The sequence below is a fragment of the Anopheles darlingi genome, chromosome 3, assembly GCF_943734745.1.
Source record: "Anopheles darlingi chromosome 3, idAnoDarlMG_H_01, whole genome shotgun sequence".
In the NCBI taxonomy this organism is placed as follows: Eukaryota; Metazoa; Arthropoda; class Insecta; order Diptera; family Culicidae; genus Anopheles; species Anopheles darlingi.
The window spans coordinates 8,263,977-8,336,065 of NC_064875.1; the positions used below are offsets into that span (position 1 = coordinate 8,263,977).

A 72,089-nucleotide genomic window follows, 5' to 3' on the forward strand; every position below is an offset into this window, starting at 1 on the left:
GTTGCCGAGCGGCGTATCGCTTTCAAATTGCTTTCCTTCGCTTTCCCGAAGGTGCATTTTCGGGCTGTTACCGTCGAGCGTTACGCGAGCTTCATCCTTGCGATTGTGTGGGAAAGATTTGCTCCAATTTCTTTTTGCTAAAAAAATCTCCCATTAAACGAGTCGTTCTGGGGATCTGGGGGAAAAGAACGAAATACAAATTAACGGACTTTGTGCGTTGTGCAGTGAAGGTGATCAAATGGATCGGGTTTTCGAAAGGAAATGATTTTTTTTCGGAACATAGAGAAACGGAGAGAGAGAGACAGAAGAGAATAGGGACATCTAATCGGACTGCTGCGAGGAGTGGCACTTCAAATAATTTATTCGATCCCCTTTAGTGGAGCTCCGGTGGAGTGTGAAATTGGTTTTTCGCGAACGCGATCACTAACCTGCTGGATCCTTTCGCTCTGTGTGTATGTATGCCCATTTAGAGGAAGGAAGATTGAGCTTCTACTTCCGCATGTCATAATGGCGCTTTCCATTCCTCCTATTATCTATTCCTCGAAATTGAACACTTCAAAACCTCGGAACCATCGCGTTGTCAAAAGCTAAAGCTGCCTTAATTAGAAACATTTAATTATACCTTGATGCTGCTACTGCTGCCGTTGCCTCATTTATAATTAACAACCACTCGGTGGCGCTGTACCGGCAACAGAACTGGCAGCCACAGCAACCACAACAACCGTCCCGAAAAACCGGGACCGAAAACTGTCAACCATTTCATCACTCATTTCCGGTTGGCGTGACGCTCGCCAGTGCTGACTCAGCGTAGACCATCCGATTCATAAATTAAAACGCTGCGCATCGCGTTCACGTTCACGTTCGCCGCGAAATGCGTTCCCGGAAAACCGAAAAAACCACTTGACGTACGAGCAGTGGGCTCGGTGTGTGTGTGTGTGTCAAATTTATCACACGCATGACACAGCGAGCGTATGTCCTAGTGCGGTTCGCTGGCGCTATCCCCCAACCAAAAACGCCGTTGACAGTCAGAAAACAATCAACCAATCGCGCTGTTCTCAGCTCAAACCCGGGGCAGCGTCCCAAAGTACCTTAGCAATGGCTGCCGACTGGTCTGTGACGCCGACATCAACGAGATAGAGAAAGAGACTGGGAGAGAACCGCAAGTGTCAGCCTCTTCCGCGTCGGGATATGCCTTTAACAGGACATCTTCTAGCGGTGGTTGACGTTGACGTTAACCACCGCGTCAGGATGCGCCCGCGGAAGAGGAGCGGTCACGGTGGACGCAAAAGAATTCCCGTGACACTATAAATCATTGTCGAAACGACACACAATAACCATTTTTTTTTTTCGGTGGGACGAAGAGGAGAACTGGAAAGCGCACCACAACGGTGCTGGACAGCAGAATACCGACTGTGCCGCAGTCATAGCCGAGTGAAGACAACGTTGCATCGTTGCAGTAGAAACCTCCGGTGACCCTTTTGCATTTTCCCGGTGACTTTTGGCCCCCCGCGGGGCAGCATCAGCAGCATCAGCACCATCAGCGATCGAAACGTGCTGCGGTCGAGTTGGATAAGCTGCTCGGCAGGTCATCGTTTGGGGGGCCCCCTCTCCCCTTTCCCGTTGAGGTGCTACATATGTTGCAGGATAATTCTGGATGCCCGAAAACTCTCGTTCCTGGTTTGGTCCACTTCTGGTGTTTCCCGCTGGCGGAACTTTCACGACTTTTGCATTCCTCCGTGCGGTCTCTGTAGTGGAGAGTGGAAAATGCGCAGGCAAGTTTTGGGCCATGTTTAATATTAGCCAAATTTAGTCGCAAACATGGTCGGTATACCTTCCTCCTGGGGTGAGCAGGCCGTGTGTGCGCTTTCGGTCACTCCCAACCTGTGTTGCTTCTCGCAAAATCGCTCTTCTCTAGGGGCACAGTACGGGCCAAGGTACAGCCGATGCTACCCGATGGTATTGATTTGGGAAGCCAAAACTCGTTCACCGTAAGCTTGTGCTTGTGCTTGTGTGGCCAGAGTGCTAGAACATCTGGCTTCGGGTGATGCAGACCAAGGCAGAAGTCGATCGAACTCGGACTCGAACTTTTCACTCCCCCCCCCAAAAAGGTAAAACATCTCGACAACACTTAAGAGCATCGTTTGTGGTGCAGCTCAAGTGTCCGCCGCCCGTAATTGCAAGTGATTCTCACATCCCTCGACCTCGAAGTCACCTTAAGCCCTGAGTTGGGGAGGGAAAGGATCTTTTTAAAGCAATTAAAATTTAACTAACAACCTTCCTTTGGCACTGACTCGACGCTTTATTGACATCAATCGGAGCGAAACGATGCACCTTTAATTACACTTTAACACTGAGTAGCGGGAGGGGGATCATTTGCTTCCGTCATCTGCACTCTGCGGATGTTGTCCAGCCAGCCGAGTGGCAAAGTGGTCCAATGCCAGCTGCTTGGCGGCCTTCTTCTGCTCCGGCTCTAGGTTCGACTGATCGATGTACTTTTCGTACGCCAGCACCGATAGCTGCAGCACCTTAAGTCGCTTTCCATCTAGATCCTTGATGTTGGTGCGAGCGAGCTGGGAAAAGCGGCCAACAAGTGCAGCGTCAGCATCGGGATGAAACGGTTGCCGCCGTTCGACTTCCGATGCATCGCCACACGCCAAATAGAGGCTCAAGACGAGCAGGAGAAGGGTGAATGTGGCCATGAGCGTTTTCATGTTGAAACAGGTTTCGAGGTCAGTCGATCTGCAGCGTTGAGCACACTAACGTCACTGTCGAGCCGGTATCGAGGGCAAACTGCTTTTTCGACGTAAAGCCTTCCGGTCGGTCGGTCGGTCGGTCCGCTCTATCGATTGGGCAGACGTCCGCTGAAATTGGCCCAATATCTTATCGGCTTCCCGGATGGCCGAGGTGGGCCATAAACCCCCGGGGTATCGATAGAGGTCCGTGAGTGATAAGTTCTCTTGGCTCGTAGAGTTGCTTCAGCTGTCGGTCACTAAACGGGGGTGGTAGCTTAACGGTGGCCAGTGGCCAGTGGAGGGTTCCTAATGGTAGATTTATTGTGTCCAACTGACGAATGAGCCACATTACATATCGCCTGCCGCTGGTATGAAGCTGGTTTAGCCGTGTGTTTTGGTAGATCGAATGACGAATAGATGATGCTCGAATTGCGTCGCCGGCAGTGCTTGAATGTGCGGTGCTTGATTGATTTGATTGTGCCTTGAAGGCCATGTTTCATGTGGCCCTTGGGTGGTACCTTTGTCGATGAAGTAGGAGGACATTTTGCGTTTCATTCAATTGGTGAGCTGTGTCATCAATAAATATGGCAGGGCAGGGATCTTCAATGGTGTTTGATGTTTCAGTGACAGATGACATAAGCAATCGGTTCTTGGATGACCTGTTTGGTTCACCAGAAGTTTTATAGTGTAGTTCTCATCTTTTATTTTTAATTTTCTATATAATTCGTAAAGATATTGTAGTAGACTTATATGAGATGCTTTTATTGCGTTTGAAATGTATTTCTTTGTCATGATTAGTTAGATTCGTTGAAGAGCAAGAAATGGTTTGATTTGGCATATTGAACTTACTAATTGTTTCGAGAGATTTACAGTAAAATTGAAAAAAAAAATATAGAAATGAAATGAAACGTGCACTAAAACAATTAGTAATACCAAAAGATGAATTATTTAGCTGACACTAATTGGAAAATAATCAACAAGGCTGCGTGCGTGTGTGTGTGAGGAAAATTAACCTCTTTGACGAGAGTAAAACTTTGCTAATTCCCTGTTTCGTTATGAAACTACGGATTAGCCTCTGGTCTGGAAAACAAAAACATTGAACTTCCGCATCCCGGCCTGTAATGTAAGCAACTAACCAAATTCACAATGGAACAAAGACCACTCGATCGATCCAAGGTCTGAAGCTGGAAAACTTTCCCTGAAGCAAAGGCTTCTCCAGCGACCGTACCGGAAGTCACGCAGCAAGTTGACCTTTCTGTCACCTTGCTGAGCTGACTAGGTCGAGATCTGGGAATGGGGGGTCTCGGTCTTCGATCGTCCTCCTTTCGGGTGTTCCTCCTTTGTTCTAGTGAGACGAAGCCGAAGAAATTGGCTCGAAATCGATCGAACTGTAGTGGATTGGAAAAATCCCTCCAATCTCCGGGCCGGACATAAAAACTTTGCTGCTCCAGAGCCCGGTTCTAGCAGTACAATAATTTTGGGGTAAAGCTCCAGCTTTTTCCCCCGACCGGTCCCCTGAGCCGTGAGTGGCACAGCATCAGCCGCAGCGTATGCAAGGAATGCCGAGGGCTTAAACCTAAGAACAAAGTGTATAGACACAGCAACATCGACCCCAAAAAGCGATTACGAGGCTGTTACTTTGCCAAACAAAAAGGAAGAAAGAAACTGCTCTGCGGGAGGCTGGCTGGAGTGCGGTTGTTTGAAACAGTTAGCATAAAATGTGCTCAACCCTGGTGCGCTCTGTGGTGGTGGTGGTGGTGGTGGCGGTATCGTGAGGTATCGTGAATGGGGTAGGAAAAGTTGCCCCGGATAGGCTTTCGGTTAGGTGTCACCGATTGTGCCAGATTTGTGGAAAAGTTTAGAAACCATTCTTCGGGTCCCTCGTGCCTCCGAACCATCGGAAGGGCTCGTCAAGCGATCCGGGTTGGATCGAGAGGACAACACAGAGGAGACAAAGTTTTGTCGAGATTCTGACCTAAAACTGAAGCAAAAAAAATGAAAGGATAGCAAAAAGCGCCCGTTCCAAAAGCTTCTCGTCGTGATGCTCACCGTGGTGGTGGTGGTGAGCTACAGGACAAGGACAGGTTTCGCCAGAACGCTACCGAGTTCGCCAGTGTAGCGCCATCGTCTACCGACCGGGAACGGGGAAGGAGAGAAAGCATAAAAATCCGTCGTAAAAGCGTTGGCACTTGGGGCTGTTTGTCACTTCCGGGGTGTTGTTTCTTTCGTTGCACTTCCTGTGACAGTCCTCCTGCCGTACAGCACTATGGGACGGTGAGCCGTGCCCATCCGTTCCGTGCCGTCCATCGGTTGCCACACCGATCCGAGTTATCGATACGAATGTCTAGGAGAAGAAGAAGAGGTAGATGATGGAAAAGTTTAAACCCTGGTGCCCGGTATCGTCGTACCGTCGACGACACTCGACGTTCTCCGTTCGAATATGAGCTTCGGTATGAGGAATCTGTTGCACATGTATGTGTATGTGTGTGTGTGTGGTGGTTTGGTGGCAAAAGTTGGTCTACCATTTGCGTCATTTGCTTCGATGCCTAACCCACGACTCCAGCACAGATGGTGTGTCGCTTGGTGTGTTTTGGATCACACATACACATATACGCACACACATACACATCCATGTGTGGTTTCACATGCGGAGGGACAATCGAGAATGTCGGTCGTTTATTGCGATCCCACACACACACACACACACACACATACACGCCAATCTGCTTCTCTGCGGGGAAAGGAAAGCAAAACGAGAGAAAAAAGAGGTTAAAAAATATGCAAAAATGAATGCTACACCATGCTAGACGTGGAGCAGAGAGGGAAGCATTGGTGGAGGATGATGGTGCACTACAGACAACACATCTTGCCGGGGCGGCCTTTGGGGGAAGAAAGTTTGATGCTAAAGTGGCACTTGGTAGCTGATCGATCCTCACGTCGCTTCCGCCCATCCTGACAGGTTAACCAGGGCAGTTCGTTCGATTGGCTTCGATGTGGTTACAGTACTCGGTGGTCGGTTGCAAAATGCACTTTGCACAACCGTTCACTCTCGAACGTGGGCTTCGCCGTGTTGTTTCTCGTTGCATTGTTGTTGCAAGGGCTTTTGTGTTTAGTTCGTTCAGCCTCAGTGCATTTGAGCGATCGTGAAGTTAAATCGTTTTGCTCTTGTATGTATTTCTATTGTTGACATAGAAATAGCTCGATGGAAATTTAAGAATTTTTTTTATAAAAAAATAGTATGTGTATGTAGATCGATTGAAGTTTTCGAGGATACATTGCTTAGCATGATGTTAAATACAAGGTCATGAATCTTTTATTATTTTTCCACGAACAAAGGAAAACATCACAAATCATCTCAAGCAAGATTTCGCCCCCTCTATAGAAACGATTATTGATCGAATCAAAACAAAAAAAAAACATATTAAGTACAAGACGATAAAACTCCACAACCACCAAAATGTTTATTACTTCCGCTGTTTTCCAGTTTATTGCCTTTCTAATTACCCGCGCTTTGGCACCGCAGGCACCCCGCTAGCTGGCTGGCTGGCTGGCTCACGGGGACAAAAACATTTCAACAAGATAGCTGCCCACAATTGCATACAGCAAAAGTACTGTTCAACTCCACTAAAAACCCGCAACACCAGCGCTGCAATAAAAGCTGATCAAACGACATCGACAATGGCGGCATCGTCCCCACCACCACCAGTGGAGTGTCCTTCATCCTGTCGCGTTGTTGCGTTCTTGTTCGCCAGTTTTGCGTCGTCTGCAATTCGGCAATCTTTCTGCAATGATTTGGCCACCATTTACGTGTATGTGTGGGAACCAGTGTCGTGGCGGCAAGGAGGGTGATAAAATTTACTGCTTTACGGTCCCGTTTTAACTTTGATTTTTGAGGTTATTCGGCCCTCAACTTGTTTTGGCTTCTCCGGTGTGTGCCTTGGGGGGGTTGTGATTTTATTTTCTCTCCTAAAAGGCAAGCACCACATGAAGGAATGTTTGTTTCGATGTGTGTGCGAGTGTATGTGTGAGGTGGATGTCTTTATGGAAACTATCCTTTAGCTCGTAAAGTGTACGCTCTCGGTATGGTAATTTCATTTTCAGATCGATTACCATCGCTACCTTACGATAGGGGTGCCATCAGCTGGAATGCAATAAAGGGCGTACCAAAGGGTTTCCAGAGCGTGGAAAGTAATTTGCCTTTCCATTCTCTTTCTCTCTCTCCGTTTTATGATGGATTCCATGAATGTCAAGCGAAAATCAGCTTCCAGCGTTCACTCCCATACGAGGGCCATGAAACTAACGACAGGTAAAGGCACATCAGCAAGCAGCAGTCCCATCGGTGTCCCATCGCCCATCACATGGCATCCCTTCGCGAAAAGGTATGCATTATTGATGTTCTTAAGAGCATCCCCTTTACCTCATCACCGATGTATTTAAACGCTCGGTGGATCAACCTTTAGCCTCGACGATGATCTTTTCGTTGGCGTTTCAAACGACGAAGACGAGCCAAAGGATATCATCCAGATCTTCGGCTTCACGGTCGTCGTCGTCGTCGTTGAAGTAGCAGAACCCACTTTGATATCCAGCAAAGCGGGTTTTCGCTTTGATCCGGTGCCCAAAATCGAAATGCGAAACGAGCAGCGGTGGTTTCGGTCGGTTGGTTGACAGAAAACGTTGGTCGCTGAGGGTGGGGGTTAGTTAGCAAAGCGAAGCGAACTCGCGTCGCAGGGAGTCGATTCCATCGGTATGCTTTCCATCCAACCATCCTGTGGCCGATTGAATTTGGGTTTCCACAGATGCCAGGCATCATTGTTGACATTCGTTCGATCGCTTACACTGGCTGCAGTGCAGTGTGCATGGATCCTTGTGCAGCGCACGGAAAGGCAACCGGAATGCCACTCCGCAAGACGACCGGTTCGGTGCGATCAAGGATCATGCGACACGCGAGGGAGGAGAGGATTATTTCCTTTCGTTGACGGCACGTTGACGGCAAAACGGCACCAGAATCGAACACTCAAAAGAAGTGCCCCCGGGCAGTGGCCATGAAAGAAATTAGTGTGCGCGCACTACGGGGGTGCATCTTGGTGCGGGGATCAAGATTCAAATACCAAGGATGCGGCTCCGAGAACCCGGGAAGGGAAATCAAAAAACGAGAGAGACGAAAACTCCTTAAGACCGAGTGCACGGCGTAAATACTTCCGCTTTCAGTCCTGGCGTCGAAGCGAAACCGGGAATGCTTTCGTTTTGTGTTGTGCGGCAGCAAAGCCGAAGCCGAAAGGCAGCCCCTCGTTGAGTACGGGAATGAATGGCCGGAGAATCGGGATATAAAGGGTTCTTACTTTTGCTTTTGCCGTGTAAGGATGAATAGAAGCTCCCATCGTGCATATGGAAGCAGGGAAGAGATTTAGTATTCGCGGACGGGCGAGCGAGCGAGCGAGCGACGACGACGCTGATGATGATGACGGTGGTGTTCGACTTCTTGGCTTCGGGGGTGGTTCAGTTCGGTTTCACTTTTCGAATCGATTTAATTCAATATTGAACTCCGCAGAAGCAGAACTGATTATAATACGTACGACGAAGGAAGGGGGGGGCGGGGGCCATAGAAATCGATACGACCGAACGGAACGGAACGGAACTGACGGTCGTTCCGGTTTGCCTCGATGAGGGTAAGAGTCGAGAGGGTCGAGAGTGAGGGGGCGTCGCTTTCTGCTAGTTTCTGGTGGAAGACTGGCTTTTCTTTAGTGTGCACGTTATGAATATTTGAAGCTCACTTCCCCCGGTGGGGGGAGATTATCAGCTGCATATGTATGTAAGCTGTGCTGCGGTCGATTACTTCCATCCTTGGTGTTCGTGGAAGAGAATTCCACATTCATGGCAGCATAGGAGTAAGCACTTTTAAGAATTTTTAAATTTATTTTTCGGAACTTCACACTCCAACGAAGATATCGCAATGATTCGGTTAATTGTTTTCTAACACACACCAGAACGAGGAGCTCGTATTCATGTATTCGTCGGAAATGTAAAGGCATGTCCATCATTAGAGTGAAATTGTGCAAAGCAATCACGTTCTCGTGATCCATTTGTCATGACCCTGATTCGCTCATAAACGAGCAGTTGAGCACACTGGCAACCGGCAGCCGGAGCTGAGAGTTGCTGCCTTTGCTATGGTTCAATGTTGCCAGTATGTAAATACCCCTCGAGTGTACACATGCTCGCCTTAAGCCTCACATCAGCATCGTTATTAAACTCGTTGTGAAAGCAGCAGCAGCAGCACCATCGCGAATGTGGGTCGCAAGGCGTTCCACCGTTTCAACCGTGAGCTTGCTCGGTACCGGCGCGTGTCTTGAGATTGAGCTGTGGTGCTTATGTGGTGCTGTAGTTGTCAGGATTTGTTCAGTGCTTGACGTATGGTTGTGCGTCACGCTTCGCCGAAAGGTTAATTGGATTTAGACATTTTGGGAGCTACGCGCGTCTACTAATAAGACGCGTTTCTGCCGCTGATTTCACATGCCAGGGGTTCGGTTCGGGTTTTGATGATTTGATTTTATTATCTCAACCGGTTTGATCCATTATCCCTGTAGGTATTGGGTACTTCTTCGCCCTTGCTATATGCTTCTTGAATTGTTTGCTCCGATTGATTGCAAAACTAGACAGAAGAAACGAAGGGCAACGTTGCTCATTTATTTCTGGCGAGTAAGATCCGTTCATCTGGTCCGTTGCGGCAGATGCGACCCGAGCGTCGAAGCAAATGGAGTAATTTTTCGTTATGGCTACGAAACCCATTAAATTAAGTGCGTCAATAAAGGGAGCGTTTAATGGGAAAACATTTAGCCTCTCGCCTAGTGTCGGCACCCTCTCCGCTTGGTTTACAATGTCTGACGATACGTGTGCGTGTGTGTGTGTTTCTGCATCCTGCTCCAGCGCTCTATGTACGGGGGAGTCAAAATGTTCACCAACATCTGGCTGCATTTTATTGATTTTACTTCTTGCAACATCATCTGCTTCATAAGCTTTTATGTTTTTGTGAGCTGGGGGTGGGTTGAGAAGTCAAACCAGATCAGCCTCCCAACGGCCGGGTCTAGCATGTACGAGGCTAATCGATGTCGATAAAATGGTTTTTACAAATGGCATTACTCCATTACCGCCGGCCACGCGAGTGCTCTCGGAACTACTGTTGGCTCGAGAGCGGCTGAGTGGAGTTGCAGATGGAAGGATCGAGTTGACTCGCCGGAGCTAACGAGCACAAACACATTGCCGTTGGCAGCCAAAGGATGTTTAATAATCCAAATGGATGAATATGTTCAAATGATCGCTTGGTCGCATTTTTTGATGTAGGTGCGGGGGAATTTAAAATTTGCATTTAAGCATTTCATGTCTTTTTTGCAACCTTTCTTGGGATTGTTTGCCGTTGTAAGGTTATTGTTGAAATGACCGGCTTTATAAGCCATGGAGATGTGGAATTGCTGAAGTTATATTATTTCATAAAACATTTTTCAATGGAGGCGCCGGGTAGGTTTCGTGTTTGCAATCAAGTCTTTCGTTGGAGTAATCAAATTATCATTTAATGATTAGTATTATGAGAAAAAAAGTGTACATTAATTTCATACTTGAGTGCTAAAGGATGTAGCCACAATTGTACGCAAACTCCTTCGATTATAATTCTCTGAATCCCTATTCAACATCTCGCATTGTTGTTAATCCGTACCAGCAGCGTTGAAACTTTTTTCTCTAGATATTGCTAAATTGCTATTTGCATGGCCACAAAACGAGAAACCCGTTAAGTGGCAGGATGTTGCCATTGTATGACAAATTGCGGTTGAAGATTTATCGTTCAAAATTCAGCAAAAGTCTTGCCGCTGCGTGAAGGAAAAGTTTGACAGAACCCACAGCAATAAATATTTAATTTATCCGTTTCCCCTCTTCTCTCCAACTCTTCCAGAATTGTTTCATGGCTTATCCAATCCATCACGCCCCTGCGTCTGCATACGCGTACTGGTTGGCGCTGCTTTCGGCCACGTCAGCATCTCATAAAGTAGAAAAATGGCGCCAGATAAAATTCGGTCCATGTGACTCGTCCCCAAGGAACCGAGCAGCTCATGCTAAGGATTCCTCGTGCTTCGTCTTGTGCTGGAGCAAGTCTGCTATAGCAGCTTGTCTGTTGGCTTGTCCCCTTTTCCCCCGAGTCCTCGGCTTGGCGCGAGCGCGTGCTGTACATGGTGCCAACATGGCGGCGAATGAAGAGATGATTATGAACACTCCTCCCACCTTTTTGTGGGGAGAAGAACAAGGAAAGGAACTGGTCCTCCCCCGGGGGGACCACCATTTGCCACAGGGAAATGAGAAACAAATAACAGAGCAACATGCACTGACACTTGCTGTTTGCTTTCCCAAAAATTGAAATTAAACACACTCCATCAGCCGCTGTAAAGTGACGGATTGCGTTTGGGAGTCTGGGCGTCCAGCTGTCTCTCAAGTGTGTTTGCGTGAGGCACCGGGGGAGTTCTCGGTTCGCAAGGCGTCTATTCGTTTTCTTACGGAAATAATAACGTCTTATTGGTGGTGATGGTAATAGAATTGCAGTTTGCTGCCAATACTTTCCGGCGAATGTCGAATGTAACCGCGTTCTATCTGTTACACCATTCCAAGGCATTTGCAGAAAATCTTCTCAGCAGTGGCGCAGGAGCACCCCAGAGCAGCCGGCTCTACTTTATATTCTGCCACCCTCGGGTATTATTCAAAGAAATTTCCATTTTCTCGCAACCACCCAGCGGCCGAGGATGCTTCTAATAACGATGGTCGTCGTAGCGGTGCAGGGCGGGCGGGACTACAGCACTAGCCAATTAAAATAAATTGCACTGCAATGCGCGGCCCGGTATTGAAAAGTGCTTTCGACGAAAGCGAAATCCAGGAAGCCCCAAGAGGTACTTAGAGCTGTGGCTGTTGAAAGGCCTTCAAATGCGGCTGTCCCTGCTGCTGCTGCTGCTGCAATATGGTTTGCTATAATCGCCTTAAAGGGTAGCTCAGATGCAGTTTAATTTCGATGAAAATCCGACAAACTTCTGGTGAAAGGAAAATGCAAGAAGGAACTAGTGAGTTCCAGATAAAAGGGGAGCAACGTAGTGGCCAACTTTTGACCAAATCCGAAGATGAATTGCTGTTAGTCGCTAGCTACTAGCTCCAGTGTTTTGTTTTCTTTTTCTGCTGTGTGTGTGTTTCTCCCTCGTCCTTGTCGAGAACACAAAGCACACACACGCGCGCTCACTCTAGGAGAAGTTCAAGAGGCCACACGAAAGAATAAGAATTCCAGAACGCTCCAGCTGGAAGGCAATCGGTAACCAACCAACGGACTAACCTTGTTACGCTCCAATTTTGGCTGCCTTTTGTTATGCTTTCCTGCTGCAGAAAGCTCCAGCGGCGGCCCACGAACCCCATTGCCATTTGCTCCTGCCGACAGCCTTTCCGCCGGTGTTTCGTTTATTTGCTTACGAAACACAAACAAGATTATTTTTTTGTGAGCGAAAATTGTTGCCATCTCCGTGCTCGCCCGTGTGGGCTGGGCTTCCTCTCCCCCCCCCCCCATTCCCTGCCTGATATTTGCTCAACCGCCCCACTGCACACACACACACACACGCGTACTCCAGGATACGTGCTTAAAGTGGATAGGATTAAAGGTCGACCGGTGACCTAGAGGTTGGCAAGTTGGTTTAGAGTTTCGAGACACGAATTCGATTCGCTGCTGCTTCTCGAGGTGTTTGAGCTGGAGTCGATGCTGCTGACGCTGGCGCTGGTAACCAATAACGAAGCGACATTCCATTCCGCGTGACACTTGCTGATGGGGCACATTCCACGGGAATCGCATTTCGCCGTTCGCGACCGCTCGCGTGCGCCTTTCGTCCATAAATTATGCAACATGAGTCTACAGATTACCATCGAGACGGGGGAGAACATCCGAAAAAAAAAAAACGGGGACGGGAACACGGTCGACATTAGCAGCTGGTTCCCGGTCTCTCTCTTACTCTGGAACGTCCGCCCGGAAAATGGCGATGAAACAAAGCGAGATGAAGGATGGAATAGACCGGCATACAACCGGTGGGGCCCACCTTTTTGGGCAAGGACATAATGTGCGCTTCCAGCACCGGCAGCGGCCGCCATCGATGCTAACATTAAGGGGATATCATCATTTATCTTCCGCTGAATGTGATATCATTGGCGTGGAATGTCTAGCTGTGGATGTGTGTGTGTGTGTGTGTATGTGTGCGGATCGGATGCACACATAAATTATCATCATCTGATAGCTATTATTTCTTCCAACGTGGCCATTTCGTGGAAAGGAAGGCAGGCGAAGCGAACAACGGCACAAAAACCTATTCACACCTGGCTGAAGGCGCGTCGCCATCGCTAGGACCATCTTGAATGTCACCGAAACTCACGGAGCAGCACCTTCGTGCAAGGGAAGGGATCGTTATCGAAACGAGAGCAGCAGTAGCAGCAGCAAAGTGAGAGAGAGAGAAAGGGAGTGCGAGGTGATAATAAATTCTCTGGGGGATTTCTTTTCTACACTTCCGATGCCGCACGCTGGAGGTGGACGAAAAACGCAGAGAGTGAGAAAGAGAGAGGTAAGCGTCGTCCCGTTGCTATGGCGACGAAACGCAAACGATGATGACGACCAGTACCGCCGGGTGCCTTGGATACGCCTTGGATGACGCTTCCCACTTGGCGCAATAGTTGGCGAATCGAGCGCATTCTACGAGGTGACCTGCTGGACGAAGAAGTTCCAAGAAGTTCGCCCACAGTCGACAGCTTCCGGACTCTGGGTACACTGCGAGGGGGAGAGGGGGACGCGGGAGCACGAGAAGAATCCGCATTACCACCGGATGTCATCCGGGCGAAGTTGCAGCGGTTGATTTGTGATCCTTTGTTCATCTTCACCGTTTCGTCGCCGGTTTCGCCGGTCTCCGGTGCTCCTGGATGCGACGATGCTGATGCCCTGACGACACCGTTTCTCGGCTCAAAACCCTCCTTACCATGCTCGCACCGCTTCGAGCGTGAGCTGCAGCTTCGTGGTAGTTCCGGCATCGTCTCATCTCCTACTACGAAGCGGAACACAATATTGAGTACCTGGTGTGAATAATGGCGAAGAATAACGATCCCCCATTTCAGCATTTCGCCTCCCCCCCGAGTGTGGGAGTTCCTGGAACCTCGGGGTACCCCGGACGTGCGCGGTTGGTGTTGGGCAAGGAGGGATGGACAATTGCCGAAAATGTCAAACTGCAAGGCCCGGGGCAGGATGGTCAAGTGTCATCTCGAAGATAAATGTGCGTTCGCTAGTGAGCTAGCTAGCACTAGCTGGCTAGGTTGAGAGCGGAACGAGGGGAGAAATCTCACGAGAAACGCCGGTTGTAGCTGTGAGCGGTGAAGTATATTTGCGAGGATGAAGTACCGGTTGGATGCAATTTATGATATGCAGGAGATGTTGAAGAAGCTCCTGTGGCAGGACGTTGCTTCTTCGTTCGTTACGCAAATCAACAGGGACGATGGTGGTGGTGCTGGAAGTCAATCATTTCTTGATGATTTGTAAGGACTGTCAGTATTGTTTGCGTTAGGTTTCCTTGTTAAGAAGTCATTGTGACTTGGCGTTCTATTAATGATTTCCATTTCTATTGCAGCAAGTTATTTTTTTAAATTTGTGGTTAAAGTCCTTCTAATCTCCACTTATGGCAATAGCATCTAGGATTAAAGACTTTTGTTTCTAAATATGTGTTTCAGAAATGTAAACTATATTAGAACATCAGATAGGATCAAAAAGATAATATGGAATTGAATTGAATTAAATATTTGCGCAGGTCCAGAAACTGTGTATAACTCTGGAGGAGTAGATTGTAGAACAATGGATACAGTTGCAGAAATTCTAATACTAGACGTGTTTAGAACACTTCTAATGCACAATTCAACTATACTAGAGACCAGCAACATATTCGGGCAGTTGTAACTGGTATCCTGTTAGAACCTATATTGACGAGAACCTATTTCAGCGCCTCAATTGTCTGCCATTATTTAAAGGAACCAATCTGACAGAAGATGAAGTCCTTACACCCTCATTCTGGTGACGGATGTTGTGCCTATTCGAGGGGAAAATCACTCAAAGTGGAAGTGGAAAGGCCCCGGCCTCATCGATTGATTGCTCTAAAGTCGGCGTCAGTTAAGTGACCATTTTGCAAAACTTTCCTCTCGATAGGCTTTCAGCCGTTGAGGTCTCAACCTTCACCGACTGAGCAGTGTGGTCGTAAGGTGGTCTCCTATTCCTCATCCAGGACAGCCCATATCCGGCGGAAGCTCTGGGGGGGGGGGGGGGGGGGGGTCACAGGTGGTGGAATCTAGCCCCAGAGCCGCGGGCCCCTGGGTGTGCGCAGAGTGAGTGTGTCGCTGAGTGCCCCTAAGTGCTCATTTGCATTCAGATTGCATTTTTGCAAGTTCTTCGCTCGCTACGGCCACGGTTCCGGATCGGTTCGGTCTCAGCCTCGCCGTGGAAAGTGGATCAAGCCAAGTTGGACCCACGTGAGATGATTTCTTATAAGCCCCGGGACTACCACAAATTGGTCTGGGCGGGCCAAAGGTAGTACACTTTTGAACCGATTTAAGACACTGCCCCTGAGTGTGGCTCGGTAGCGTTGGTTGAGGCAATTTATTGGCTGTAAAATTTAAATGGGATTTATGTGAGTTAGAAAGGATTCATAGCACATACACACACCGAGCACTACCGATCGCAATCGACGCTCCACGATGTTGGTGCTTGGTGGTTGCAACCGAAAAAACTAATTCCCAAACTCGTTGGTTACGGTCGGGCTCAAGGCTCGATTGCCAAACGCTCCGGTTACCGGTGCTCATTTGGGTGAAATTGAAAAACTTTCCTCCAAAAGAGTTGAAGCTAGGGAGAGAAAAAGAGAGAAGAGAAGAGAGAGAGAGAGAGAGAGAGAGAGAGAGAGAGAGAGAGAGAGAGAGAGAGAGAGAGTAAAAGTTTTTAAGCGGCCACTTCAGACGTCAGACTGCGACGATGCGATGATGCTGATGTGCCATCGTGCCGGATCCGCAAAACAATATCATCTCTCGGTCCAGCAATGGTGGTGCTGCTGCAAGTTGTTCAGATGGGTCCTCTATGACCCCCCGGGCTACGTAAATGATAATGTAGCACCGAAGCATGCTAGAGCGACTTGCGGGGTCTTGTCCGGGACCCGGGGCGCTACTACCATCCGGATAATGAGGGATCAGAACTTTTCAATTTTCGCACACTAACATGGGTTGAGGTGCTTTTATGTTGGTGTGTGTGTGCGTGTGTGTGTATGTTGCCGAGTGCATCGTGTTGAGCGCCTGTTCGAGGTAACAGGGGTTGGAGGATGCGTGTAATAATCTTCGCGGGGTATTTCATGTAACCTGCCGGAAACTTTCTAGTGAGGTAGTAACCATTGTTCAGAGTGAGTGAAGCCTGCAATATAGCAGCTGAGTAAATGCGAGCGACATGGTACGGTACATGTAACAGAAAGCTTCAACTATTCCCGGTTGGCGGAATGGTTTTTGAAAAACAGAAAAATGGCGCCTCTCTACTTAGTAAAAACCATTCGAAACATGATTACCTCTCAAAACTAGGCTCATGTTTTGACTCTAGCGGCAACTACCATAACACTGAACATGGCGGTGCTTTCCAGGAATCGCGTTCGCGTGCTACTCACACAACATCATAACAACAGCACAATGCACACAATAAACAATTCCATGAGCTCGCGTTGTTTTTCATGCAAAGCAAAACCAAAAACGAAAATAAATCCCAAATCCTCCCCGTGATTGGATCGTGGAAAAGCTGAAGAAAATCGAAACAAAAGGGTGGTGACAACGACGTGACCGGATCAGGTGTTTCACTGGCGTGACCAATTTTGGACGAGGCTTTTTGGCGTAACCGATGCAAATGCAGAACCCATTTAACGGAAGGATTACAACCAGCACCAGGGTAGCACCACCGCCAACAAGCCAAATAGATTATACTTCCAATCAAAATGTAAATGTGCGCCAACACGCCTCACGCACGCCCCTAACTCCCAAATGGAATGGAATGGGCCTTGCGAAACCTTGCGCCATAATATTGTTTTTCGTGGTAACTTTTTCCCTCCCCTGAACCACAAAACCCAACAGACGCAGCATTTTCTGGGCGTTCGTTTTCTTGGAATAAATCTGGCCATCGTACCGCACGTTCCAAGGGCATTGTCAGTGTCGTGGTGGTGTGTTTTTGCTGTCGCAGGGCCTTCGGCATGACCGCTAGCTGAGCAGCTGATTAGTTGTCGCTCGGTCCCTGGCCTGCCTGGCCGCAGGCTCAATCACGATTTTGTCATAAATTTGTCTTCAATTCTGCTGCGTGGCTGCGTGATTCCAGTGGTTTCTGGGCTGTTGTCACACTCCGAATGAACCGTTTTGTCCTCGAGCAACGCAAAGGTTTCCCAAAATTCGCATCGCGGGAGTATCCCTCGAGAGGTTCGCTAATCACGTACCGAAGGGGGAGGGTTTTTTGTGTTGGAAAATTGTATAATTACACCGAAGTGATGGTTGAGGTTTGCTTGAGGGTTTTCTCGAGCCAAGAAGCTATGCGATCGCTGGTAAAAAACTCGAGGAAAATCGGGAAATGGATAAGAAAATAGCGCGCAAGCAACGTGATTCCGATTTCGCGGATTTGGGGGTTCGTTTCGTGCTTCGAATAGAGTTACGGCGCTGGCGTTATTAGTAGTCAATTTCGGGGTGTAGACTCCAATTAGGTCGTTGGAAAAAGGTTGAGCGTTAGATAAATAAAAGCATCCGACGTCGAGGCCTCAGAGCTCGAAAGTGAAAGTGTCGGATTCAATATTATTATATAATTTCTGTCAGCTTTCCGTCGTGCGATTGAATCTTTACTTTTAAGTTAAATTAATTCATATCCCGAAAGGAAACGCCTCTATTGAACGTTTTCCGAGAAGTGAAAGGCGCCGGTTAGCCATTAGTTCTTGATTTGCAGATTGAGATCGTCCCGCCTGTCCCGTCCTGTGCCCGGCCCGGCCCGACCAAACCAGCCAAATTTACGGAATAATTTAATTTCGCATCTCATTAGCTGCTGTTCTGGTGGAATTGTTTCCTTCACGCGCCTGGCACCATGGAAGCGTGAGAGAGAGAGAGAGAGAGAGAGAGAGAGAGAGAGAGAGAGAGAGAGAGAGAGAAGGAGAGGTCGAGAGATAGAAGCAAAAAGTCACAAGAAGTGAAGCCTCCGTTGGGTGGGTTGGGTATTTTCCAACACCGTTTCCCTCCCAACGGTCGCTTGTAACACTCCTTTCCGCCAACTCCCTTGCTAAGAAGAGGCCAATTACCAAAAAACCGTCAGCTTTCCGTTGGATCTGGAGGTTTTCTGGTTGGTTTTTGGGAGGAAAATTATGATTAAACTCCAGCACTGGCACCTCCCCAACGTAGCTAGGGGCCAGATCTGGTCGCCAAATTAATTCACCAGATTTTGGAATTCGTTCGACCGGATTCGGGGTTGCAGTTGTGGGTTGTGTCGGGTTGGCTTGTAATCCGCGGTGTGCGGGCCGACCCGATGGTGGTTTCACTTCGATGGTTTAATGCCGGCGTTGGGTTCACGATTGGTGATTTGTACCTTCTGGTTCAGATGATGGCCTGTTTGCTTTAAATCGGAAATTGAAATGATGTTTCGTTGTTTTGATTGAATGGTAGTATTGAAGGTTTTTGGGATTGGTGCAGTGTGCCGTTTGTTGTTTTTTGTCTGTTTATTGATAGAGTTTGATTAGTTATTGATAGTTTGTTCGGTATGTCAACGGATGTTTAGCGTGTTTTTTTTAAACGATAACGGATTTGTTTGATATTTTTAGCGAATTTCGCCGTTCTTTTCGTTCGGTTCGGTATTCAATAAATTTTCTACAACTTTAGATAATTTTATATTGATTTATACATCAGTTTTGAATGCGAAAGTCAATCTCAATTATCTCAATTATTTGAATGTTTTTAACGTATTTGTACAATTATTGCAAAACAGTAGTTTGCAGCTTATGATATGTACTAGTATGCTAAGTCTTGTGCTAGTATGCTAAAACGAAAGAATGCAAACCTTGTAAATGGAAACAGTATCATCAATTTAAGAAACGAAGTGTCCCTCGTGAATGAAGAGCGAATCCATTAAAGTCATTACTCAGTGACAGCGAGAAGTCTCGGCCATTAATACTCCGCTACCTGTTGCCCACCTTTATGTGCTTCTTCCTTTGTTCTGGATTTACTGGAATAACAGGAATCTAATGTAGAATAAATCCCTCTTCCTCACATGGATCGCTCGAGTCTGCCGCAAGGCATTAGAGCCTTCAAAGCCAAACGACACGTTCAGCAGGAGTAAAGGATGGAGAGCAGCCGCTGTCCTTCTTCGCCGAAGCATGTGGCCATCATTAAACGAGACTTTGGGTTTCGGGAAACATTATGGTTTTAATTCAATCAGGCACGTCGTTGAGCACTTCGATAAAAATCCATCGATTCCACCACCGGAACGTCGCTGCCATGCTGTCGACGCCGCTGGCGCCACATCGAACCGGTGCCGGTTCAGTCATTCCAGTCAGTAGGACATCGAACAAGGGGGAAGGAAAAATCACTACGGAAACCGTCGTCAGCCTAAGTCGGCAAAAGGTCGGCACTGCAGGTGTGCCGGGACACTTCACAAATCCACCTCTCTGTCCGTCCGTCCGTCCGTCTGTGTCTGTTTCGATGTCTCGATCCACCGCAGTGCGGCAACCATCGACAGCAGGGAGAAGGAGAAGAAGCCAAGGCAAGTCAGATTCGGCAGTAAAACCCGGGCCCGCCCAGTCTCCCCCGGGCATTCCCGGCACGGTCAGCACTTAGCGCAATCGAATCCTTAGGGCATAGCAGAAAACGGAATTTCTGGGAACACTTTGCTGCAAGCGGAACCGGCGGCGCGCTGGCGACCGGAAGCGACAATCTGCAAGACCTGATAAAGGAGATGCACCGGAGGAAGGTGGTGCGGACGGTGTGCGAAAAACGGATGCTTCGGACTTGAAAGGATATTGAAAACATTTCATTTCCTTTTGCACCGCAACACTGCAGGAATCCAATTTTAGTGCTTTGGTTATTGGATTTATGCTGGACTCTCTCTCTCGCTCTCTATCTCTCTGTGGCTATGGCTGGGTGTTTGTGTGTCCCTTTCCCTGAGTGTGGCCACTCTCGTCTCGTTTTGCATCACCGGGAATGCACATCTCCTGGGACGGCGACGGTGAGGTGTAATTTGTTCGTTTGAGGTTTCCGGTTTCTCCGATGCACCGGGCGTGCGCTGGTACCTTCTTGGCACCAGCCCGGGTGGTGTTTTTTTTGGTCCGCATCGCCACAGTGGACTTCCTTCCGCTTTGTGGTTGCATTCGGGCATACCGGGAGTACTCAAAGCTCATTGCATCGGTGTGGGATGTTTATTTTTGTGTGCGCTGTAAATTTGCCAATTGCAAATGTGATCATCGGCATCAGCTTCAGCATTAGTGAGAATGTATTTAGCGTTTCCTTCCTCATCCCTCACTTCTTTATCCTTTGTTTCTGCGCGACGAATGATCTGCATTGTAAGAAATCCGATCAAAAGCAATCTGGGAACCATGTCCTGAAGTAATTCAATTTCGAATCTCGCTCCGGGATTCCAGAAGTGTGTGTGTGCGGTTGGTTCGTTGCGTGCTGATCATGCTGTTGTTTGATGTAAATTTGATGCACAATCCAGTCTTTCGTCCGTTCGTTCTGGCCACTTCAAAAGGGGTACGTCCGGATGGGAATAAACTTCTAATGCCTCCCCGGAGGCATCTCGTATGATCATCGGAAGCATTCCAGCGTTTGCTCTGGGTCTTGCGTCGTCGGCTCTATGTTGTATATTGGGACTCACGACCACAGGTCACATGCCCTAGACGTCAGATGCGTAAATCAATGACTAACTGAATACCTCGGTTGCTGGGAAACGAGCTCCTACTGTGTCTATGGTGTCGATATGCTGAACGAAACTATGCCGTGATGGTGCTAACAGTGTTTATGCTTTTTGTGATGCTCAACCATTACCAGAGCTCAGATGATGTGAGTTGTTATTTTCGAAGGATGTTCTAAAATGAAACTTTGTTTGAAATTTGTTGTTCTCAAAGGTAAGGCATAGTTTTCATGCTTATGAAAAGCTAACTTGGATGGTTCAAACACAAGTTTAAACATGATTACCATTTGCTGGCGAAAAGTTTCCATTCGGCAGTGATTTTAACGACAAATTGCCTGCAAGTAACCGTACGGCACTTTATCCACGTTAACCATTGTATTTGTGCAGAATGACTGCAGCGATGGCGGACTTTTCTTCGACTTTCCAACTCGTTTGGCATAATCTTCAATCCGGGAAGTCGCATCGAACAAACACTCACACACGCACACGCTGGCAGCGGAAGTAAGAGCACTCGCAGCATATCTACATCGTCTTCTCGCACGCTCCTCTCGTCGGTAGCTCGATGTGCGAAAACTATCTTTCCAACTGGCTTAACCACTAATCAGCATCAGCTCGAACTCTTCATCAACTTCATCTCCGGCCTCATCATCATCAGCAGCAGCAGCATCAACTTCATCTTCATGAAGTTCACTTTGCGTCACCGGTTCGGTTGCGGTTTCCTTCTTTTCCTTCGCGAGCACAACTTACTGCAACGGCCCTGCCCTGCTCCTTAAGGAACTGGTGGATGGCCAGCCATGGATTGGAATGTTCCGGGAATTTCGACTCTCATAATTTTGCACTTTCGCTCGATCGCAAGGCGCAGCTTAAAAATAGTTGAAAAAAAAATGACCGCCCTCGCGCAAGTTGCTCTTCGCTGACAAAAACGGTAACAGGCGAGGCAGAAAACCTCGAAACTGGTTGGAAAATCTGCGAACAACCGGTGACGGGAGGAAGATGATGTTCTTTGCTTCGAGAATAACCCCCCCCCTCCCTTCTCGCCCCTCCATTCGTCAGTACAACACACACTAGGAAACAAGTGAGCGCGAAGCTTGCGTTTTGTTCTCGAAAAGAAGCTTTACCACATTTACATAAGACGGACGTAAGCAGTGGAGAGTGCTTCCTGTTTCCACCTTCCATGCTTCGGCTTCGGCTCACACTTGTAAACCCTCAGGTCTTCCATCATTTGCCGAATTGCTTGCCAGGCTTTCTTTTCCTTATCATTTCGCGCGCGTGTCACGCCCGCGTCCATATTCGTTGCGTCATAAACTTTTTCGATTAAACATTTTGGGAAGTTGGGGGAGAGGGAGGCGGGGGGTGAGGTGCTGCAAGAAAGTTTCGCCACTCCCGGCGTGACGGTGGTGCTGGTGTTGGAAAACCAGATTCTTTTGCCCAATTTTTGGGCGGAATTGTCAACTCCTTATCGTGGCAGCGCCTCACCTCCAGGGCTGTTTTCGATGGTTGTTACGCTGCTGGCGTGTGTGTGTGTGTGTGTGTGTGTGTGTGTGTGTGTGTGTGTATGGGGGCTGTTGGTTTGACAGATCCGTTCGACGTCTGGAGGAGGCCGGGGACTTTTGCGGTGAAAATGACGAACCAGCTGGTGCGCCCTTGCGTGGTAATGAATGGTCGTGGCCCCGTGATTTCGAGTGAATTCAATGAGTGCTAATTTATGGAATGAGCGACATCGTTCATGTAACCCCCCCGCTTCGGGGGTAGGGTCACCGCACCGCAGTGACATTACTCCGCTCTCCGGGGCAGGGAATTAATGCCGAAAACATTATGCGAGTTTCTTATGTGCGAAGTTGTGCGAACCGGCAATCCTTGAAATGCTGATTTCCCCAACCACAAACACACGGCACTCAGACGAGCACTGACTGGCATCGGCCTCGTCACGTCTCACCGGTTCCGCTTTCCCGAGGGGGTGTGAAGGGAGAAGACCTTCGACTTTCGACTTGCGACTTACGACTTGCGAAGCGTGCCAGTGGCGACTAACGCACCAAAGAATGCTACCGCAAAAGTTTAATACCATTTGGTCGTTCATTTAAATAAAATGGTGAAGAGAGAGAGCAATAGAGAGAAAGAGAGAGAGAAAAAAAAAGAGAGAGAGAGAGAGAGCACGGGGACAAACTTTGGGCACCACACTATTTGTTCCCCTTTCGTTTGTTGACACGAGTTTTGACCAACGCGTGCCCCAAAAAGGGACGTAAGTTGTGGCCACGTTTCTGCTGGAAACAGCTGGAACAGGCCCTCACCCAGCTGGAAGATGAATTGCAGTGTGCGCGGTGTCGGTGAGCCAGAAACGGGGAATAAGTTTGATGGCAATCGATTGAAGTCCCTTTCTGACCATCCGTAGGTTCGGAACGCCGCGAACGTTTCGCGTTCGATTTAAGCTTCTGGCTGGCCCCGGGCTGGTCAGCCAGTTGGTGGAAGGAAGTTTTTTTTCCCTTCGAAATGAAAAGTGTTAGCCCAGGTTTGCTTTGGCTGCTGGACCAGATTTCGCTGAAGTCAAAGTTTCCAGGCCTCCATTTTTCACACGTCCACGTCCGGTCCACCGGCATGTGGCCAGTGTGGAACAATTTATCTGCGGTGCGATCGACAATTCACGGAAGGTTGACGAAAACACCATTTGACGCGCGAGCTGTGTTCCTGTTCCTGACGAGATGCTGGAATGTGCGCACACCCGGTGCGCAAAGCGAGGGGGAGATGATGGATTACAAGCTAATTTCGATAAAAGCCAACTCACCGAAGCGTCCTTCCGGTTGTCGTTCCTGCGCCTCGCGTATCCACCTGCTCGATGAAATGGCCGACACGACTGACGAACTGATGGACCTTTTGCGCGGCCCGGCGCTCGACACGACACATGGATGCCAAACTCGGTCAGAGCCAACTTCAAAGCCATGTTCGCACAACATTAGCCTGATGAAAATCGTGTTTTCCGTGAAAACGATGGATTTCGAAGCGGGATGCCATTGCTAAGCGGGAAGGGAAGGGGAGAACCGACAACACAGAAAGACACGGCGCAACAGTGGGTCAGCGGTGCGCCGCCATTGACCCGGATTTTATTGCCGGTGGGAGTATTAAATTATTTGTAATGTCATTTTAATGGTCCCCGGGAGTCGGTGGCCGGTGGTCGGTGGCCGATGTGGCCGGTGCAAATGTTATACTGCTGGTCGCTAGCATGAGCGACCATCACGTTGCTGTTGCTGCTGATGATGATGCTGATGATGATGACGAGCATATCCTGTGTGTCATCTGGTGTGGCGTGAGGCTGATATGCCCATCGGGATGGACGAGATGTGACAGCGTCGAGCGACCAGCGTCATCATGGTGGGGTTTGAGGTTGAGGTGACGGACGGGGTCAACGTTCGGGGTTTTACGGGAGATTGAATGTGCTCCAGGGGTGGTGGTGGTGGTGGGGGCAGTGACAAATATGTTATGACTTTCGGAAGCCATACGGATGAGTGTTCGCCTTTCGAAGGCCATTTTTTTCGGTGAAAACAGGGTGGTCGCGGCGTGGTTTTTGTTCGCGTTTTCCTCCCGTTTGCCGTACATTCCCGAGGGGGGTGGGTGCAAATCGAGGTTTTAGGGTAAAAAGGGCGAGGGTTCATTTTATATAATGAAGAGAGGAATGCTTTTGGCCAATGCCTTTGATCATCGACATTGCAACCATTTTCAAAGCATGGGTAATCAGTTATCGGTGCCATAGTTATTTGATGAGAGGTGTTCGTGAAAGGAATCTAGTTTAGATTTACATAGATATGATATGCTGAAATGTGGCTGATACAGGTCAATGAATTGCAATATTTGTTGACATTTCTAATGTTTTTTTTAACATGATTGGGAAAAAGCAATTCATTTGTTTTTAATGACGCTTAATGTATCATGTGCTCCATTTTTTCGAATAGTTTGTCGCCATTATAATGTGAATTCCATTTTCCCTTTCACATAAAACGGTTATTTGACCTAAAGTGGTAATGCTAGTGAATGGAAAGATCAACACTTTTAAATGGATACAATATATAAAAAAAAAACATTTCAATTGAATATTGAACGTAAAAGGCGAGCAACAAAGAAAATGTTGTCAAACCCCCGGCCAACGTCATAGTAAACCGTAACATATGGATGCACCAATTGTCATACATTTGAATAATCTTGCTTCGTCTTGACGCATTATAAACAACAACACGCTACCAGCGGTGCACATACTAGAACACAACAAGATGCATCCGATTCGACTGCCATCCGATGGAAAGTACCTGGAAAAGGCAGAGAAGCTGTCGACGACGAACGACGGAGAATCAAATTCCAAACTCCCCTCCCCCTAGAACGTCGACCTAGAGCAACGTACGCCATCGCCCAGAATCCAGTTGATCTTCGTCGAGCAACCGAAACCACAACAGCAGACAGACCTCACCGATAGTAGCAACCACGCTGCGTTGCCGTATGATTTATGCACAAAACTAAGGAAGGACAAAAGTGGTTGCTTGGTGAAGATAAAAAAGAAAGACACAAAAAAAAAGAAGCGAAACCAACGACCTCGCTCGCGCGCCACCCCCGCGTATAATGCAAATAATGCAACTTTTGTGCTTACGGAGAAGCTCTTTCTGGCGGTGGTCGGTAGCAGACGTCTTTCGCTTTAGTTCTCTCGCCGCTTTGTTTTATGCTGCGCTGCACCAGCACCAGAGGCCAGATGCTGTGTCCGGCAGCGCGAGTACCAGCAAGGGACAAGGCCACGAGAGCGCGAGAGACGCAGACAAGCGAGCTCATCCTGTTTCCCCCCCCCTCTTTGTTGTTGCTGTTGGTGTTCGTTCGTTCACAGGAACGGCGGCCAACAACCATCATCGAGTGCTCGCCGCCATCCTTTCGCATCGTCTTTTGCGATTGCCATGTGTGTATGTTGCGCTCCGCGTGCGTCTGATCTCGCCTAGCTAGAGAGAAAGAGAGTGTGAGAGAGAGAAAGCAGCGGATATAACTTATTCAAATGTAAATTTATCTAAGAATCCCCTGGCCCCACGCTAGGACGACTCGCAGCGCCCAAAAGGGGGTAAATAGTGTGTCGAAAGAGCTGGCAAATGCTTGTTTAGCAGAAGCAGCAGCAGCAGAAGCAACGGCAGCAGCAACAGCAGCTAAGGCACACACACACACACTGGTCCGGTCTGTCCTCGGGCGCGACCGTAGAGGTCGCCGAAAAGTGGACCAGGATTCCTTCTTCGCTAATCCCAGAGTCACGATGCGCTGGGTCTGGCGTACTCGTTATCTTTCCTTCACATGAAACATCACACACTCTCACACACATACATACACCAACATATTGCCTTAAATTGGGTGTAAAGTGGACCGGAGATTCGGATTTTTCACGATTACCCCCAACTTTCACACACACGCACACCAAATGAATGCCATAAAACTTACTTTAAAGCAAATCTGTTGTGATACTGTCGGAGGAAGGTAATTTCGTTCTGTTCCAGCAATTTCTAGTACAGCAGATGAGCTCTAGGGAGTGAGACAATCAAGTAAGAAACCAACCAAAATAGGGCGATTGAAGGAACGTAATATCTTCTCGCGATTACCTTTCGCCACACCGTAATGCGCAATAAGAATTCGATTAGCCCCTAAACCAATTCCCGGTTTACGCTAGGCATCAAGACTGGACTGTCTTTTCAAATTACCCGTGCGCTATTACTATTGCTTCCGAGCAGCAACCGCGTCTTCATTGCGTAAAGCATAATTTGATTATTGGTTGCGGTATCCGAAAGCATAGGCCGCCGATTCGTGGCGATCACGGTAGCAATCCAATAACTCATAATCCCCGGCCCCGCCGTCTACATCGTCCGTTCCGTTCCGTTGGGAATGTTGAACTGAATCGATCACTAAGGTCAGCTTATTGGCGGCGACGGCAGCGTACTGGTTGATTAGATTACTGGATTAATATTTATTTATTCTTTATCGGTGTTCCGGCTGCCGACTGGACCACCCTGGCCGCCGGGGCCGCGTGCGGCGTTCCGTTCTGACTGATGATTGGTTTTCACGAGTTCATTTTCTTTAGCCGGCCGCAACCGAAGGCAGAGGAAGCAACTCCCTTGGGATGACAGGAAGTGAAAGCTCAACTCCTGCTCCTTTGCTCTCTCTCTCTCTCTCTCTCTCTCTCTCTCTCTCTCTATCTCTCTCTCTCTCTTTCTCTTACCTCTCTCTCTCTCGCTTCAACACACAGCAGTCCGTCATCTCGTTGAAGGTTGCGATGACGTTACAAGATTTATGTTGATTGCGGTTTATTATTATAACATCAAACCACACACGCTCGCACACACACACACACATACACTCACGCATCAGAACGTAGGAAGGAGTAGAGGTTGAAAGCTCTTGCTTGTTGTCGACTCATGAACCCTGGCTGGCACGAGAGAGAGAGAGAAAAGAAGAAGCAAAACAAAAGGATTCCCAAGGAACCGTCACGCACTTGCCACTTACCGGAACCTCCGTGTTGTGAAAGGATATTCGCTGTGTGGCGTGCGCGACTTTATGATGGCTTTCGATGGGTTTTATGACGCTCATGAAGCACCTTTCGCTGTCGACCGTTAAGACGGCCGCGGCACACCAAGCGGATCGCATCAGCACTTACGTGACATTTGCACTTCGTATCTCCGTGTTCCGTGTTGGGATTACGAAGAAGAAGAAGATGGTGGTTGTGATGCATTCTGTTCGTCAGTTTCGACGCACTTTAGATATAGGCGCGATATGCGAGCGCAAACCACATCCTTTATTCATAATCCTTGACATCTCGCTTGGCACCGGGGAAATCGTGGCGCGTGAATTCTCTTATCGGAGGCATTGAATCGTGGATTCTACTCATGGATGAGATCAATAGCAACATCAGATATTCCGGAGCGGAGCAAAACCACAACGTGAAGCTGTTGAGGCACTAATAGCGCACCAGCGGGGAGGGTGCGCTAATTGTTAATTCAAGTGCAAAACCGATCACCAAAACTCATGCTGCAACCAGTATAGGTCCTGGCAGCACACAGGTTGCCGTCGGTAACATACTGTCGCGAGGACATCCAGCTGTCATTTACTGTTTTGGGTGACAAAAGTTTCCCGTTAAACCGTATCGTTTAGCGTAGAACTTTATCTTCTTCTTGGCGGTGGCCGCGGCTGCAATGTCCGTATTTTTTGGTGCGATGAGTGTTAACGGCTGGTAGGACCAAATTGGTGTTGAACGGGGGAGCACCGTGTGATGTTAATGGTGGTGGTTTTTGCGGCGGTGAAAGCCACTCTTTTGATAATGATTATTGAGCTCATTGACATTCAAAAGTTGTACCGTCACTGGACGATTTGACATTCGTTTTCCCTTTTAATTAGATGAAATGCATGGCACTAAAGGGTATTAGTCACATCTTGGCTATTCAAAGTAATAATAGGAACACTTTAATGGTGGTCTGCTTAGAAAAAGGTTAGCAATTAATGAAATATGTTTCTATTTTCTATAATTATCATAATTTTCAGAGTAAATTCAATTATTTTTCTATGTATTGCGCCTCGGATATGTGTTTGGATAATAGATTGAACGCCATCAATTAGCGTACGGGGAAACGAGCGGATGCGTTGAAACTCACCACAGAACTCACCACTCAGCGCTCGCCTTCCATCTGCCCGCCTTCCTGCAAACTTCCTTTGTCCTTTTTTGGATCACTCCACCGGTCTTACAACCTGGTCCATCACGCGTAGGGGAATTTTACGTTTCGGTACGATGTGGCGTGGACGTGGAGACAACACAAAAGGACATCGGAAGACGTGGCGCATGCGCGTCACACGACCGACCGTTCGGCACGACCGGCCACGAGTGTTCCAGGAGGAGTTTCCAATTCCAATTCCACGCGGTTTCGTTCCACCGTACGCTGGTAATCCTTTAGTCAGTCGTCCGGTGGCCCGAAAGCGAATCGGTCGCTCCGTTCCGAGTCGGGCTCACTACTGTTTTCCGTTGTTCGGCCAGACGGTTCGCTCGCGTATATTGCGACCTCATCATCAACACAGTGTGTTTTTGTGTCTGTGTGTGGTCGAGTGAAGGTGAGGGAAAGCCGACCAAAAATAGACATTATTTCCCGAGAAGGGCTTGTGGGGAATGGGGAGGTGAACAGGAGTGACAGAGAGCGCAAAACGCATCCTCGGCGTGTGTTTGTGTGTGTGTGTTCGGTGCTGTTGATATTCTTGCTGATGGTGGTAGTAGTGTTAGTAGCAGTAGTAGTAGTAGTAATAGTAGTAGTAGTAATAGTACTCCATACGCGACGGAGTGCAGTACGTTTGAGAAAAGGATATTTAAGTGACGCCGGCCTGGCCACACATTGATGGGTGGGTGCCGCAGCCCTCTCGTCACCCCTTTTCCACAAAACCCAAACCACCCACTTCCGGTAGGCGACAGGCGGCGTGGGCGCTACAAAAGAGGGATGCTTTCGGCTGGAGGTTGATTAGTGTTGTACTCGACATCGGCACGCACACACCGACCGGTTGGGCCGCCTTTCCGGTTGGTTTCCGGGTGTTACTAGTCCTTGGTCGTCTGGGATCGGCGGCCAATTTCACCAAATCACGCCGCTGACGCCGGGAGGGTTGAACGGACACCATAAATCATCCAGCGTCTCTAATAAGTCCTCGATTCCGCCACCGACGACTCGATCCTGTGAATGGTGACGGCGTTAGGTGCGACACTTCGATACGGTATCCGTAGCGGACGGACGGATGATGATGACACCATCATCCCGGATGCAGCCCCGCTTCCAGTCCCTAGTGGCCAGCTCGCCGGCGATGACGCCAACCGTCGTCTTTGTCGCCCTTTTTGCAATCATCTCCTTCGTCTCCCGAACTGAAACGAATCCTTCCGTTACGGCGCCAGACGTAAACGTCATCTCGTCGTAGGGTAATTCCGTTCCTTGTTCCTCCTAGCTCCTCCTGCCTTTCAGCCAACATCGCTCATCGCCCACAATCGAGCAAAACTCCCTCGGGGGCGGGTGGTACGAGTATTTGTTTTCATCGGATGATTTTTCCCTTCGACGAGTGAAGCAAGCATGTTCCTGCCTCGTTTCCGCCCAGCCATACCGAGGGCTGGAAAGATAAGCCCTAACATGCCCGTGTGTTCCGTGTGCGCACGTGCGTTGGTGTTGGTGTTTTATTTACTCGACAATGTGGCGGACGAAATGGAAGGACGAGCGGAAGGCAGTGGTTTATGTGCTGCTCTTCCTTGCTGACACGTGAACACGCGCGCCATTCGTTAGTTGTGCAACGGCTGCTACCAGACATGATATGTATGTGTATGCGCGTCTGTGTGTGTGTGTTTTTGTGTAGTGGCTTGCGTAAAAAAGTTTGAGAATTTCCGCATCGCATCGAAGCAGCATGTGACCGAAGGGGGTTTCCCTTCTTAGCATCCGTTAAATACTCTGAAGTAACCGGCCAGAAGGGTGCTCGTTTTGAGAGTTTGTGTAGCAGAGTGTATGTGTGTATGTGTGTGTTGGTCGGAAAATTATGCATAAATTAAGACGTCTATCCTAGACAAGCTCTTCGCGCTTCGCGGCAACTGCGTGATTGTTTTACGAGCATCTTATGCGTTTCCATTTCGGCTTTACAACTATTAGGAATTTCATTTAATATTAACTTTTTCCTTTACCTTAATAGCGAATCTCTGTTAATTAATTAGAGGCAGATAAATCAAGTGCTTGGTGTTTTAGTGCAGTGAATCTCAAGGGAGCGAAAAAAAACGAAAATACAATGATAGTGGTGTAGAGCAAAAAGGCAAGAGCTCCAAGAATGGATTGCTGAGTTGTGTTTACAAATTTGAGGCCAGGTTTTTGCAGCTGCAGGGCAGAGAAGGTGGCCTACTAAGTTTGTTTTTCATGCGAGGTAAGAAACTTTAGTTTTAAATGTTAATTCACAAAAAATAAGGTAATTTTAGGTTTAAATTTAATTTAAAAAGCAATTTGAATAATGATATGCTAATGATCTGTATAAAAACTGATGGAACATGAATTATTCTCCCTAATATCCTAATATATTAAATTATTCGCGAACTTTCCCCGTTCATACAATGAATTCAGAACAATAGCAAACCAAAAATCTTTAACAAAGCCACCACAGAAGTCGTTTAAGGGGGGGCTTCGGTATTTTATTTTATTTATTCGCATTTATTTTTTATATTTTTTTATGAGTTCTTATCCTTTCAAGAGTATTGTGTAAAATTTTGAGATCAATCGAAGCAAAACTGACAAAGATATTAATTTTTGAAAAACAGAGCTTCATACATTGTTTAAAGCATCTCGCAACTTTGAATCGCGTTTCCCAAAACCTACGATTGCAAAGTCGGTGCCCATCGTAGCACAAAAACTACTGGACCGATCGATTTGAAATTTTGAACATAAAATCTCTACACTATTTTCCAGGTAGCCCCGTTGAGTTTTTATAAAAATTGTTGATACTTTTTTTTATATAATTTTTTTAATTATGTAAAGCTCATTGATTGAGGCAATATCGAAAAAAAGCTTCACTTTTTCAACTTCAAAAATCTGCCAAAAATCGAAAAATGGGAAATTTAACAAAAACTCGACGGGGCTACCTGGATAAACTTATAATCTAACAAAAGAATATTGATTTGTATATTTATGATGACCCGTCACGTGGCTCCGATGGGCACCGCAAAAAGTACATTTTGGCAGACTTGCCTTTCTAGATTGGATGCCATGGACGCAGTTTAGATCAAATCTTCCTCAAAATGGAACCAAATATTCTTGAATAGTTGTAGTTTGATATGACATTATTTTAAAAACATAAAGTTGGATAGTTTCTTCACTAAAAATCGTCAAAAATGAGCCTTTTTTTAACCCGAAATAACCAAAGCCCCCCCTTAAGGCAACGCAATGAATAAGCATAAAGTTCATCGTGATGATGACCTGCCCATGGCCTACCATTTTGTTTGGCTAACTTTTTGTTTTGACAGTTCCAGCGGTCTGCCATGCACGTGGCCACTTTAAACGAACTGCTCCAACCGTTTCCCTCGTTCGGTTAGTTCCAGATCGCAGTCCAGAGACCACGACGACGACGACGACGACAACAACACGAAGGTCATATTTCTTGATCCACGAAGGGCCCCTGTTGTTTCGGGGGTCAAACCCCGGGGACCACCTGCTCGACTTCGGCTCGACAATACAATAAACTGTGGCCACTGGAGGGGATTGCCAGTGAATTTATCCCAAATTCCTTGACTCCGAGGTCGCACCTTTGTGCGTCGCACCAGGGTGTACACCTCACTCTCTTGTCTTGCTGTCCTCGACTCGTAGGCCATTGTAAGGGGGGAACTTCGAAGAAAAGTTTGTTTCTAGCGCCCAAAAAGGAGGACGAAGGATTCGTTTTTTTTTCTTTCTTTTTATCGGAGTATTTATTCGGGTTCTCAGTCATCTCCTTCCACGAGCTCAGGCAGCTACCTAGGTACTGACCTTTGCTGGGATTGTAATTCTAGGGAGGAATTTAGATTAGTGAAATTCTAGTCCAAATCGTTTTGTGCATTTCGCTTTCCACCTTCACCGTATTCCGGTACTGGTTGGATTATTATTTGTGTTTCCCTGAACGTTTGTTTAGGCTCGTACTGTTTGTGGGGTTCCACCAGCCTAGGGATGGTGTGTCCATCGACGTCCCAATCCCACTTCCACTTCCATTTTCCCAGAACTGGAGCTACTAATGCTGAGACCGGCAGAGGCAGCAAAAGATGGCAAAAAAAGCTCCAAAAGAAAACACGATTCCCGGACTTTTATTAACCGACGACGAATTCGTCCTTTTTCGGAGAAAATGAAATGCTCGTGGAAACGGAAAAGGTAATCGAAAGCACGATCCCGGCGAAGGGACTATTGCTATTTATAAACTGTGTACGAGGAATCGAGCGCCGGATCATGCCACTGATAATGAAGCGTCCAAAACAACGTCCACCATTCGGAGTTGTGCGGTGACAGTCGAGGACGGTGGACATTCCTTGGAGTCGCTTCAGTCGGGTCCCGTCGTGTGCCTGCCTGACCGGGACAGTGGAAGATGAAATTTAAAATTAGTTTTTCTTCGTCGAAGCAGTACACAGCCCCTCACAGCCTCACAAGGCTGTTCGGTGTGGTAATGGTGTCCTGCACAAGAATGTTGATCGAAAACGGCCCATCGCCAGGTCGCTTTTCCGATCGAAGCCCAAGGAGGCTTCTTCTCTGGACTCCCCCTCCGCAGTGTCATCTATTTCCTATGTACAATGTTCATCCTCCGGTGCTCCGATGCAAACAATTCTCTATTAGACGTCGTTGTTTACGGTCTCGTGGGGACGTGCGGGCTTCCGCTTTTAAAGAGGATGTACACTCGCCAAAGAGGATATGCCAACAACGAGGCCCAGAAGATGGTTTGAAGCGCACACAGTGTTGGTGTCACGAATGTGGCCAGGTATTTGATTGAAATTGGAAACCACGCCAGACGTCGTTGTCAGGCGACAGAGGCGATGGTGGTGGTGGCGGTGATGACGGCGTTGGTTACATTGCCCTCGACCAGAATGACAAAATGGCGACAAAATTTCATTTCCTGTCATTTGACGGTCCGCTGGCTGATGCCGTTCTGAGCCATACCGTGCCGTGTTTGATGTCGAGTTTTGTTCGTCCTCGCACCGATACCTTTGCCCTGTCTTGATTCGATTCCACGGCGATATCGATTTATTTTTATCTCACCGGCGCTGATACTGTGTGTACCGTCATCCCATTTTCATCAGAAATTGGATTCACAACAAACGGCAGTGAGATGAATAATGTTTGTAATTGCATTACTTGTATTGGTTTAACAACAAACAAAGGGAGATCCTTTTGAGCTATTCAATTTAGGCTGTTGTGCTAGGCATGTTACTTAGATATAATTTGATCAAGAGAATTGAAGTCAAAATTTTGATCCATTAATCGAAGAAAAATTCAGGAAAGTTGTTAAAACTATTGCCAAAACTATTGAAAACCGCGCAGAAAATACGGTAGTGTTGATAAGACAATCAGGGTTACTCTGTTCAACAACAAAAACATATCCAAAGTCAAGGAATAATGAACTCCCTGCCACTTGGTGGTACGTGAAACTCACCATTCCCGAATACCATAATCCGACAGCACCATTCCAACTGCTGCACAAGAACGATTACAAGTAATCGACGCTCACCATCAGGACGCGATGGTGTGTCGTAAAATGGGACCGCAATGGACTCTTGTTTCGTAGCCGCAGGATCACTACACAAATCAAATTGTGCCGTCAACTGACGATATTTTAAAAACACCTCAGGGAACACGCGTATCCCTCTCTCCGACGGATGCTGCAGCGGTTGCGGCAGCGGTCTACCTCGTCGGCGAAACCAGCAGAGCATCACTGCAGAACCATGGCTAGCTCACAGGATACGTATTTTGCCTGCAATTAGAGCCTTTCAGCGAAGGACCAGCCAAGCCTTACAGCATGCTGGACTTACTGCTGCTGATGCTACAACTACTAGAAGCACACCTGGCCAACGTCGAGATCACGGCTCGGTGGTATAGCTGGAATGAAAGCCGAGCAAATGATAATGAATAATTTGATTAAAGGATGGTATCCCTGGCTGGGGCGTGGGTCCAGTGGAAAGGTTTTCCAAAACCCTCCGTACACCGTGCGATTCATCCTTCTCAGTGGCCGCTAGCCAATGGATGTCGGATAGATGGATGGATAGATGGATGATGTCGCCTTCGAGCGATGAGAGACCGACCGTTGTTCGTACGCGGCGAGCATTAGCTTTCCGACGACGACGATGACGGCGACGGCGGTAACCGCGAGATGAGCGTACAGCGTACAGGACATCGACTGCAGTGCCTGAATCCTTTCCCGTTCGCAAACAGCCAACCGACCGACCGACAGAGGCTGGTGTCGTGTGTTTTGTGCTCGGTGTGCACGATAACACCGGGTACAGAATACGGGACCAGAATGACGGGACAAAGGACATCGTGTACTTGTGCCCGGCTGTGTTCGGCCTGGAGGCTACTCAAGAGGCTACACGGATGACTACTCCGATGATGGCTCCGGATGGCTCCGGATACCGGCTATCTCGTGCCTTCGAGCGCACGGCACCAATTTGACCGGGATTACACCCGGTCCCGGATCTGAGCTGATGGACGAACGACCCGGGTGGGGGGACGTAAAGATGGTTGTTCCCATTTTGAAGCTTTTAACATCATTTAATATCTTCAGTGTGATGCTGGTGAGGACCTGACTGAAGTCTTGTTTTCGCTTTTGTGGTTTCAAAACTAATTACCAACGCTCCTGGAACCGGGAACGGTCGGCTTGACCAAGGTTTATCTTTTCGAAAACAATTCAAAAGCAATAACACATCGTGCGTCGGTCGCAAAAGTGCTCGAAAACGGTAAAAGTAATAAAAGCTGCCGAGGTAAGCGCCTACTCCTCTGCAGCGCGCTCTGCTGTCACGATAACCGCGGACAACGACGGAAGTCAAGCCGGCTTCCGGTGAGCTCGTGAAAAATGGACACAAAACCAATAAACCGTTTAAGCCACGGTTGGTTCGCTCTTCTCGATACTGTGCCATGATGTCCTGTCTTCGGCGTCGTCGAAACGACTGCTCCTGGCGGTGACCTCAATTTTGTGTCCCGATTCTTCACACCCTCCAACAGCACGAGAAGTGCTTGGTGCCGGTGCCGACCATGAAAACGTAACGGCAACCATCGAAGCGTAAAGTCAATATTCTTCAGCTCCAGATTACTTTCATCTGTTCTGGTGCGATCGCGACGCCATTCTTGTGCATGGTCGACTCTGGCCAGTTCTCGGTCGGTGTGTAGAATGTTATTTTTAAATCCGTGTGACTTGTTGGCCACTTTTAACCTTACTTACGGGTGCGCTGTGGCCCAGTCTCTGGTTGGTCCGAGGCACGGTGGCACTCTTGACTTCGACTTACGGTTTGGCTGGCAGGGCAATTATTTGTAGCGTTATCGTTTTCGCATCCATTTTCCGGTGCTCGGACTGGAAGGTGCTTCCATTCAGCAGTATCGAGTGTCTAGAGTGTCTGCCTTGGGGGGCAGAAGGGCGTGGAAATCGAAAAAAAAATCGGTTCAGTCGAATAGAGCGGAAGTACTGTGCGAGAACGAACTGTGGTTCAATATTTGCGCTCGTAAGTGAAGCGGATCGTACAATAAAACGGAGGTGGTAGAAACTGGGCAAAGCCATGGACCTCACTAGCCATAAATTGTACGACCGAGATGAGGATGATGATGAGGATGGCGATGATAAGATAGTGCCGGTACTCCGTGTGGTCAGATCGTAAAATTGTCCAATCATCGATTAAACATGCTAGTGTAATGGTACTTGCAGTTGCTCAAGTGGAATAAACTTCTGTGAAACATTTCTGGCCGTAATTGTACTGATAATAGGACACCCAAAACCTTTGCATTAAACTTATAATAAGAATATTAGGTTTTTAAAATAAGCAACGTATTTTTCATTTCGTGAAACGCAAATTTATCTTCAAAACAATAGTATACTATTAAAGCCTCAAAACTTTCGTAGCTTAGGCGAAATGTATTGCCTTGACTTCTTTATGTATGTTTTAAAAGTGATGAATATTTAATTTTCTGCTACATTTTTGGTCTGACAATTACTTGACGATTACTATCCATAGAAGACCTGGTTGAGTTTCAAAGTTCTATTTCCGAGTATCTAGAGACTGTCGTCTACACCGAGTCGCTTCGCAATCAATCAATATTTTATGACTAAAAATAGGCCCTCGATAGAAACTCAACCGTTAACGAGTGAGGTCGGTCGGTCACCACATCGAGACCGGTGGAAGCCGCCGTCACCGCCACTGTCAACCTTCCGAGGCAGAAGGTGGATATCATCTTCACCATTTCCTTAAGCTAGCCTCTCCGGCCGTCCCTAGGACACTCCGCTAACCTTCAGTACCTCACGCCACCCCGCCTGCTGAGGGCTGAGATTATGTCGCAAAACTTTCTCGATCAACCAATGGCACAGGGCACTCTTCCCGAGGCGTACCTTCGTCAACGAGTCTACTTCGAAGCGAGTTGCAGGGCTCCAGGAATCGTAGCGCCACCCCCGAGATTATCTGCTATTATCGAGTAGATCAGGGTTGCGAGGACGAAGTTTGAGTTCAGGAAAAATTATGCTCCCGTGTGGCTGGAAGGTGTCCGGGAGCTCTGGCAACTGATCCAAACTCTTCGATAGCCACCACTCTGCGGGGAGGAAAACGTAATGATCGAGGTCGAGGCCTGGTGCGTGCGGGCGTTAGTCAATTATTTAAGGCACAACGGGTGGATATTATGCTGATAGGGATGGGTTGAAGCGCCGTTTCGGACGGTCTCGGACACGGTACCAATTAGGCGTGCTAAATTGAATTCAAGGATCCCCCCGGACCGGAGCTTAAGGAAAAGTTTTCTCCCCGACAAACGGGCCGGGGGGCAAGATGACCGTAAAGATGCAGCGGGATAAATCAATAAAAGCATAATTTCACTCATTGCAGTGCAGTGTTCCGTCTATGCTTATCATCTCCTGTTATTAGCCCACTTTACTGAAGGGTGCTCGGTACGAAACGTCTCTCGCTCTCTGGTTATTAAAGGGCGCTTTTAAAGTAAATGATTTAGATAGAGTCATCACACGGATGGAGACGTGGCTGTGATGTGCCAAGCGAGCCAGACTCTTAGGCAACTTCCAACATCAACGGTACTAGCGCGTGGTTGCCAGGCTGGCTAGTTGGTTGCTTTTATGGGTTTACACACTAAAAAGCAAAATTTATCACCATTCGGTAGCGTCAGTTAACTGCTTCACGTCGCAGCGAGATAGCCCTCCTCTGTGTATTGTGGCAACTCCGGTAGCACTACACTGCCCGGATACTGTCCGGGTGCTAGCCCGGCTGCTGGAAAGCTCCCGGTTTTCACCTTATAAATTATCTGCCACGTTGAGCGCATCCCTTTTGTCGGGCTTAGTGGTAGTGTGCTGGGCTCACAAAACCACTACCGCCACCGCCGCCGAAGCGAGAACGTTGTCACGATGAAGACATGTGATGGAAAATAATAGCTATCTGATGGCTATAACTCATGTGTGTGTATGTGTGTAGAGTGTGCTGGGAGGGAACTCCTCGTTTACTCCCTCGTACACGGACCGATGAAACACATTACATTAAACAAAATTAATGATGACGTCTTGGCTGCTTCCGTCGAAGCTTCCTCGTTCGTTCGCCACCAGGAATTGGCTGGCGCACGTTCTCAAGGTTGCCAAGGAGACCTTATGAATAGCTATAAGATCAGCCGACTAGCTGATACGGAAGTTCGGGTTTTCCATTTCCGGGCCACTCCGATCCGGGAGCTGCTGTCGAAACCCTCATCATCTGTCGAGATTGCGACGGGAATTTCTCGTTGCTCCGTCGATTGATAAGGATATGCTGTTGTAAGCTATACGCAGCGCTCCCTATCATCCCTATAAATCACGGGCTCTCGAAAAAGAATTAATATTTAGTAGCCATTTTGAATGGCACAATGTGAAGCCAACTCCGTAGACGAAAATGTATTCCAAAAGTAGAAAAGCTTAATTTCAACTTTCCAGAACGTTCGGCGAACGTTCGTTTCGCGAAATCTTGATCAAAAGTTGAAACCAAACATCACCAACTATTTCCGGCTCCAAACTGCTGCTGCTCGCGATGACTACGAGTCCTCCAACCATCTGGTTTCACCTAGAAGTCGAAAAGTAAATTCATCCTTCACTTTGACTTTGGCAGGTCTCGTGAGATGCGCCCTGGCGGAAACATCCTAGTCCTATTTGCCCCGCAAATCCCGATCGGCCGCTCCATCACACCGCCCGTTGCTGTTGCTGAGGATATACAAAGTCAGCAGTCGCTAGGCGCTCCCCGGCACACTTACTTCATTTTGAATGAATTCTGGAAAACCGATTTGGAGCATACTTAAAGCCTATCATCTGGGGTGAACCGTTGACGCCGTAGGATTGCTGAAGTTGCTGAAGTCGCTCCCAACCTTCTCTGCTACTGCTGGCACAAATGAAGGAAAAACTTTTCGTCTGCCGATCAGGCTTTCCCAGCTGCTTTTACATGAGAAAGAGGCCGTCTTAGACGAAGGACGGATAGACGCACAGGGAGTGTAAGCTAGCGAAGGTTGGCAAGGCCTTATACCTTCACCACTTGAATCGGGGTTTCGTTTCTGAAGCCTCGGTATGCTTTTCAGCAAAAGTTTTTCGATTATTTAGTTCTGCCAAGGATTTTGGGATCTTCCGCTTTGGGGCTGTGCGCAGCGATCTGGAATGCTTCGCGCGAGCAGACATACGATACCGGGATGCTCGAGGATGGTTCGAGGAATTGAAGAGCAGTCGCACTTAAAGCTGAGCCCATAAATACCCATTTTGTCGTTTTCCTGTTGTTTTTTTTTTTCTACGATGGCATAATTAAACAGATTCAACAGCACACCAATGAACGGGACTCCGATTTCCATAATTCTCCTTCGCAGTTTGATCGATACCTTCCTCTCGCGAGCATCCATCCTTACTCTGCGAAGTCCTTCCTTGTTTTGTGGACACTTTGGTCACGTCGGTCGGATTCATCCATTCGCTCGGTTTCATTAACAGACTTAAACATTCAGAATACCGTCTTTTTTTTTTGCAGCATGAACATCAACCATTCCGTCCACGAACACGGAAGAGAGTTTTGACGGGGATGGAAGGAAAATTTTTAATTAAAAATCTTTCACAAACCAAACGAAGCGACACTTCCCTGCTAAGCACAGAGTATGAACCGAGAGGAACTTTTGCTCTTGAGCATTCCAACTTTTTGTTCGGTTTTTCTTCTGCTTCGATGTTCGATTGCGACAACCTGGAATGGTATCCAGTTATAACCGGTCGGCATCGCAAGTTGTGGTTTGTGTGTTGTGGATGTGAACTAAGGAATGTCTCACAAACGTTCTCTCGTCATTTCACCATTTCCAATTAACTACCGATGGAATTGCTAATATTTTCCAATCATCTGTGTGGTGTCGAAGAAGCGAGACGCAAGAATTTGATAGTACGATTAAAACCTAAGCAAAAAATTGAAGGAGCATTGGTTTTTTTGCGAAGATAATAGTAAAGTATTGATTAAAATCTTTTTCTAAAACGCACTGTTATGTATTTGGCAGTCCTTAAGAAGTGCATAAAATTTTAGATTACCTACTACGTCTCGAAATGTACGCCCTTTAATTATGAGCTTCCATTTGCTGGAAGTAATCATCATAGTGTAGTTCTTGCTGAATGCTCCCTGAAAAGACCACTAGTGACGACAAATGGGCGATAATTGTTTGTTCACAGGACTTGCGTAGTCTCGTTCGCCGCGAAATGTTCTAATGCATTCATCATTATCACTTCATTTGCCATCTATCAGAAGGGACACGTTTTTATCTCGAGACAGTTTTTCATCCCACTGTCTCGTGCGACTGGTGCAGGTAATTAGTATAATTACACTAATTAAATCACGATATCATTCTGCAACGGTGCTGAATGCTGCGGACTGTCAGATAGCGCCATCGTTCCATCGGGACAGCCGGAGACTTCTGTGACGTCTGTGGCCGACTTCTGGCCAGGCGCTGTTACTTGCCTGCTCTTGATGAATGATGCACGGCACTTTTTGGACAGGAAATAGCGAACGAGCTCGTCGGAACTAAGGGAAGAGATTGCGCATTCGTTCGTTCGTTCGTTCGTTTATTCATAATGAAAGCTTACACAACTAATTACTACTAATGAAGCGGTTGGTTTGTTACGCCATTCACCATTGAGAATCCCTATTGCTCGTGGTGATGTGTCTGTGATGCAAGCACCATTTGTGGAATGTTTCTGTGAACTGGCAAATGAGCATAAACCCCGGTTCGTTCCGTAGCCAGGAAACGAATAAACATCGGCATCATTATACAGATCGTTGCTGTTCCCACGGGTGAACAGCATAACGAACAGCATCCAACGGAACGGTTGCTGCATGATATTCGTTCTTTGTATGATCCATCTGAGTACATCATAACACGATGTGGAGGTTGTTACAAGCTTTTCGTGGAAGGGAGAAATGTCTTACCCAGCTACAGATGGAATGCTCTCCAGTTTCATACGCTATTCGTTTATGAAAACAATAGACAACGGACACAGTAATTAAGGACATTGGACATTGAACATTGGCTGTTCCATTTTACAATCTTGTTTTCTAGAGAGTGGAGATTGTGTAACATAATTGTTAAGCATGACCACAAGTTTGCAGCACATCGTTTGAAGTACTCCACATTTCACTTCTTCACTCTTTCGCTTCTTCCCTTCCTCTTGCAGCCCCCGATCGGAACTGACGATGGACTTCAAGGCGTCGACCACGGCCACCATTGCGACCATCGACAAGGGCAGCGATCGGACGTTTGCGTCGGCCTTCTTTCACCCGCCAGCCTCGCCGACACACGTGGGCTGCTGTATGCTGAACAGGGCCCCCGTTCGGCCCCCCTCCGAGATCTACTTCGAGAGCCGGGGCAAATGCTGCAAGAAGCTGCTCCGATACAATGGTTACCCCAATAAGGTACCGATCGTGATTTATGGAACACACTCTCACACACACATACACATACAATCCGACAACACCAAGCTGAGAATGTTTGTTTTATATTGTGCAAATCCACATTTGCTTCTCTTCAAAAAGGTGCTGCTCTACCCGGAGGAAGGATGGGCCCGCAGTGCCGCCTCGAGCTACTGGACGATAGCGCCGTGCCGGTGGCGAAGGAATCGCTGCATCGTCGAGGAAGTCGCTGGCTCGAGAAAGTGAGTGAGGATACGATGCTCGCCAACAACGGGGCTGGGAGGTTTCTTCGAATGAATTATTGACGCCCAGGAACACAGGGCCCAGGTCCCCTGTGTATCGTTGCTTCCTGATCGGTTCGATCGATGAGTGTCGCTGCTGTCTGGTTGCACTGTTGGCACTGGAGTTGCATTTTCAGCACAGCCGATGCAAGGCAGCAGCAGCAGCAACACGATGGCTTCGTTAGAGGTTGACTGACACCCGGCACCAGCCAATGATGGTGCCGTTGGTGGGAGAGGGAGGTTAATGAATTGGAAAGACAACGTTTTCCGGTTGGTGGCCTGGTTTTTCGCGTGGTGCATTCGTTCAGTAAGGGTCTAGACGTGGCCTTGTGTCTATAGATCACTGCGAACACTCGGAACAATATTTTTGTCGTTAAAGCCGTTGCTACAGCGAAATGGAACTGTTTTTAGAAACATGGCTACTAGACGGTAAGTCGTTCTGTCAACAGTTCATCGCCTGTTTCGATGATAGTTTGTAGCGGAAATGTTGTATTGAGCTGACAGTTTAACCTCCATTCTATCGAGGAAAATGCTCAAACAACTTTGCAGGAGACGTGAAAACTCGAATCGAGATTGGATCAGGGAGATTTGCTCTTTTATTTTGATATACAAAGATACAGACTTTTAGGAAGTTATAGTATAGAAAGTAACTGAAAAGGAATGTATTCCTTTTATATTTATCGAACAAGAAAGCCCATGAATGAGAGGAAGTAATATTGTTTGTTATACTGCACCTGCCTCTACCGTAGAATGGAACCTTCTCTTGCATTCTTTGTGCATTTTTAAAGGTTACAGCATAGCCATCGGCATACCGAAGCGTTACACCATGGCTTGGCATGCTTGCTTTAAGACTTGACCATCATGATCTGGATACAGTCCAGCAAGAATCTCAATCCTTTACTTTCGTCTTAGGTAAAGAACCGGGAGCAAACAACACCGACCTGGGTCTGCCTCTACCGGGCTAGCCAACATATTCAATCTGGCTCCAAACCAAAGATTTACTACTATCCATCCCTTCATCCGGTGCAGCCAGTCCTGCCCGTGGCCGGTTGTTTGCCAGGGATGATTAATATTTTCCGTTTTCCACATATATTCAATATTGGACTCCCATAGTGGGTCGCCCAACAGGAGATGTCGATAGAAAGAAAGGGAAGAAAGAATGAATATTACAACGGCTCAACGGATAGTCCCGGCCCCATAATACGATCCACGAATGACAAATCGTTTCGAATTTCCATATTTTTTACACTCTCCCCGCTGGTTTCGTCCGTTTTTCCCAAACATCTGCCGAATCTGCCGAAAGGCCATCGATCTCGGCGAAGGCTTCCCCGGTTTAACCACCCGAGCGGATTATCGAAGACTCCGCAGGGGCTAGACGAAGCAGAACACTTCGCTTCAACAGCGAGGCCGCCCTCCCCGGAGGCGCCTGGAGAGTGATTGGGTTTATTTGCTTCGGAAAATTTGTCTTCCGTTGCGTATCGCGAGCCCCAACAAGAACCCCTTTTTTGCGCCTCTCGATTGCGCCTGACGGACGGCCAGCTGACGGCGCGAGGAACAACTTTCTCCCAGGGCCGAGCAAAAGCTCTGTTGCCCGGTGAAAGGCTCGGCCTCAGGGCAACCGATCGGTCGAGGGAAAAGTTAAATTTGTTCATCGCAGTCAAGCGTACAAAAGACGGGCCCGTAGACGCGTTCGATATTCCTGGAACTCGGAACGCCGAACGTTACGAACGGTTCGGTGTTTGGACGTCGAGCCCACGAGCCCACGAGTTTCCCTGGCGCTTATTCTGCAAGCCTTGCTTCGATCGGTTTTTGGTTTTAATGCTGTGGCCACGAGCCACGACACCCACCCATCGTGGAATGTCAATTTTTCCGCCCTGTTAACTCCGGTGGAAGCGGTAGGACCTCCTTTGGGGCGTTGTTTATGTAATGGAGATAATTATGCTCTGCGGTGTGTCCCTTGGCCTTGGGCTTTCCGTTGCCCTTTTCCGTCCAGTAGCAGAAGTTAATTTCCCTCCCCGATTGCATTGTCAGCATTCAGCGACCGTCTTCTGGTGCGGAAAATGGAAGAAAGGGACGGGTCAAAGGGACTTTGACTCCCGCTGACGCTTTTCCAAAGGTCCCCAACGGTGCCGTAGGAGTTTCTAACAAATAACAAATAAAAAAAAAACCCATTTTCGACTCGAAGAAAGCAAAGTAAAGTAACGGACTGACCGCAGTCTCGAAGCTTGAATGCTGACTTGAATGAGCTCGAGAGCGGGAATCGAAAATAAAAAGCACGAGCATAAAACTGCAATAGCTTATGCGCGCCCTCCTGGGGAAAGTGCTTTTCTTTTACCGCCGCCAACGACCGTGGCACGGTGAGATCGAGAAGGAAAAAGGTCCATTTTCCGGATGGTGTAGTAAAGGGGAAAGTTGGAGCATAAAACTGGTGCCACTGGTGGCGGTGCCGCGCTGTTCGTGTCATTAGCAGGTCCGCTTAAGCAGAGGGTCCCTGGGTGGAAAAGGAAGAGTTATTTTTTCCCTCGGAATAATTAGTGTTCCACGGGGTACGCTAAGCTTAAATGGGTTCACCGCTGCGCCGATCCCCCGCTTCCCAACTACTCACAGGGCCACACACACACACACACCCAAGCACACACCTTTGGTGCCAATGATGTTCGCTCGGATGGAATGGTTTGGGTCAAAAGTTTTAATTGTTGTTTTCGAATTAATTACGAACGTAATCTTTTCATTGTCGGGATGGTATGACCGCAGGTTCGGCCCGGGCCCAGACCACGACCTAATCGTGCTTGGTGTTGGGTTCAGATTTTCGCGCGGAAATGGAAATTGCTTTAAAGCGAAGCGTTTGAAATGAAACCGGATTTGATTTTCTTTTTGGAGTATAAATGGTCGCAATCTCAATTACCATTTGGAAACAGAAAGTCAAATCAATACAATCGATATTGACAAATCGTGCCATCGGATACATTCGAGCAAACGTCAAGTGCGCCATGTTACGAGAAGTTACCCTAGCCACCATTAACAATCACTGTAAATCAGTGCCTACGCTCAAAGGTTAGCGCAATGGATTAACGACGGCTGCCGGTTCCATGAATTCTAATTTAAAATAATCCCACTCTTCACTCCCAATCCTGTACGCTATAATCAATCTTAGTTTCACTTCCCACGGTGGTGCCCGAGGTGCCCGCGCAACTCTGAAGCAAACATGTCTCTACGCACCTCCCGCACGGCTTACTCTGGTCCTGGGGATCGGTAATTTAATTTATTTTCTGTCCAACATATATTTCAACGATATCGACGCACGGCACGGTGTCGCACTGCTGTCATTAATCAGTGACAGTGCAGCACGAGCAGTGAGTGTGGCAGGGTGGGTGCCCGGTTACTAATCCCCTGTTGCTGCACGCTAACTCGCCTACTACAGATACGGGACTCATATCAAGCGTTGGAATTTACATTTAGTTGATTATCTCCCTCGACGGCCCTTCCTAAAGGAGGTGTCTAGCTGAGCGGGATTACATTCGCGGCGACACTGGCAGGACAATAGCTAGAACGGTTTCCCAGGATCAGCGCCCCCCCTGGATACGGTGCCATACTAACCACCAGCCTAGCCTAGCTGAGCGTTAGGTTTCGTTGTCAGATGTCGATCCAATTCCGATCGGCTTCCGAGTCGATTGTCGCTGTTGGTTGGTTGGAACCCCCTAAAAGGCATTTGTGCCACCGGGAGCGCAGAGGTGACGGTCTAGTCAGCGAAAAGTTGCCCCAACAGAAATTAATTACGAAAGTGTCAATTCGTTTAATTAAAATGTCGCTTCGCCTGACTAGCAGCGAACCGTGAGAACCGCGCGCTGTGGAAGAGAATGAATTTAATGAATTTTCCTTTCTCTGAACTGTGAGGTGTGTTTGTGCGCCGCTAATCCAAGTAAGCTTCAAGTTTTTGGTTCAAGAAGTTCCCATAAGTTGCAAGTTCTGTTACGGTTGACATCGTGGCACCATATCGTTACAAGAGATGTCCATATGTGTGCGAACTTGTATGTGGTGGCCCCCGATCGGTGATTTGTTTCACTTCATTCAATAGACCACGGTTCAGAACTGAAAACACATTTTTCCGGAAATGTGCTATCCTCGATAGTCGAATCGCTCAGCCCATGAGCAAGATGGCCTCTCGTCCCCGGGAATGCATACCTAATAAAGTTTCGAACAGTTTTTCGGAGGGGAAGAGGGACTGTAAAACCTCCCGGCCATACGGGGACGAGGAGAAAGGATTGAGAAATGGCTCATAAACAAGACAATAACAATAATTGAAAAGAAACGAGGGTTCCGACTGCAGAACAGGGAGTAGTCACAGCAGTTAGGCAAGAAGTCAGGCACCGTTTCATTCATCGTCATGCTGGCCCCAATTCACCTCCCCCCCCCTAACCTTACCCCCCAAAAAACATTCGTTCTCGCTGCGTCATTCTACAGTTGTCGTCCTTTGCTGATGGCGACCGACAACAGCAGCTTTGTGCAGCGCCACATACAAACACAGTTCCATGTGTGGTGTGCCAATGGCGCCGGTCACCCCCACCGCCCCCTCCAAAAAACCCAATTCCTTCCAATCGGACACGCAGACCACGGATGCCAGAGGGTTTGCCTACGGGCTGCCCGAAAAACTGCGCTACCCCGGAGGACCTTTTGCGAGCAAATAAAACGTTATTGGAACGCTTTCCAGTAGCAGCAGCAGCAGCAGCAGTAGCAATGGCAGCAGTGGCATAAGAAAACGTGCTTCCTGCTATGATCAAGCAAACGATCCGAACGAACGCTTTTTCCACAACCTCTTCTCGGGGAAGGTTAGTTTTTGTGTGCTTCTGTCTGTGTGTGTGTGTGTGCACGCGTCCTGGACCGTTGTGGTGACCAGCGTTGTCGTCGTCGTCGTCATCGCACGTTCACGCCGTTCGGCAGCCAGTTTTATGAGTGTTTTTCTTTGCCTTTGCCAGGGTTCGGAGGGTTTTTTTTTCGTCAGGGGAAGCTGCGTGTGACCGATGAAAATTATACCCACGGGGCCTGACTTCTTTCTGGTTGTGGCTTGGGGCCTACGACGATGCGATCGGGTACAAATGGCAGTGCCGAAAGGGCACACCCGCACACACACACACACACACACGCGCGCGCACCGGTTATGGGCCGGATGTTTCCATTTCGCTTTTTTTCCTCTTTTTTCATTTTGTGTGTGTGTTTTTTTTTTGGTTCATTGCAATTCACTCCTGAGCTTTTCTGACATCTTTATCTGAGTGTGAACTCGACGCCATTTTTCGGTATTTTTTGTTCACCCCCGCTCGGTCAAAGCATAATTTTGGAACCGAGTGTTGACGTTGAGGGAGCATCATCATCCGTATCAGCGCGAACGTTTTTCGTGGTGAAAAGCGAATATTAATTTCATCGGAATGCCAATGGTGATCAATTTTAACGCTGCTTCAACGTCACGGGATCATTGGAGTGGAGTTTACTGGAACCCGCAACTCGTTTCGCTTCGCAAAACCCGCTTTACAGCAAACCCGAACCCGCGGTAATGTGGTTTGATTTATTGATTTCCCTAAAACCCGTACGTACGGCACTCGTAAAACTTGTGTTTATAGCTTCGACTTCAAATCAGTGCCACTTCAGGGAAATGGCTGCCACCCGGAAAACCCACAACATTCTCCGGGAGGGAGCGTAAATTAACGAGTGCCCTAGAGTATTCGTTATTAGGGCAACGAGGGTGCCTTTCAAATGTTTGTGGTATTGGCAAAAAGCGGGAAAGACTAATCAATCTCAACATCTCGCATCGGTTTCGAGTCACGATTTGCAAGACGGCGGCTACGGAGGAGTTTGTGTTATAAATCTCGTTTCCACAATTTCGACCTCCATTCGGTTTGGGAGCAAAGAGGAGGGGAGGGTCCTAATATCAAAGTGATTAGCCGTTCCCAGGGAAGCTTAGAAAGATCCCAGGAGCTCTCCAGTGTTCTCTACGTAGTTCAGCCTCCCGCGGGGGTGATTTGAGCCGAGCTCGAGCATCGTTTAGTACGATCCTTTGGGGGGTACGCTCTTCACGAAGTCCTGCCGGGCTGCCACTGAAATCGCCCACATTATTTCTTCGTTAAGCTCCCTTTTCGCTTAAGGATGGTTTTGAGACGCCACGGAGGATAAAGAAGGTCTGTTCAATTTGCTTGATGAGTGAGCTATCGTTTTGGGGAACTTTGACGAAACTAGAGAAATATTTAATTAGAAGAAGGATCGCTCTTTTCTGTGGCCTCTCAAGTGGACAAAAGCTGGTGAAATATTGTTTAGGCACCACCACCACAACAACAGAAAAGTCATCCCCTAATTTTTTTCAGTCCGAATCGTCCAAGCTCCTCTGTTCCCCAAAAAGTTCCACAGTTCCTCCGTTGTTCCGGCCTAGATCGACTCCATTCGCTGAGTGTCTTTTCGGCTATTAGCACATGCCACCCCGACGAGAACCCCGACGAGAACCCCGTGGCGAGAACCCCTGCAAATCCTGCAAACATGCCTGGCAACACACAGCCGACAACTATACGATGCTGGCTCGCGTGTCCTTGGCGAGCGAAGAAGGAAGCACCCGAAACCGTGGCTTAAGGACTGAGAGGACAAAATTTTGCCAAGTAATTTAATACGGCATCTCATTAGCCTGCCACTCCCAACTCCCAGAAGCTTCTTCCGAGGGAGTGCGTTTGTGTGTGTGTGTGTGTGTGTGTGTGTGTGTGTGTCTGTTAAGCCAACAGAGCCAGCAAGCGAGTGGTGAACCGACTAATTTAAATCCAAACCAACGTGGCCGAGGGTTTCCTCCTTCTCACTCTACTGTTTAGCGAAACCAACAAAAAACCCCAAAAAAACGAACACCCTCGAGGACCTTGTCCTTCTCCTGGGGGGCTTATCTCCGAGCCGAAAGGAGACTGCGACGACTTGTGAAATTATGTCATAATTCTACGAAAAACATTCACAAATTAAATCGTCGAGTCATTTGGTCTCTCGGCTCCGCTACTGGCCTCTGGCTTAGCGTGTAGCTTTCTGCAGACCGACCGAAGATGGTTGTGTTGAACACTAACAAGACCGCCGAAAGCAATGAAACCAGATGATTGAGGTCTTCCCGGTAGGGGATATTTTCTTTCGCAATTTGCAAGTATTAGCAGCCGAGGGAGGGGGGAGCATATCAATCTGATGGAATCCAATGTTGTTGTTGTTTTGAAGGCGTTTAAGCAGAACAACAAAACCGGGGAGGAAAATTCCAGAAACACCTCCACGCGAAAGTGTGTTTGATTTGGCATTAAGCATGGGAATATTGTTTTATGATCTCTTCCTATTACTCTCTCTCTCCATGCTTCACAGACAAACAACCCAAGGGCGGATGATTGTGGTCGGTGATGGGGCGCTCCTCATCGTCGGTACCTTCAAGCGCCGCTCGCCGGATCCCGACTTCAAGGTAAGTTGAGCCCTGTGGAGCCCCCGTATTAGAAAGTCAAATCGCTCGCTCGCAGCATAATATAGCATTTTATGAGCTTCGGAGAGCCTTGATCAAAAACAGAAATATTATCCCCAAACGGTGGGCGTCCCGCTGTCCCACACGCGAAGTGAAGTTTATCTTTCCCATTAAATCGTACGGATACGGAGCGAAACTCCGTTGGGAGACAAATCATAATTATGTTTGTTCGTCTTCGTCCCACCCCGTCCAGCTGTATCTCTCGTCCAACATCAGCCTGGCCGACTACAACATGGGCTACTGCCTGACCGGTACGCTCGAGCGTGGCTGCCAAAGGACGAACCAGTTCCAGACGACACACTTCGCCGTCATACGGCGCTGCTGGCCTTCGCACGATGGGCACGACGGTCACGGTGGAGCCGGCGGTGGCGGTGGTGGTGGTAGTGGCTTCGGTGCGGCACATAAAAGCAACAGCAAAACCCAACACACCTACATCGACTTTCTGTTCAACCGATGACCGCTCAACCGGTTGAGCTGGATGAGCTTCGCTTGAGGGCCCCAGTTTGCGGCCCGATGGCTGCTACCTGCCTGCCTGCCTGCCTTTTGCCAGTTGCTGTTGCAGTTTTGCGTTTTTCCTTCCTCTCGAAAACATTTCCTCAACCGAACCACAAAAACACAATCAACTCATATTTAATGCATGCAAGCGAACGAAGCTAAATACCTACAGTGGTGACGAATGTCGTAATGTGAGTGTGATAGGCAGTCTCGATAATCGCTGACTAGTAGGTTAGAGATCGACATCGATTTGATGAGATGCTATATTTAACGCTTGTGCGCGATAGTTTTTTGTAACTAGAACACACACACACACACACATGCATACGGCATCTTAGGGATGCCTAGTCTGCCTCTGCCTCAGCACGAGAAGCGCGAGTTATGATTAAAACTATGATGCATCAATTAGCGCCTAAGCTTGACCCTTTATACAGTAGAGAAGATCACGGGTGCAAATGGTTAAAAAAAAAAACACCAAACCAGTCAAGCCACAGATGGTAACGCTCTATAGAAAGCAGAATATACGAATCCCGCGAAATGGAAAACTAGAACAAAATACAAAACGAATCAATTAACCAAACACAACCAGCAACCGCTCTTGCTTTATAAAAAAAGAAACTAGAAAGGGAAATAGAAACAAACGCTATGCCATCAACCGGCTGGTCGCTGAAGCGAGAAACAAATATATAGAATAAAAGTTCGCAAACAGGAGAACAGAAATAGGCAACAAGGCATAAAGACAAACACTGTACTCTCGTAGCTAGGAGCGAAAACAGGGCGGCGAGACTATGCGCGCGATACCGATGTGCATGCTTTTGCCTGAAATCCACAATCTAAAAATAACCCCACAATTGAAAATCAAATATGTAAATCAAAATGGCAACCAAAACCAAATATTGTGACAACCATAGCAAACGCGGCGAGAAAGGTAGAGAAGAGAGAGTGAGGCAAAGGCAGAATAGAAGGAGAATCTGCGTAGTGGAGCAGTAAATGAATGAAGGAAACAAAAACACGCGAATATATGTGAAAGACAAAAATCGATCCGGACTCGATGAATCGAGTAAAAGGTAGGTGCGAAGCAACAAAGGCTGGTGGTGAACGGTGTGAACCGCGTTTTGCAACATAAAACCATCATTTTTGGCGATTGTTCGACTGTGGATGAAAATGGAGCAGCCATAAAAGCAAAACATAACGGAGCAGTCCAGGCTGAAGGGGATTGACGGTTGAAATGTGAAAACCAAAGCCTACTCGGGATGATGCTGACGATGGCGGGAATGTCATACGGATCCCGGTGCGTACGGAATGGAGCGGAGTGAAGCAACGAATAAAGGGACAGTCGATAGCAGAAGTGGAATGCTTATAGACAGGGAGGAAGGCAGGGATGGGCTAATGGCAAGTTGAAACTAGAAGAGACGTATTTTTGTACCGCAACTACATTTTGTACATATACATATAATCATCGCTTGATAGGCAATCGAACGTGAAATGTGTGTAAAAGAGAAGAAGAATGTAGTGGAAAGGCCATGCGGTGACGCCATCGCAATCGCGGGCATCACTATAGTCCCATCGCTGTACAGTTGCGTTTCTCTTCTCCGCCAAGATTGCTTTCGGATAAAGGATGAATCGGACGAATTGGAAAGAAAATAAAACCCTAAAAAGACGATCTACATTAAAAGGAAAACTCTCCAATTCTGTGGTCTCCAGTTTTCCGATGCTTGTTTGTGATGTTAGAATAGATTACCGCACGTCCTTCACGTTTGCGTCTTAATGTTTGACAAGCAATTCATTCCTAGGTTGATTTGAAATGCTCCATGGTGTGAGGCACAGTTCAGTTTCGGAATTTCCGCTTCCGTCGATCAGCTTTGTTTCCAGTTCCAATTTCCTCCCTTTGAACAGTAGCGGTGTAAGCGAGAGAGAGCAAGAGAGAGAGAGAGGCATGGCGTCTCTAGCCAATAGTCAATGAAAAAAATTAAACAAAAAACCCTCCCGGACGCACTTGCCGTTCGGATTCAAAGAAAAACGTAACACGATGAACATTAACGTCCTGCCAGTATTTAACGTCCATAACAGATAGTTGTCTAGTTGCACACGTCGGCGACGACAGCGGCGATGACAGCGACTGGCGCCTCCCACCTCCCCCGCCGCACAACGATGGCTGATGACTGAACGAAGGAATTGTTTTGCAGAAAGGACGAGGGCGCGATCGCTAGTAGGACGAAGGTCGGCAAACCTGCTCGCTCGAGCTTCACTTATGACATGCTAGAATAGACAGAACATACAGCTTGGGGTTCGAGGCCAGATTTAATGTTGCTTTTCCCGACCGTCGTTTGCCTTTCGCTAGGTTCCATTTTGGGTTCACGCTACGCATCATTTTGCGCCTCATTTTTAAACATGATTTGCATCGCTTCGCCAGCGCACTCATCGTTGAGCTCTACTTTTAACGGACTTGCCAGCACATCTAATTATGTTTCACTTGTATCCACGTTGCACCGTATAATCGGTATGATTATATATAATTACGAACTCATTAAGACACCTACGTGCGGCAGGAAAGAATTTGCTTGGGGATCTTCTTCTTCTTCGAATCTCCCTAGTTCAGCTACGGAGCTACGGTGTTTGGGGGGCGGCCGTGCAGTGCGGGTAGCGGGTGCGTGCGTGCGCGGGCGCGCGTCAGCAAAGCGTCCAGCCTACCGTGTGTCGCATGTAAAGTAGAAGAAAGACTATTTTTTCTAAAGGAATTTATATACAACAGCCCATCGAAGGGATGATTAGAGGGTTTTGAGGGTTAAGATTTGCTTACCTAGAGGCAGGGAGCGCCGCTTAAGAAGCGCAGCGACGAGGCGCAGTAGATGACGTAGCACCACTTCTGTTCTTCTGAAGACAGAGCAAGGTCCCAAAGGCAGAGGTGGGTGGGTAGTAGGTTTGGCGCGGTTAGTATCGCGGGAAAAATCGCGAAAAAAATCGCTAAGTAAATCTAAGTAAGTCGCAAAATCACTAAATGGGTCAATCCGGCCCGTCCGATGTGTAAGTGTGTAATTATGTACTGTAAGACGAATCCCGTGTTTTGTGTGTGTGTGTGTGCAGAACGATTGTGACACTCGAATGAAAGACGAACGATGATTGGGCGGCTTACGAGCATGGAGGAGGTGAATTGAGAAAATAAATGTTGTTATCATTTCGATATCGTCTTGTGGTTACGATTTTTTCCTTCCTCTACTTCCATTTCCGAAACCATTTCGGCGAGTTGCTCACCGTAAGGATGTGTTTTGCATGTTATAAAGAGGAGATAATTCATAATAGGCATTTTCAGGATAATTTTTTTTCATGGATGACTACATCGTACCAAAATCTCACAAAATATCGCGTAATGTCTTTAGGAATATCGATAGTAGTTTAAGATACTTATTTTCATTATGATCTAAGATGGCATTTTTATACCTTCCCAATTGAAAAATGTCACGCAAAACCGAGTGACCTATGATGATCAGTTAGTTTTAGTACGGCACTCGATGCAAGCAGTACGTTGGTCTTGGATCGAAAACGAACTTAACTTACGAGAAATTATCAAATTACACAGTTACGCAGGTATTTAAAAAAATAGGACGAGGATCAAACATGTAAGTAAATACCCAAAATCTATCTCCAGCATATGAGATATTTGTAGTGTGTATGGAAGGCTGCACGGCATTTGTACGGTGTCACTCTGAACGTTTTTGTGAGTGACCAATGCGTCCTCCTCGCCGAAAAAAGGAAAAGCTTCTAGTTTGCTCCTTCAGCGTTTTTGCTTGAGCTCGTTAAGGACATCCGGATCGGTTTCACTCTATCCTCGATGACATTCTGGTTCCGACAAATGCTTCATGCATCTCCTGACGCTGTATCGATGACAACGGAGGCCTACCGCTATGGTTAATTAAACGCATTATCGTCACTGAACTGCTAACACTTTGGGTTCGTTAGTTCCGTTAGTCGGGTTAATTAGAGGGGACCAGCACGCTTCCGGCAGCCGAACTAAGCGTCCAACGATGCGGAAGCTTTGTTAATTAGCAGGATTTGTCTTCCAGTGTGTGCGTGCTTGTGTGGAAGCTGTGTTTTGGGTTTTGTCCGTATTTAATTAACCCCCCCGGCAGTAGTGGCCACAAGCTCTGATTGGTGTTGAATCAACGGTGCGGCGCTTTTAACTACCCCCTTTCAAGCTGCTTTGACCAGTGGTCTAACTAAATCGAGCCTTCATCCCGTAAACTAGCGCCTTGATGAATGAGCCTTTCGGTGGGCTTCAGTTACGAAAAAGTTAAAATTCTTTTCGTTGACAAAAGAAGACATTAACCTTTCGCCACTCGTCGATCCAGCAAAGGGATCTAATCCCCATCATTAGATCGTTGTTTGGTGACTTCCTCTTCCCACTCCACCTTGTCATTAATTCCCTTGTTTGCTTCGCTGAGCTTAACATTTTGCTCCACTTTTTTGGCATTGGTCACGGTCGAAAGAAGCCATCATTAGGACGTTTTTATCTTTATCGCTTTCATGGTCGATTAATCTTCCTTCGTTCACCTTCTCCTCCTCCTCCTCCTCCTCCTCCTCCTCCTCCTCCTCCTCCTCCTCCTCCTCCTCCTCCTCCTCCTCCTCCTACTTTGTTTGGCCGCTTTGTTGGAGAACTCTGGAGGTGTCCGGGAAATGGCGGCAGCGTTGTCCTTCGCTTTTCGATAATTCATCGATTACGAGCCAGCTAAGCAGGACGAGTGACGACGTGGCATGGTAACACCTACCTTACAGTGCACGGGACGTAAGAAGATAAATGGATATTTGCCTGTTCGCTTGACAGGGCCGATGATGAGTCGGCTCGACGACACTTGATGAAAGGAGGCGACACACTTTCCTTTAATGTGGAAAGTGCGTTGCCGGAAAATGCCTTTTTCTTGAACGCTGCTCGCTGTTCCAATGCTGTATTGATACAGAGAGAGAGAGCATAGATTCCGAAAACAGAAACTTTTTCCAATATAAATGTAGAACTCATGATTTTGCTGAAAAAAAATCAGGTTTGGGCTCTTCAAGGAGTTGTAATATTCAATTAAAGGAATCCAACCATCCAATCGTTATATCAATCCATAAAAAGGAGTTTACGAATCCGAAGAATCACTCAAGTATAGTGCTCAAAGAAAAGAAAACAGTATTATCCGATGGCGATTCACGGTCGCTAGCGCATCGCAATCCAATCCAAGCAACAATCGAACGAACAAACCCCGAACAGCGCGCCGAGACGTTACGAGTCGTAAATTGTAAGCAGTTCTTCGGCGAATCTCCCTTCTGCTCTGGAGATTGAAGTGTTTGTGTTCAACCGAGCAAAGAATGCTCCAAATTTAATTTCCCCGCAATTCCAACAACGCTCCCCCCCTCCCAAGTTTCTTAATCCGTTGCACGCGCGAACCTCGCGACCAGACGTTACGCATGAACAGCATTGAGTATTGGAGCTGGTTTTCTGCTTGGGCTTCTCTTTGCCATTGTCTCAATGGCACGTGCCACGCGCTTCTCTGCTACCCCATCGCCCTAATGCCTAGCAATTCAGGAGACAAATTTGTGTTTACCAACTCGTTACTCTATCAGTAAGCTTACCTCATCCCCAAAACGGGGCGCACTAATTGGATGTTGACTTTTATCTTTTGCTGCTTCTCCCGAATCGGGAGCTGGAACGATTGTGCCTCGGCTCAGATCAATTACTCGGCGAGCATAATATCACAATTCCATGGCACCCCATGATTGCAACAGCCTTCCTCGCTCGCACCCGATCATTCCAGTGTTGCATCTCCGATTAATCTTCCTTGCAAGATGCGCCGATTGCTGCACGGCTCCACCACTCCTCCAAAGGAGCGACTTAATTACCTTCGGAGAGAAACGAAGACAAAGCTGAACCACAATGGGTTGTTTCGATGCCGAGCAGCGCCACGCGCTACGCCTTTGTTCGAAATCAAAAGACGTCTGGTAAGCAGCAGCAGCAGCAGCAGTAGACCATCCGGTGCACGTTTCGAGCTGTGACGATGCCATCGCGTTTCGTCGCTGCTTCGCTCTCCAGTTCTCTGCCACGTGGAAGTCTCATTAAACTTAAATTAACTTTCGTGGTCCGTGGCACCATTCCTGCTGCTGCTGCTGCTGCTGCTGCTGCTGCTGCTGGCACAGTTGTTGCTCGTGGGGAGTCAGGTTGAGTACGCCCAGTCCCAGAACGCCACGGATATTATTCTTTTTTCCCTCAAGAGCTAATCCTCCCCTTTTTCACGTGAAGATAGCTTAATCAAGCTACTTAAGGGTGGACTGTGAAAAATGGATTGCAAACAACGTGCCGAGGGGACGCCACATAATGAGCTTTGCAGTGGCCGCTTTTCATTACCCGGAAATTGACCCGGAACGGTTCTCTGAGCGGTAGAATAAAAATGCTGTCAGTGGAAATCATTCATCGTAACCATCGAAGTGTGATTTCAAATCGGATGCTTATGCTGGGTTGCCTTTTTAAATCTCAATCGAGAATCATGTCCACCGTGGACTCCGTGGACTGTCGTATGGCATCTTAATTGGAGTTCGAATCAACAATACCAACGGCAACCATTGTGTCGGAAAAGCGCCTTTAAAAATACATTCAAAAGCCAGGCTGGTTTCTTGGTGATCACGAACACAAAAGGGGGGCTTCGCTTTGCCTAAGGGACGAACACACCGTTAGTTACACCGGAAAACCCGCAAAGGAAACCTACACCTACAATGTGCTACAATGTCTCACTCGCCTTTCTCCTTCTCACACACACACTGTGCCGCTCTTTCTGCTACAAGATTAAATGTTAAACGAAGGATGGAAATGGGTGTGTATTGGGAGGGAAAATTTGGGGGAAAGAGAGGCAAAGAGAGGGATATGTATCTGATTTATTTCTGACAACACAGACAACCCCTGAGCCTGCCGTGCCGTGTCGTCTCGGTGACGTTGGGTGATCGAAGGCTTTTTTTTTCCAGGAAAATCCACCGAACACCGTGATACGTAAGATGGTATGCCGTGAAGCTATCCAGCCATCCAGCGATAACAGCGTTACCGGGCTAACCGAAACGCCTTGAAGCCAAACACACCCGAGACCAGCGGTGCTTACCGGTAAAGGTAGGCTTTGGCTTTGGCAAAGCGGGCCTGGCATGGCCTACTGCTGCTGCTGCTGCTACCATCTTGAGCTCTCCCGCGAGGCAAAGGCAATCCCAGAATGCCTTGGAAGACTAACGAACGAGGTTGGGCCTCTCCCGCGGGTGGCTTACGTCAGACCATCGCTTAAATCGCTCGAAGCTCCCGGAATACCGGGAATACCCCCGGTGATCCCTCTGCCACTAACCCGTTCCTTACAGCGTCGAGCGTCGATTCGCGCTCGAAATGGTGATGCATAACTTTCCAATTTCACCTCCAACAGCCGCAGGAGCTCGAGGAAGCGTCCTTAAATTCCAAACGTCCTCAGGAAGAGGCCTCGGCGGATGTTTCCCGCGGATGTGAACCGTCGCGAAGGTGAATAAATTTCGTGAATAATTTTCCACGATATGAAAATTCAATGAAGTTATAAATCACGCATCGCCCTTGTGGGCGCGGCTTTTCCGCGGAACGATCTTCGATCTATCGGTTCCTTCCTTCTTGTGCCTTGTGGTGGTGGGCCTATATGGGCGGGCCGCGATATACAAGATGGATAGTGTTGGCTTTGGCCAAAAACCCCTTCCCCGAGGGTTCGCCTTTCTTCGAGTGAATATTGCGTCAAATTCGTATCCTTCGTTTTATGGAAGATGACCCTCCCCAAGGCGGTGTAAAGGGAGAGTGGGGGTTCGTGAAAATTCCATCCCGCACCTACATGCTCCAAGGCTCCGAGGAAACGGGCGAATTGTGGGTTTTCCTGTTCCTGCGCACCATAAAGAATTCGAGGTAACGAAAGCGAAACAATCGACGGACGGGAATGAAATGGATATCGATATAGAGGCAGAAAGGGGGGGTGGGGGGGAATAGCGAAAGCGTTGGGCTGTTCTAGTGGGAGGTAAACTTGTACGTTAGACTTTGGGCTACTTGAAACCATCTTTACTGAGCCGCAAGGTGAGTTGGTGGCGGTGGCGTTACTTGAGCTTCACTTTTGCCGTTTTCCATCTGCTGCTGCATGATACTCGATCACTTACGAGCATCAAAAAACGAGCGAACGAACGAACGAACGAACGAGCTTCCTCGTTGTTCAGAGAGTTCCCCGATGGAGGACGCAATTTAATGGAACGAATAAAACTCTCTTGTGGAACTTTGCGAGCGCAGCATAAACTTTTGCGGGTATGGGGATGGGAATTCATATAAAAAATCATAACTCCCACTCTCATACTTGCCATGCAGTTCTTGTTTGTATCGTCGCCGTCTATCTTTCCTCTTTCGATTGCGTTGTCCCCCCCCGGCCCTTCCCCGCGTCCATTCGAGCGTAAACCAAGGCGAGCGAAGTCGCAACTCTTGGCAGATGACGCGACGGTACACGCGCCATCAACCATCCCCAAATAGCAAATAACCCTCCGGAGACACGAACGAGAGCGAACCGTCCGAGAGACTACTATAAATGTAAAAAAGGGAAAATACATAATGCATGAATTGTTTATGCTCACCGTGGTATCGGTTTTCCAGTCCAGATTCACGGCGCACGAGCACACCAGCGACGGGTCAGCAAGAACTTAAGAGAAAAAAAGGACGACAAAAAAAAACATTAAATCTATAAGAACGTGAAGAAGCAATAGAAATGAGCTGCCAGTCCATTGAAAGGTTGCTACCCCACCCCGTAATGTTCGAGCGATGTGTGTGTGTGTGTGTTAATGCATAAGTCTAGAGTTATGTGTAGTCCACTCGGTGATCGGAGAACACACTATCCTGTGGTTCGGTAAACACCGAATGCAAGAAACAATTGTTGACAGTTCCATTTGTGGAGCCCTTTTCGATTTTCCTTCCTTCACTCTCTCTCTCTCTCAGTATGGCTGGAGATGCTTTGTAATCGTTGTGGTGGTCACGCCAGCTGCAGCCGACGACGACGACGACGACGACAGCGGCGCGACTGTTTGTGATAAGTAAATTTCATTTCATTCATTTGCAGCGCACTGGACTGCAAATGCAAATGCAACGGTGAAACATGCTGTTGGTTTACAACAATAACTACACTCCTCTTAACCACCGCACCAGCATCACTCGCTTAAAAACAGGGGAGTCGACGCAAACAAAAGGTAAACGGCCAGGCCGTAGCTTACTCCCAAATCGTAGTTGAAGGATTTCATTTCAAAATGAAGTGTACTGTACATTGCACATAAAGGTGGGGGTTCGCGGTGGATGACAGGCGCGCAGCACGGGCCCCAGCAACAATAATGAAATGGTTTAAATTAATAAAAGTGTGCACATTCGTTCCCAGTTCCTTTTTTTCTCCCCCTTATGGACACAGCTATCGTAAAGCTATTGTAACTGATGATGATGATGATGCTGATGGTGCTGATTGTGTGTTTTCGCTGGTGCTTACAATGTTGCACTGGTGGTTGCGAGAGTTCGATTAATCCGCTCATGCTCGCGCAACCATAAATTTGCGCGCGCTCCAGCATCGTTCGGTTGCCAGCATGATAATCTCTCTCTCTTTCGTTTTTTCTCTCTTTATCACAGAAGATGGGCTAGTGGCTAGTGTTAGGCCAAAGCCGGCCGTTCGAAATCCGATTCCAAAAAGGGGTGATTTAAAGAGATTTATATCTACCACCGAGTTTTGTGATCCTCTTTTTTCAGTTTGCACGTTTTCTATTATTTATCAAACGCACAATGGTCCCGGCATTCGCAGGGTAATCGGACCGATCAGAAACCAACAAACCGCGGGTTTTACCATTCGACTGATCCGAATACCATTTCGGTGGACTTCGGTTGTAATAATTTTGCAATTTTTAGCACCCAAACGCACCAGATAGTCTACCGACTTTCGATGACGCGGAAGTACGGCAGCGGGAAAGGATGGCTTAATATTTAATGAAGTAATGATGCGGTCAGAGGAAAATTGGTCCAACCATATCCACATTACCAGGACCACCGCATCGGCACGGTAGGTCAGTAACGTTTGCGATCGATTGCACGATTTTCCAATTCCTGTGTGTGTGTATGAAGGGGATAGTGGACAGGAGGAAGCAGGAGAGGAAGTGCCACCGTGACATCGTGCTTTATAAGCCCGTGCCGTACCGTTTAGCGAATCCGTTGCGAATCGCGCGCACAACAGGAACAATTTAATTATCCGTTTAATTAAAAATAAATAATTCAACATTAACCGCGTCGCGCTATAAGCACCGCATTGGGGTTCAGGTTTAACCGGAACGGGTTGGATTTATTGGTTGGTTTGTTGTTTGTGGTGTGATAGCTCTACCTGTATGTGTGTGTATAGTTGGTGTGAGTTTCGATATAATTTGAAATCGATATAAACAATTATTTTTTCATCTTGTTTTTATGAAAAACAATCAAAACGTAAAGTGAGAATGGTTTTTGGTAAACCCCTTTTTTACAGAGGCTTTTACGGTGGTTTCAAATACAGCTTAATAGATTATCATTAACCTGTTGTATAACCTCTTTTCTATATTTTGCATCAGAAAAGATTGCAATTTTCCAAATATTTCCACAACCTTTTTCCCGCACTCCTGCCTCTAATGCTTAACCGACCGTAACAATCACTTCCGGCCACTAACGCACACACACACGCGCGCGCGTCTGTTCTGTTTTGCATTCAATTTAATTGCAATTCCCTGGAATCCTAACGACCATTCACCGATGTGGAATTTTCCATCCCAAGCGGCCGCTATTGACCGAAAAATGCACCCGGGAAAATGCAGCCGGTGACATGGTCCGACCACAAAAGCGACCGAGCAGCGCAACCAGTTGCTGCAGTGCTGGGCCATGGCTTCTCGGGGTATAACACACCGCGCGCGCACAACCCCGGGAACCCCAAACTAACTCACTGTCGGGCGCCAACGAGCGGCCATTTTGTGGTTTGTGCTAACACGACACAGATGTCATAATACATAAATCAGCACCGATTATCCGCAGCAGCAGCACCACCACCACCACCACCACCACCCGTTATGGTGCAGTCCGTTCTTTTCCCACTCCTTTTGGCAGCAGTGAAACGGATACCCGATTTTCCCACCGTCGTCCGGTTGAACGGATGCATTTCCACGTGAATTATGCATTCGCGCTCTCGATCTCGCGTTTCCGATCGCGGCAGTTGCTGTTTGGTGATGTTTGGTTGGCAGTCATCAAGCCAGGCAACAATTATTACACTTTGTAATTTGACCATTTTATGCGCTTCGTAATATCGTGCCTCGATGGCGTGGCCATTGTTACGTATACGCACATTTAAGCGACATAATCTAAATCGTGTTGCGAGCCGCTTATCCTCGATTGGCGAGCATCGCAAGCATCACGGCTGGCCTAGCTGCGGCTTCCGTACTTCGAGCGATAACGTAGCGAAATATAAACATGTTTTGCATACATAAATTAGTTCCTCAACAATAGGGCGCCACAATTTTCACGGTTCGATAGTTCATTGTTCAGCATCACCGAGCGTGTGTGCGTGTGTGTAAGCTTTGGTCGTATCAACAACGTATGTGCAGCGGCATTGTACGATGCTGCTGCCGCCTCCCCTATTGGTTATTAGCATCCGTTGTGTGGTCGAGGGAGTGTGCTCTTAGTTAGTAGAGTGTACATGTATGTATACCAAACCAGCCCATATTGGGTGGCTACCGAGCACTTAATTAACTTTCGAAACCTTGTAGCTGGTTACTCGATATCCTGGATGTGCGCTAAAGGGATGCGGTATTAACACCGAGGTGGAGGAGGAGAAGTTGGAAGAAATATTATAATCCTGTTCACTCATTACATTGGCGTTGTATTCTGCTCTGTGTCGAGGAGCACTACCGGGTATCAGGTATCGGGAATCATCAGCAATATCCTGGTTCGCATTAAAGCTCGATAGTTTCATGCCAGAACGGAGAACCGCACGTTCTGCTTCCTGCATTGAATTCATTTCACGAAAATCAATCTAAAATGCTGACTCGGTTATATTCTACAAACTCAGACACACACACAAATCCATCCTAACCAACTCATCAAAGCTCATCAGAGGCACTTTCCACGTTTGGCTCTGCACGAATCACCACTGCAACCTCGATGTCGTAGGTCAGCATTGAATGATAAAAAGCACTGGATCAGCATGACTTCAGGGTCGGCCGACCCATCCACCATGACCATGACTGATCACATCCTAGCAGCAGGTCCTCCTGATGCTCCGGATAGTTTGTGTGCCCAGTCACCCATTTTATTGGCATCGACGTACGACGGTCACGGACATCCAGCAAAAAAAACCAACCCCAGCAAAAGGACTGCTGTCCAACTTCAGGATGTCCGTGCATGCTCGATGGCCTTTGCCCGTCAGTTTGTGTGACCTATGGAGCATGTGTGGGTGTTTTTGTGTCACCATTCACCTTTCCGAAGAAACTTCGTAGCTCATCAGCACGCGGGGAAGTTTTTTTTTTGGCAGAATTTTGGAGCCGTAAAGTAAACGCTCTAATGCTTCCATCTCGTTTCATTGATTTGAAAACGTTCGAGTGACTTCCATTCCGAGTTACACTCAACACACTATAACGAGCGGACGAGAGATTGACTTGAATACTAACTGACGTCAAGAAGTGTTTTACGTGAAGCAACTCAAGCACCTCGCCCGCTCCACCACGCCACGGGTCGTGAAATTAAGTGAAAAATTAATTTTCTCCCGGAAGTCATTCAGGGCACGCCGGGACTACCGAGCCTGCCAGCCGAGCGGACGTACACGCAACTTCCGTAAGCAGCTATCGAGGAATGGGGACCTACCTCGGGTCGGGCCCGGAGCCTTTTGTCGTGACCGGTTGCTATTAAAATGTTAAGAAGCCGGAAAGCTAAGACGGTGTTTGGCCTTGGGCGTTCCTGGATTCCTTGAGGTTCGTGGGTCTTTTTTCTTCCATTTCTGGTTCGCCGGAGCACGGATCTGGTCCGGGAAAGGAGAGGGATTGTAGTCTGCTGTTTGTTGTCCCTTTCGGTAGCCGTCGCACGGAAGGCGACGTGTTCGTTCCAGGCGTTTCCGGATAACTTAATAAACAGGAAAGTGTAGGAGTCTGCATCGCTTATCATCCTGCCCTTGTGGTGGCCCTTCACGATGACAAAAGAGCTTTATTTGATGTGAATGTGACGACGTTTTCAATATTGAAGTAGTTTTCGATATTTTGCGCTGCTTTTTCTTCCGGGCAGTTTAATAGTTTTTCCACTCATTTATTCAATTGAAGCATTTTTGTTCACCATCAGCTACAAATAGTCACAGGCCCTCTAGCACGCCTGCGGCATCTTCGGTGGCCTGGAAACAAAACGGATCGGATCAACGCATCGCACATTAACATCACATTTACAGCCGATAATTGAATTATCTAAATGCGACGCGATGCGATCTTCCGCGTGACTGGCCAGAAACAGAAGTTTGTTCACGCCCGGCAGGCAATAACACAAAAATGGAGCACAATCGAACCCGGGGCGCAGTTTGTGATGTGCAACAATATGGCATAGTTCATTGTTCACCCTGGGATGCAGGGTTGGAATGGCTGCTGGAATGGTGGCGAGGGAACCGGGACCGGTCATGCACGATAAATAAATAGTAACCATTGTTATTCTGTCGATATACAAATATTGACACGAGCGCACATCGCAATTTCATGTGCGTATGTGTGTGTGTGTGCTGTACGATGTGCTTGTCCTGGGATGTTGGACTTTCGTCCTGGATGGCCGGATTGTGCGGCAGGATGGCCGGATGTTTTATCTTCACCAACGCTCTGTCTCTCACTCTCTCTCTCTCCCGCCCTTCTTTGCTGCCTGTTTGTTTCGCCGAAATCTAATTTCCCTCGGTGCACGATGTGCTCTTTCGTCGCTCGTCCTTCCTCGCACTTCCTGCTTCCTGCCCCGTCACTCTGTCAACCAATAATGTGCGTCTCGATTTTGAGCAAACATTTTCCGGCCATCATCATCCGGCGGCTGTGCCGAGCCGAGAGACCGAGACCGAACCAGCCGAACCGAGCCAACCAAGCGATATTTCAGGGCCGGTAAACACGCAAAACGATTTTGCGCCTGATTGCGCCTTCCCGATAATCTCATCACGTCCCCGGTATATATCGGGATGAACCCATCAGCCCATTTCAACCTTTCGCTTCCTTGGCAGCGAAGGCAATCCTGTGGCCTGCGCTCCGCTGCGCCACGCCATTCGTCACATCATTTTCATTTACCCTCTCGTCTCTCAATTCTTGACGATCGCCGGGCATAAATCGCCGGCGAAAAAAGGCGACCACGAGGTATCCCCGCGTGTGCTACGAAGCCGTAAAAGTAAAAAAAGCGGAAGAGAAAGAAATGAGGAAAAGGATTATCATGCCAAAACCGTGCCATCGGTCTGGCAGCATAACGATCTGGCGCATTAACGGCAGACATGGCCTCGAAAACAACAACAGCAACATATGGGGCCCCCTTTTTGGAGCGTTCGGGCAATAAATTGGGAAGGAAAAAGCCAGGACCATGGCCAAGGATAAGTTGCACTTCGTAAAAGTGAAGGATAAATGGTGGCCGAAGGGGGGGTGTGCTATCGGAGCCGTCGGATCGCTTCGGAATGCGACTGCCAGGGATGTCAGAGAAGGTGAAGGGGTGTTGGTTCAGCTCATAAATATGGTTTATGGGCTGATAATTGTGCTTAATTAACGCGTGGGACGCGAACTTCAGCAAAAAACAAGCGGAATCCAATAAGCTGCCAAGCGAGCTTCACACTTGAATTGTCTCGATTGCCGCTGATTCCCTCACTGTGTTACTGTGTCCTGTTTGTAATTTTGCATAAAACAGGTAATATTCTCATTTTTTATGCGTTTGACACTTCATATTATTAACTGCGGGTGTCGTTTATCGTTTACTCAACGTTTTTACTTTCTTTATTGCTTTTATGTATGGTTTACGCTTTGTAATATATGTGTTTTCCACTTTTTAATAAGTGATTTAACGTGCTTTATTCACTGCGTATAAAATGTTTCAATATACGGTTCTACGAAGCATCAATATGGGTTTATAACACATACGCAACAATACATTTTACACCAGTCCATCACAAGTTTATAGCCTGATTTCGCGGAATGTGTAATGCGATTCTTTGTTGCCACATCATTGAGGAACGAGTTACGCGGGAGTAAAACAGCAATCGATTCCAACATGTGGCCGTGATCACACCGATCAAACATTTAAAGCGTCGAGCGAGCGACGAGTTGCTGGTGAAAACTTTAAAGCACCCTTTCTCGCCACGCCCACTACCGGCTGTGCTGGTGCAACTAGTCATCATCAGCATCAACCATGGCCAACAAGGAACAGGGAAAACGGTGACATCTTTCCAGGGCGCGATGAAATGGAGTGATAATTTTAATGCTCCGGCTTCGCTTAGGGAATGGGCCCTTGGGCGCAGCTCAGCCCCGAGGGTCCAACGTTTTCGGTCCAACTTTGCCCATGACTATGAGTACCAGCCTCTCTCCCCACCGGTGTCACCGCCTCGCCTCGCCTCGACTCCGATGCCGCTGTCGTTGAATTATTCATAAATGTCCATTTGAGAGGAAGCTTTTGCAGCAGGTGTTTCTTGGAGTTTTATGCTTTTCATTTTGTTGTTCCCCTTTTGTTCGGTTCGGTAGTTCGGTAGTTTTGCTGCATTAAAACGAGAAAGGGTAGAAAAGCGCTGTCCCTAAATGAGTGCGCCAATATAGTTTGTCGCATTAACATACAAATGTGGAGTAACACATGCTCCAGTGTAGCGGGATTTCTAACGAGCGAAACAGAATTTCATACTTTGAGCTTCATTTTCCGTGGCGGGGTCTGTACGCTGGCCAAAATGGAGATCGATTGCTCGTTCGCTTAGCAAAATAGCTTGCAATAATTTTTCATATTACCTTACAAAACGATTCCTCCTCCATTCCTGCTCGTCCTGCCGACCGTCCCGTTCGTCGTCCATTCAAATGAATAATAATGAGCATGATAAAAATGGGAGACCAAATCTTAAAAGTGCCCCCCACCAAATGAACGCGAACAATGCCGGGGCGCGCTCCAACGTCGTCCATTTCATTCTTCTTGCATTGAAATGATTTGGTGGAACAGCAATATTAAAAATGTACCAGCCCCATGGCCCCAGGTCACGCAGCAAAGCGTTCACAAAACCGCGACGACGCCGAAAAGCGACACCGAAAACGCGTTTCCTTTGACAGATTGCCCCCGATAAGGACGGACGCCCGTGATGACGAGGGACGTGGGGAGAGTGAGAGAGAGAGAGAGAGAGAGAGAGAGAAAGAGAGGGGGAGAGAGCTTTCTGGGAAATCTTTTTGAAAATGAAAATGTTACGCCCGGTTCTTGGAAACCGCAGATCCGCGTCGGGTCATGTTCCGCTGATGTTCCGTGACGATGTTTGAAATGAAGACAAATTGGGTAAAGTGTGTAAAGTGGATTGGGCCCATTTTGTCGTGGCGTGTGTTTGCTTGTGACCTCAAACACCGGCATTTGCCAACTCACCTTCGCCGGCAGTACGACAATTGGATTGGACTGAACATTTGTTTGCTGCATTCGTATTTTTTGTTTTCTTCCTTTCTCAAAATGACAATTGCTTCACATAACTTTTCGCGACATAATCAGGCGAGGCACATAGGGGCGCAATGATTCTATCCAGCATTCCAGGCTCTTCCCGATAAAGTGTAGAAGCCATTTGGAATTTAATTAAATTTTTGTCGGAAAACTCGGCACTCGCGCTGCAGAGCGTCACACAATTATGGGCGTGAGCAGCGTTACAACACCATATCGCGCTCGACGATGATGTTGATAATAATAGCGTCCAGCACATGCACACACCCACACCGGCTGTTGTACCGGCAAAAGTCGAGAATCGAATGGTGCACAACAACAGCATAAGGCAACAATAGTACAGCGCGAGCCCCATCGTCCCCTTCGGTCATCGGCTACCCCTTGTAAGGGGGGGCTGGGCACTCATATTCGGTGCACACAAGCGAACTGCACTCGCCAATGTTGTTCGAGTGGAGTTTAGCGAGAGGGCGAGTCCGGAAAGAGAGAGAGAGTAAATTTAATTAAGACACTTTCCGCCGCATCTTGATCGGAAATTGCACTTTTTGTACGGGAGCACATGTGTGTGTGTGAATGGTAGGGGTAGGAAGCTTGTTTGAAGGGGTGCAATAACAAAAGCACACCGAGGCTATTGGCCACTGGTGCATTGGGGGAATTCAATTATGTTGGCTGCAGTCGTCGTGGCTTCATGCTCGTGCTCGTGGTTGTTCATTGTTTTAGTCGAGGGCGCAACTCGCGTTATTGGAAACCACTAGTCCACTCTAGAGCATTCCCTTTTAGTTGGGATTAGGGAGTGCAGATCATACTATTCACTTGGATAGAAATGGTTCGCTTACTAAAACCTACGCGCGGTTCGAACTCCTAATCTGTCTCCATTTTGGAATTTTCGATTCCGAAACATTTTAACCACATATCCTGCATTAAACCCTCGAGGAATTCCGACTTCATGGTTGACAAAGTCTCGAAGCTAATGGCGGAATCTCTAACCGGAGTGGATTGGATTGGACGATTCGCGAGAATCTAATCGAATAAGTTTCATCGAATCCGATTTTCCTGCCATGTCACCTTTCCCAATCGCCCGCTTCCAGCCACAGCCCTAGTAATGTGTCCTTCTTAGACGGCTATAAATTGTTGAAATTCCTAGTAATGCCTTCGGAGACATGCCGTTGGTCGGAGACAGTCGCTCACACAGCTCTCGAAGCAGATTTGCTCCATTTGCTTTTCACGCTTTGCCCTCGCGGCCATGTTCATACTCGGAGCTGAAGGGAAGAAGGAGGAGGAGGACACACGCAACCTTTCCGGGCGCAACTTTTTCGATTGACAACCGCGACGAGTGGTTCGATGGATTGACGTTGACGTACCGCGCCATCGGCATTGATTTCGATTTCGCGCACCTGAAGCTGACAGGGACTTCGCGATGCGATGCGAAGCGAAGCGAAACGGAACCGAAACGAAATGATTCGCATAAATTATGCATCGTCATGATTAGATTGATGTCGGCAGCTGATAGCATTTCAGAATGATTTGTTGCGTGAATGGGGTTCGTGTAGCAATGACGAACCCGTAAACCGGTTCTCCAACCGATCCACTGAATACGAGCAAACCGATAAGCTGCTCCAAGGATTGTAGCAGAAATTCGAAATGAATCCTTCTGAAGTGTTATGGAAATAGAAGCTAAACTGTCACCAAACACACATACACAATGTTGGGGTCCTATTTTTGGGGCGAAAATGCTTAACTCAGGAACCTCGCTATCACACCAACTGCACTGGACCAAGTTTACGATTATGACGATACTTGGCAATCGCTTTCAAAACCAACCAGCCGGAACGTTTATCCGCAATAGAGTTTCCCCCAATAACTTCGTACGATCGTCGATGTTTCCAGCGCTCGTTGAACCGCACGTTTGCTCTGAAACCTTCGCCAACGTTACGATACGATTTAATGCAATTGAAATCCAAGCTGCAAACGATTAGAGGTTGCTTCGGTCGTTCAGACTCTCGAGTGCTGATGAGCTTTGCTGCAAAATTTACAACATAATGATGGAGTTCCATTAATCCCCCAGAAAAGGATGGCCGTATCGTGCACTTGCTCTCTACGCCAAGAGCTGGTTCTGCTACTGCTGGTGCCAAACTGTTTGCTGAAACAAATTGGAAACAAATAGTGTGTTGCGCGAGTGTAGTTGTGGCTCATTTGTGCCTGTACAGTATTTTCTCACGGGCAAAGGCGAATCTATTTGACAGAAAGTTTTGCAGACCGAAAAGCGGTAGCAGTATGTTTGCATACCATTTACGAGGTACTATGGAGGATTTCATAAATTGCACCGCAGCCCACGAGATGCGGCTATATCAGTTCAGGGAAGTAAATTGGAGAGCTACCTTTTCCTTCCAAATACGGAATATTACGGCGGTCCTTTGAACTGCTTTTTATAATTTCAAATCGTAAACACATCATCAAAACGTAGTTTCCAGAAAGCAACAACAAACTGGCCCCTTCCAAGAAGCACTCTACCAATCAACGCAGAGCCGACGAGTCAATTACCTGAAATATAGTTTCTCCTTTTTCATTTCACCTTGTGGTGTGCTTTCCGTTGAGCAAGCAGTAAATGTCCTGAATTTGCTGGCAGAAGGGACCGTTTTCATATTTGCTACAGCATCCTCATCCCATCAGCAACCTCAGGTAGGGCGGAGCAAACACTCTGCGACCACGTGCGCATAAAGTTTGATTAGTAATTCGGACGGACACACACACACACACACACACACACACACCCAGCCGTGTTCATGTGGTTTGTCAAACAAATGGAAAGTTTTCGGTAGTTAGCTTGCCCGGTATTCCGGTATGATAATGATCGTCTAGACGATTTTGAATTTAATTTGCTGGACGTGACGTACCCCAGCATGCCAACCAGCTTTATAATGCAGGAAGTTTATTTATGATTAAAACATGAGTTTTGCCCCGGTGCGAATCGAGTGTAGTTTCCTTTTAGTTTAAGTATAATGGATTACACGTGAGCCACACATGAAAGTGCATAATTCTCTGTTCTACGTACGTTGACTGATGGCTCGACACTTCGTCGAGAAACCGGATGTTCGTCTAAAACCCCTTCCTAAAGAAAAGGGGAGCACAGTGACACATTAACTTGTGGAATGTCCTCTCACAGCTAATCCTCGTGTGGCCTTTACGATGCACACTTTGGTGGTCCTAAAACCAGCTGCTCAAAGCTCATCGGTCCCTTTGGAGTCTCTGTGCCCGAGATATGAATTATGACGATGGAGATGGGACGACGTGCCATCCACAGTAGAGCCAACGTTCGTCATCTCGGTCATATTCTTTTCCATCTTTCGCACCTTTGGTGCTTTTGCTATCCGCCATGCTATCGTCATACGTCCACATGTCCGCTGGACATGCTCGCTAAGTAAGGGTGCGCTCGCTTTAATCCGCTTATTTGGTGTGAAGAGGACTTTTCAAATGTCCAGATGCCACTTTGACGCACAGCATCACAACCGGAAGTGCGGTGTGGATTGTCGCCTTTCTTCGCTTTCTCTCTCTCTCTCTCTCTCTCTCTCTCTCTCTCTCTTTCCTGCTTTGCAACTGGCATCAAAAAATAGTTTCAACTTTAAAACGAGAAGTAGTTGGTCACTTTAAGTGCTTCGGTTTTTTTTCCTTTTTTGTTAAGATGCTCCTTTCCTTACATTATGCGCTTTATGCGCTTGCATTTTCCAGCGAGAAAGCGGCAGCCCTAGAAGCTACGGTGTTAACTACTGCTCCGGTTGATGTAGTTTAGCAAAATATTTATGGTATTACCGGAAACTTTCCATCAACTTCCAACACTTTTTCCCTCCTTCATTCGTGGGCGTTCGTCGTCGTTGGTCGAATTTGTCAAAACCAAAGACCTGGAATATCCCGGAAAGGCGGACCACCTGTCAGGTCCGGTCCGGTTGTCACTAGTTCCGAAGGCACGCCAAAAAGGGGGCCCCGAAATGGAAATGGAAGTGAAAGGCTGTCGGAGCTCATCGACAGAACTTGTTTGGCGAGTTTCAGTCGACCGAACCGACCCCCTCCCCCCTCCCCCAGGTGCCGTGAGCAAAATGGCCGGCAGCGTTCGGTAAGAATTGTTGCTAAACAAATTAATAAGCTCAGCGACTCCGCCTCAAGTCACCAACATTGAAATATCCAATTAAACCAACTTTTCGCCTGCTAGCCTTTGAGCTTGCTCCAACCTCCTTCGCCAGAGACCCGGCCTTCCGGTCCAGCGGGAGAGGCTCAGACGTGGAGGATAAGCTCAGAAAGTTCCCCAGGTCCCGGTCCAGGTAGAGCGTCCGGGCGCTTTCGAAATTATTTTTGTTTATTTTCCAACAGAACGAGCAACGAAACCGTTCCCGTCGTGGTTGTCGTCGTCCTCCTCGTGATTTCGTTATCGTAGCATGGAAATTGATGGAATTCGTTCTTAATGAGCGGTTGGCCAGTCTGCTTCGCCGTTGCCTTCTCTTTGATATTCTTTCCCCCCGTCTTCCTCGGTCTCTCGTGGAAGCCTTGATTGTAATTGTGTCCTGCGGTGTCACGGAGACGGTTGGATTGATGTTGGACCGACCGAACGATGATGGCGATGAATAGGATCTGATTAGCGCCCTCCAGGCCAGGGGCGTAAATTAGATTGTGCTGCCGAGGAAGCTGCAAAGGAATCCTTAGAAGTGCCCGAGGGTCCGCTAATGCGATATCGATATTCATGGAAGTACGTTTGGCTTGGTATTGGTTTTGAACTTTATCAAAGCTAAAATACTGCAAGGAAGAGAAGGTAAACCGTGTAAAAAGGTGATGGAAGATTTTCTGTAAAGTCTAAAACACAAATCCAGACACTAGTAGATGTTTAAGAAGACTTACATTGGAGTAGAAGTCTCTACCAGACGAATAAAGCAATTTTTCAGATTATATTGTTTGTTTCAAATTACTTTACAGCATTACTTAAACCCTTCTATATCGTATAATTCACGATGCGATCGTAGTAACCACAAATAACATAGCTCACAAAAATTATCATAAAATCTGATAAGCAGTGTTACAATGAAATGAAATAGCTATCGCTTCTCCGATAACGTTACTGTAACGTGCACCTTGCTCAAACAGCGCTGCTTCGCTCTACATTAACATTCAGATGATGTGTCGCCCGGTTTTTCTCTTTTTTTTCCTCCATTCGTTTCCTCATTTCCATATAATCCCCTTTTGATGCACTGCAATGATGTGGCTAGGGCGTAGTATCGGTTTTTGGTGCAAAATTGCCATTCGTTAGCATTCAATTATCGTAAATGTGAGAACGTTTGCTGCAGTGAATAGAGCGCGTCTTTGCGTCTGGAATGGAGGATCCCCCACCACCACCAGAGGGAATCGGAACCGAAAGTACACAAATTGTAGACAGTCCTCTCTTCGCGACCAAGGAGCAAGGGAATTGCCTTATCTTCGTCGATCGTAACCACGCTACTGTGGCGCCCTACACGCATTCACGGCACGTACCGGAACCGGGAACACGCTCTCAGTATGTGTGTGTGTGTGTGTGTGTGTGTGTTTGTAGTTGATTTAGCGTTGGCCAATTGCGAGAAAAAAAAGCTCAAAATCTTCCATTGACTTACTGGTGCCCCGGCTACTGCAAAGGAAAACCGGTGGTGCCTCAAAAGTGTTTCGAATCGCGCATTAAGTATGTATCGTGTAACGCCTGGAGAAGCGTTGAATTGTTATGCTCCCTGCAGCGCACCAATAGTACTGCTGCAGCATCGCAGCGCAAGGAAGGAAGTT

At 47.6% G+C, this 72,089-nt stretch overlaps 1 protein-coding gene across 1 annotated transcript; it reads left to right on the top strand.

Annotated features, from left to right (window-relative positions):
* Positions 1-30,428: 30,428 nt before the first annotated feature.
* LOC125953668 (uncharacterized) lies at positions 30,429-52,760 on the top strand. Its single transcript, XM_049683374.1, has 5 exons — positions 30,429-30,624; positions 41,095-41,332; positions 41,453-41,571; positions 48,970-49,063; positions 49,314-52,760. The coding sequence occupies exons 2-5, from the start codon at positions 41,114-41,116 to the stop codon at positions 49,575-49,577; spliced, it is 696 nt and encodes a 231-aa protein (XP_049539331.1). The 5' UTR covers positions 30,429-30,624; positions 41,095-41,113; the 3' UTR covers positions 49,578-52,760.
* The last annotated feature ends 19,329 nt before the right edge of the window (positions 52,761-72,089 follow it).

Coding starts and splice junctions, on each gene's coding strand:
- LOC125953668 (XM_049683374.1), top strand. CDS start 41,114: ATGGACTTCAAGGCGTCGACCACGGCCACCATTGCGACCATCGACAAG. Junction 41,572..48,969: donor GAAGTCGCTGGCTCGAGAAA/GTGAGTGAGGAT, acceptor CATGCTTCACAG/ACAAACAACCCAAGGGCGGA. Junction 49,064..49,313: donor CGCCGGATCCCGACTTCAAG/GTAAGTTGAGCC, acceptor CACCCCGTCCAG/CTGTATCTCTCGTCCAACAT.